This window comes from Aythya marila (genome assembly GCF_965140915.1).
Source record: "Aythya marila genome assembly, chromosome: 8".
Taxonomy (NCBI): Eukaryota; Metazoa; Chordata; class Aves; order Anseriformes; family Anatidae; genus Aythya; species Aythya marila.
In genome coordinates, this window is record NC_139049.1 from 6,880,375 (window position 1) to 6,952,463 (window position 72,089).

General features: G+C 39.2%; 1 long non-coding RNA gene across 1 annotated transcript; it reads right to left on the reverse strand.

Annotated features, from left to right (window-relative positions):
- Window positions 1-48,610: 48,610 nt before the first annotated feature.
- On the reverse strand, window positions 48,611-52,373 carry LOC309880955. Its single transcript, XR_014318053.1, has 3 exons — window positions 52,240-52,373; window positions 51,536-51,644; window positions 48,611-48,679 (listed from the first exon to the last, which is right to left on the reverse strand). It is a non-coding gene; the product is annotated as an uncharacterized lncRNA (long non-coding RNA).
- Between the last annotated feature and the right edge of the window lie 19,716 nt (window positions 52,374-72,089).

Genomic DNA, 72,089 nt, shown 5'->3' on the forward strand with positions numbered 1-72,089 from the left:
TTGTTCAATATTAAATCACTGATGGAGCCTTTGACTGGAAATTTGTTTTCTAAGGCCCACAGTCTACACTGTAACCTTGCAAAATGATTAGGGGCATTTACCAGCCCAGTCATAGGATTGGTCTTTCCAATGAAGGTGCAACAGCAGTTCAGTTTTATTTATTTATTTTTAAAATGTTTTCTTACCAATTAGATTATACTTACTTGTTCCACATAAATAGAATTTTTAAAGAATTGCATGAATGGCAGAAATGTTATATAATGTCATGCTTTGATATGAAATACAAGTTTGGATACAATTCCTAAGACAGCCTAAGTTCAAGCTTCTAAAGGGGATCTCAAAACAAAGCTGGCACCAGCAGCTCTGAACAATTTGTTTAACTTCCATGCACATGGGGACACATCATGTAATTATATGTAGCACAGAAAAAACTAGCATCATACTTACCTACAGTCCAACCTGCCCATCTCTGAGTGCATCAATGCTGGCTCATACATCCATTTTAATCTGGCTCCCCTGAATGCAGCAGGACCTCACAGTAGCTTGGTTACACCCAAATTCATGTTGCACTTAAAAAACAAAAAAAAAAGAAGTAAGGATCAGGCAGCCAGTCAGTGAAATGATGCTAAGAGAGAAATTTTCCTCAGATTTAACAAACCGGCATATACGTGGCCTCAAAGGGCGCTGAGGTATTCAGAAATGCTATAGACAGTTATGTGCACATCAATATGTCTGTTATTCTTCATCTAAATAACAGTGAGAATATCTGCAACATTAAAAAAAAAAAAAAAGAAAAAAAAAAAAAGATGAATTTGCCTAATATGTGAGCAGGGCTGGGATCACGGTCCTGCATTGATGGAATAGCAGGGAGTGCCCGGGGTCAGTGGGTGAGTGGCAGAGCTGTGTGGGGATGGTTGCACGGGGCCAGCTCACGGCGCTGCCCCAGCCCATGGGTCAGCAAGGCAGGGTGAGCTATTCATAGTCAAGTACTTGCACACAGAACATAGCCCTTAGAAAACAGAAAATATTTTTTTTTTTTTGACTAAAAGTTTGAAGCTTATGTGGTTTGAGGTTATTGTCTGATGAACAGTTTGTCCAAGAAGTTATTGTTGAAGTGATTACTGAGTGTTGTGGCAAGTATTCCAGATTCATCAGCTAAATCACGAGTGAACCAGCCACAGCAGCTGGGTGACATGTTCCCGTGTCTGACTGGCTGATGAAAACTCTCTGGATTAGTTAACTGTATAAATACGCATGATCACAGAGTTGCTGTAGGCTTTACATAAATTCACTGTGTTGGTTTCTAGTATTACTTGGAGCTAGTAAAGTTCCTACTAGTCAATTTACTAAGTGCTGTTAAACATTTATGTTACATTAGAGTCTGTGGCTTAAATCAGAAGAGCTGCAAGAACTAGCGAGCCTTCACAAAGTCCAATTTCTGCTTGGCAGAAATTAGCTTGCATCAATTTGAAGAAAATCTACTGTAATGACATCTTCCTGTTGAGAGTGACCAAAACAGATCATGGGAAGGAGCACAGCAAATAAGGGAAAAAACAAACACCAAAACTGTTGGGAAGACAGACAAGCTACTTGAACAATGTTTTCATAGACACTTTGACTTTATTGTCTATATTCCTTTACTTTACATCACAGAGTTTTATGTCACAGTAGCAGTACTCTTAATAGGAACAAAACTCCATCTCTGACCTAATACAATAAGGACAAACATTTACACATTTAACTTCAATTTAGCTGGCTGTACTGGTAGGAGTGAGAGGTAGAAGAACTTAATTACACTTAGAGAACTTGTGATTGTTTTCTTCAAACACAATTTTTCAAATCCACAGATAAAGTTATGTTTTTGTTAGGGTACTGATCATAGATTGTACATGTATCATGGATCAAAGTAAACATTAATTTCAGATCTGAATCCAACTATCGGATGCCTAAACATTTATTGCTGCAGATTTTGAAAAGATTTAGTGGGGTGCACGTGTAGAATTGTGAAATCAGACCTGGATCCTTGGAATTGCTCATTGACCATAAGCGTATGGAAAGAAGAGCACTGCTGTTTTCCTCTGGCTCATTTTTAGTTTTGGGATTCCAGTAGGCAATGCTAAATGTGAATCCCCTCAATGCTGACCCCTCCTGCATTCCCATATGCAGCTGCACATTCTGAATGCTGCAAAAGCACATCACATAGCACAGTGGGATCTGCAAACATTTATACAGTAGATGAGCCACAGTAACAATTCTGGTTTGAACTGGGTATCATAGATATTTCGTGCAAGTTCATGTACGAAAAGCCATATGCTGAAATGAAAATGTAAAGAGGTAGGAAAAGAAAAACCATGCCTTTGTTTCTGTGAAGCATTTCATAGAATCAAAGAATGATAGATTATCCTGATTTGGAAGGGGCTCGCAAGGATCACTGAATCCAACTCCTGGCTCCACACAGGACCACCCAAAAATCAGACCAAGTGTCTGAGAGTGTTGTCCAAGTGCTTCTTGAACTCCAGCAGGCCTGGGGCCGTGACTGCCTTTCCAGTGCCTGGCCACCCTCTCGGCGAAGAACCTTTTCTTAGTATCCAGTCTCAATCTCCCCTGGGTATTTTGCCCCAGATATCCAAATGTTGATGCCCAAACAAAGCCAGAGAATTTATTGTTCCTCTTTCATTAATGGTTTTTGCCTGCATAGCGTCAGGATTATCTATAGCTGAGACAAAAACCACACTTCCCAGATCCGTATTCCACTTCTGTGCTTCTGGGAAGGTCTGGCAAAGCCTCTCCTTGTTTGTGGGCATGCTGCATTGAAACCATCTCATGGTGCGAGTTCAGGCAGCTTCGTTGTGTTGCTGCTGGTGCTGCTGATGGGAGCTGTACGGGCTCTCTTGCTGCTCCAGCCTGCTCCCATGCCATGCTCCTGGCCGTTCATGGGGTGCTTTTGGTGGGTGTCTGCGTGGCAGCGGCCCCATCAAGCAGCTGGGAGTCAGCAGCACTGCAGAAGCCACAGGATGGCTCCTGGGTGTGCTTCAGCTCCTCGCTCTTCCCAGATAACCGGCACTGGAATATAAAATCGCTCTGACTCCTTTTGTTTCCCTGGTGTACAGGGGCATGCATGTATCTAACATATACATTCAAAAACCATCAGCCTTAGCACTGTTTTCTCTTTTCCTAGATTACCTAGAGCTTCAGCTCATTTACAGCACTGTAATTCATTGACTCAGCAGCACAGACAGTCAAGGATACACCCCCTGGGTGCTTCATTTTTTCCATGGAAGTTCCCAGGGTGCCGAGGGTCATTTTCAAGGCTTGTGTCTATCTAAGGCATTTGAAGGTCAAACCCAAGTGGTCTGTGGAGCTGCTTCATGCTCTGAAATCATGTTCTTCCAAAACTGGTATCTTTTGATATGGAAACAATATCCTGGATGTGGAGATAATGGATTTTGCCCTTGGGAGCAAGCAGGGTGACCTTTTCACTCCTGGATGGTGGGTCTTGGGCACAGCCTTCCTTCCAAGGAAGCTGCAATCAACCAAACACCCATGCCTTATATAAGGCGTCCTGGCAACTCAGGCAGAGCCAAGCTAGTATTGAGCAGAACTTAAATTAGTTATTGTAATTCCATTCAAACTGAAACTTCGCATGTACCGACAGTATTCAAAGCACAGGATTTTGTTTCAGTTTTTCTAATTTCTAAACAGAACTTCGGAAGTAAAGCAGAATTTGCCTACTGGGTGTGATGCAGGATTTATGCCAGGTGTTAGCTTTTCCTTAGGCACCTCAGTGAAATAAGGGGCAGTTAACAGCTTCCACCACCTGACGCTCCTCATGACTTCTGTGGGCAGATGTTCGGCTCTTTAAACTTTCAGAACATTTGAAGAAAAGTGGCCGCTGACCTCTGAAGCCCAAGGGGAGCTGGGCAGCTCTGAGCCTGTGAGCAGTGTACAGCCCCCTGCTCTGCCCAAGTGCCCCCTGGCCCAGAGGAACAGCTCTGCTTTCTCAGGGACATTTGGATGTTATATTCATTTCTCACAGTGGCCTTTCCCTCTTCTCCAGTGTTCTTCAAAATGACCAGCAGAACCAAAATCGTGTTCGATTAAAAGAAAGAGAACGAGCTGAACTCTTAGCAAATAAACAAAAACAGTTTGAAATTTTTACTTCAAAAGCACGGTGGTAGTTTACCAGCAAGGACTGACTTCATTAATATTGCCTTATTTGTGCTGTTACCATTACAGTTTTTCAGTGTTGCTGTTCAGAAACATTTTAAAGAGCTAACTGTTGTAGTGCTTTGAAATCTCTCTGCCCAGGAGTGAATCTTTGCATTCATTTCCAAAACAATCAGCTCTGCCATGTGGAAGCTCTGCAAGCTGATGCAAATCCATCAGTTGTCAGAGACAAGTAAAAAATAACAGGCTTCCTTATTCTACACTGCTTTGCTTTTCTATTCATCGTCTTCTTCTACATTTCCATATTTGCTCTCCAGCAGCAGCTACAACAGGCATGTGATGGGGTAGTGCACACACATGCATTCACGCACACATGTCAATAGGCTGAAAAAATGAAGTCTGTGGCCTTATAATTTCCCTATATATTACTCTCATCTTCTCTGCTAGCATTTAATAATGCTGTTAACTCCCCTGGCGTTGTGAATCCAGGGCTAACTGTGACCCCAAAGTGCTGCCATTTCCAGGGCCTCTTGCTGCTGCGCACTGGCGCTGCTTTTTGTGGTGCCAGAGCCAAACGCAGAAACCCGGCAGTGGAGCTGTGCAGGACACAGGGAGCTGACCTCTGTGAGGTTACCCTGGAGTCATTCTGCCCAGTTAGATCCAGAATAAGGCCCTTATATCTTCAGTGTGTAGCAACTGAGACCTAATTCAGAAGAACGTCAAGTAAGAAGGTGTTGAAGGGCGATGAGGTGAGAAGCAGGCTGTTGTGCTGGGCTCTGGGCTCCAGAGCAGCGCTGCAGGAACGCACCCAGCTGAGCCCAGCTGCCTCGGCAGCGCTGGCTTGTGCTGAAGTCAGGTTTCACCGCTTGTGTGCAGAAGCGGCCTGGGTTAATAGTGTGAGCAGACAGCAAGCAAGAAACATTAATGCAATGTTGGCAGCGAAATTAGCATCATTTCCTTGCTGAAATGTTGTGTACACCAACAAACAGAGCAGTCTGAACAGAAGTTTCCAGTCCCGAGCAGTTATGTAGCTTGCAAATATTTTGTTTTACAGTTGTGGTCCTTATGCTGAAGTAAACTGCAAAAACATTGAAAAAAATAAAAGTTCTTCAGGATTAAAAGAAAGAGTGGAGATAAAATAAATACGGAACAAGCTGAATGTGGATGCAGATGTCATCACAGCAGATCTGAGAGGCTCCCACGAAAGCCTTTTTGGTGAGTAGCCACACGCAGGGAAGAATTTGGGCTTTTTCAGGGTTGCAGGCAGCATCCCGGAGGGACGGCAGGAGCCCAGCGGCGAGCGCCGGGCGGGCGCAGCGCGCTCCAGCCCCGGCCCCGGCCGCCACCTAGCGGCTGTGCGGCCCCGCCGGGCACCACAGCGGCTCCGGAACGCTCGGCCCGGCCTCTGCCCGCGGCCTCGGGTGGATGCCAAGCGCTGCTCGCCATCGAGCCCCCGGTTTGGAGCGTCTCGATTAAGTGCAAAGTGGGAGAAACTCCTCCCCCGGAAAAGGAAAAGAAAAAGAAAAAGAAAAAGAAAAAGAAAAAGAAAAAGAAAAAGAAAAAGAAAAAGAAAAAGAAAAAAGAGAAAGAGAAAAGAAAAAGAAAAAGAAAAAAGAGAAAGAGAAAAGAAAAAGAAAAAGAAAAAGAAAAAGAAAAAAGAGAAAGAGAAAAGAAAAAGAAAAAGAAAAAGAAAAAGAAAAAGAAAAAGAAAAAAGAAAAAGAAAAAGAAAAAGAAAAAAAAAGAAAATGAAAAAGGAAAAGGAAAAAAAAGAAAAAAAGAAGAAAAAGAAAAAAGGAAAAGGAAAAGAAAAAAAAGGAAAAGGAAAAGGAAGGAAAAAAGAAAAAGAAAGGAAAAAAGAAAAAGGAAAAGAAAAAGGAAAAAAGAAAAAGAAAAATAAAGGAAAAAAAGAAAAAGAAAGGGAAAAAAAAGAAATGAAAAAAAAATGAAAAAAAGAAAGGAAAAAAGAAAAAGAAAGGAAAAAAAAAAAAGGAAAAAAAAAAGAAACGCATCACCAAACAAACTAAAAACACCTCCACCAAACCAAATAAAACAAACCCCAGGCCCCTGTTGATTTCCTATTCATTTTTTCTGCTCTTCCTCTGGTCATTTATACTATATTATTAAGAGGCCCTTGTACTCTGACACCATATAGCAAGATAAAACTGAAACACAGGTTTTTAATCTGTTTTGTTATTCACTTGTACCAACTTGGTAAAGCTACTGAAAACAGGAGTAAGGGCACATGCATTTCTAAAGACAGGCTTTGTAACTTAAAAATGACAGCAGCTCCTAAAATACAGAGCTGTTCTATAGAAAAGTAAAATAACAAAGTACACTGCAGTTCAGTTGTTACACTGCTGCCGTCAGTCAATGTAATTCGTACCAGCTAACAATAAAAATGTTTTGACATGCAATCTTGTACACACTTCAGCAATAGTTACCTAACAGGAACTTTCGGCCATGGAAATATTTCTTTTTCCGCTGCCTTAGAATCATGAACATTTTGATGCAATACAAGTCCTGCTTTACAGGACACCTGTCAATGGCAGCAGCCACCAGAACCAGCTTTGTGAACTGCATGATACAGAAGAGACGTACAACACAACTTTTATATTTCCTAATAAAAACCAGCTTATCATCAGGGACAGAAGGCTTTAGTTTCTTACAGAAAATACCATCAGATTGGACGGTGCTTGTAATGGGAAATGGAGGCTCTCCCAGTTGCCTTTGGCTAGTTAAGGTCCTTTCAGGCTCCAGCCTGAGCCGAGGTGATGAGGTGATTATGTGCTGGGTGACGATGGAGCTAAAGGGGTGCCCAGCTTGTGCTTAGCATTATGGGCATTATATATAATGCCCGTATATAATATATATATTATATAATGGGCATTAACAGCACCCGGCACAAGCAGAAGCTGATGCAGTGATCGTGGCCACGACTCCTCCATCCCCAGCTCAGGAAGGCCTAGGAGCCCACAGCTGCTGTTATGGTTGCTCCTGCTGCACTTGTGAAGTAGCTTGATGGTGCAGGAGTGCTGCTGTGCTGGGCTCCCCACCACACTCCTTTTGGAGTCACGCAGGGATGTGGTTTTCCTCTCCCCATGGAAGAGATCTGTAAATGATTTGAAGGTTCAGAGTTCAGGGGTGGTTTGGAAAAACACCCGGCGGGCTGCAATGCCCATGGGGGAGCGGTCTTGTTAGATAGGTTGTCTCTGGGTATTTCTGGCATTTCACCTCCTGACTGAAGTCAGGAAAACTCAAAGAAAGAAAAAAAAAATAATGGAAAAATACATCCAGACACTTCCAAAATTGGAAACTAGTTTCCTAACGTTTAGTCAAAAGCACAAGTCAGTTCTTGTTTTAACCACCCAGTCCTCCTTGGAGTAGAAAATATTCAGTGCAATTTCCTTTCAAATATCAGATAAGCAACATAAATAGCCACCCAAGAATCAGCGATGTGACTAATTCCCATTCATTAGAAGTGTGCAACATAAATAAATACTTGTTTCGCTACTCATTAATTATACTGGGATGCCTCCAGCTCTGTCACATGTATCTATGTCTGCTTCCACACTGTCGCCTTCGAATAAATCTATTTCACCATTCTACAGGTCTGTACCAATGAGAGGAAACGTGAGCCACGGGCATCTCCCAACTGCCTCTGCCATGCTGGTTCCTGAGGATTTAGGAGGAGGAGAAGGGCTCCAGAGGGTAAGATACAGCCACTAATTTTGTTACTGGCATAACATCGTGTGTCTGAGGTTCAATTCCCAGATGGCTTTCCTAAGCCATCAGATTGCAAATACTGCTGGGGAGGTTTGTAATTCACCTCAGCAGTATATGCAAACACTACTTAATGGATGGCTTTAATGCTGTCTTCCTGCTCCCAGGATTTTTGACTGCAGTGTTGGAGCTTTCCCTAGGGCTGTGCACAGTTTGCCACGCATCCAGGGGCTGGGAAACTGTGCTATTTAAGTCCAAGTTGATTTCAGTTTTTAACTGAATTATTATTATTGTTTATTATTATTATTGTTATTAAGAACTTTGAGTCACCAAATCTAAAACTTCCCTTGTAAATGTATCAGTTTTGAGGGGAAAGTTTCTCAAACAGGATGAAATGTCACTATAAGGAAAAAAAAATCTTCAGTGATTAGGGCACTTGCATATGGGAGCCCTACAGTCAGCAAAGAGTGGTGATTTATGAAATAGTCAGTAAGCCAGCAAGGGAATCAAGCAGAGCAAGGCTTTGAACCTGCTTTCCAGACTAGTTTCCCAATCATTGGTTCATGGTCTCAGTATACCCTGTTAGTGCCAATCCATTCTGTAGAGCTAGCTAAATATTCATTAAGTTTGGGATAAAAAAAACGTAAGACAGCAGTTACAGTAGCTGCATGAGATATGGGCTGATCACCCTCAAGCCCTTGATTCATGCTGGTCAGAGGAAAGGCTCGTGCACAGGTATCATCTCGCATACAGTGAGCTTATGCAGGACATGGCTCTCCATTCCGCATCACCCAGAAACAAACACAAATTCCTCACATATTTTTCTCTTGATTCTGCCCAATGTAATGGAAATGAATAAAATTAAAAATTGGGCTGTACATTTATATCCCCATTTTCTGTCTTACATCTCATCACTGTGTAAGCCTGCTTTTAATTTGTCAACAGTGCATTTCTGCCTATTCTGAGATTAACCTGAAAAAAGTCATTTTGTTTAACTTTGAAATTAAAGCTGGTGGGAATGGAGGATGCCCCAGTACTAATTATATTAACAGAAAATGATGGTGCGAGGTCAAGGGGAAGTGCAGAGCCAGAGTGCTCAAAATATCGTCATGAAAACAGATGTGCTCTGGTGCTCCTCCTTTCCGCGAATGGGGACTTTTCTCAAGATCAGGATCTTCTTTGATCAGTGCCTCAAAGGTTTTTGTCCCATTCTTCTACTTTCTGCTTTTCAGAAGGGATCCTGTATATTTTTCCCTTTTCCTTTTGTTTAAAAAAAAAAAAAAAAAAAAAAAAAAGAGGCCACAGCATGGGGCAGTGGCCCAGCGCTGCCTGGTGCTGCAGTGCCCATTGACAGCAACCTCACCCAGAGGGCCTGGTGCTGAGAGGAGCAGCTCAGCATCACCTGCTGCACACCTACCTGCCAGTGAGACGTGGTCAAAGGGCCCTTTTCAGGTAAGCTGCTGATCTAGATGGCGCCAGTAGCCTTTTAACTTGAGGAAGACAAGGGGCAGTGAGGCCTCCCAGGCTCCTACTTGTGGTATTTCATCTGCTGGGTGCTGCAGATGCTGTAGGCTCAGTGAGCACCACAGGGGAAGCTAAGATTAGTTTCTAGCACAATTTTATGTTCTTCTGTTCTGGGCTTGTGCCAGATCGTAGTGTTACTCTAATGATAACTGTAGGGGATGTGTACACACGTGAACTCACTTTACTACAAAAATCAACAGAGAACGGACATTTACAGCCAATAATCCAAAATGTAACTGATCTATCTGGTGACAGAGAAGTGTTTATATGACCAGAGGTTCAGAAAACTCTAACAGGTCGGCCAGCCTGCCTGCAGTGATACCGTGTGAAGTACCTTGGCATGCTGCACTGCCTAACTCCTCTGACCTGAGCGGGAAGGTGCACATTGCCCCACGGCCGTGCTTCTGTGCTGCCTTGAAGCAGAGGGAACATGCGCTGTTGTGCTGGGCTTTGTTCCATGGGGCTGGGCTCGCTATTCAAACCATATGGTGAATTATGAGTGTGTAAGTAGAAGGAAAACTAAAACATATTTCACTGGCTTCTAGAAAAGCTCTGAATGGCTGTCATTTTTATCATGGTTTTGTGTGTTCTGTCCAAACACCACACAACTGTGCTGTACCATCAGAATAAGGTGAGCTACTGCATTACACATTGAGAGGTGATGACCTCAACAGCAGTGGGTGCAGCTTGTAGCCATGACTCTTAGAAATCGAGGCTGGTGCTCAGAGATGAGTTTTAGGGTGGTGGAGAAGGATTGCTAAGGTTGGAGCTAGACAGTTCCTTTTCCTACATATGATGGGGTATTTCTAGTGATTTGTAAAGCTGTCCATTGAGCTTTTGAGATTCAGGTAGCAACAACAAAATGGCTCCTACGTTTTTGAGCTGCACCTGTGGTTAACAGGAGTTCTGTAGGTTGGTTTCACTGGTGATTTGAGGGATGACACCTTCTCCTGAAATGACTATTCACAATTACATCTGTACTCTGATAATTAGGTGGCATTCACGGCCAGAAAATTGAAGCAGTGTTAGACGATTTTAAAGCTGTGTTAGTGCTGAGCCAGAGTGCAAGGGGTGTTGGAGCCTGGATCGCAGCTGTAATGCTGTACCTGCCCTTGATTATATTACCAACGCTCTGTGGGATGCAGTTCTCTTGTTGAAAATAGAAAGTAGTGGCATTTGCCTATCACAGAACAGCACAACAGGCGATTAACTCAAGTGGCTTGTATATGTGAAGATACACTGAAACTGCTCAGGAAGCTCCACTAACTAACTGGGCTTTGGACCTGAGTTTATTTAGCTTCGCTGCGTTCCAGTGTAACAATTGCAATGGTTCATCTTTAATTGTGCATGTCTTTCTTCTAGTCTATGCACCAAGCTTGGCAGCAATACCATCAGCAAAGGAACTGAAGTGTCAGGGTTTCTGACAATTTGGGTTTGCAATCATTGTGGGAGAGCTTGCAAGATTTTGCTGTCTTCAAACCAGAAATGCAGTTTAGCTTTAGTTTATCTTTGAACCTAACTTTAATGCAAACCTTAGCTTCACATACTGCAGTTTTGACTTTACCTAATAAAAAATACACATAAAACAAGTAGAAATAGGAAGAAAAGACCTACTTTGCAGAAAAAATGGCCTGACTAGAGAATGAGGGAGCCTGACAAACTTGTGGTGTTTGTTCTTGTTCAGCTACAGTGAAGGCAGATTAGGGATAAATTACTCAGTGAGCAAATGTCTTGTTTTCTCAGTAACTCCACCTCTTTTGGGCATCCTGCCCTGTCCCCACCCCTTGCACTTGTCTGCATGTCTTAATGGCAGTATTCATGCAGCTGGTAATTTATGTGTCTGAGAGAGAAGATTTACACAGAGCCTTCCCTTCAGTTATTCAGAAAATTTGAGATACAGTATGGGATTTGTTAGGTCCCAAACTCTAACTTAAAAATCACAAACGTCTTGAGGGCTGGACTTGAGTGAGAGAAACTTTACATGGAATAACTCAACCAGAAGTTAGTTCTTAGGTCTTCACTTTACACCTAGTTACAAAAGTTTGTCTTCAAAATAAATACAATGCCTATTGTAACATAAGCACACAGTCATTTGGCTCCGGCTGAAGCAGTTCGATGTGCTGCTCTGGAAGACAGACAGAGCTGATCCAGTTACTGAAACCTACTTGATTCAGTTGGTGTCTTGTGTCATAAACACGAATTGTTAATTTCATATTACTCATAACAGGCGCACTGTGAATGTTTGCAGAGTTTATAGGATATCAGTTACAAATGTGATTATACCAGCCATTCCTCAGGACTGACACCAGTTTCAAATTAGAAGCTGACAGGCCTCACCTGCTCCTGAGTTCACCGACAGGTCACCTTCTTGTCATTTTGGCTGTCCCCTCATCAAAATGACATCTGTGTTCATAAAGGGACAGTGAGGGACTCTAAGTTGTTAGAATTGTTGAAGAATAAGAATAAGGTGTCATCTACTCCAATAATGTAGTGCTCAACTTTGGCCTTTCAGATGGCGTGATGCTTGTAGCACCTGACAATGTTTCCAGATACAAGAATAGCTGGTTCGGAGGGGCAGCAGTTGTTCCCTCTTCTACCCATGGATGCTAGGCATTCAGCTCAGCCCTAGCCACAGAGTATAGACAATCCCAGAGACTTGAGCAAAAGGCTTCAAAATGCCTTTACTTTTTACATAAAGAAAGAGTACATTAGCTTACATTGAGACACTCAGAGGAAGTTATTACATATTCAGTTTTTTTAACAACCTATGAAAGGCTAAAGGTAAATACTGTTCAACAAACAGCTGGATAAAAGACATTCTAAACCTTTACAATTTGTTGGACATTTGCATTAATTTCTTTACAAGCCATTTATGTAGATGCAAACCATAATTTTAATGTCCTGGCTAACGAGAATCCATTCCTTCATAATAGAAGATTCTTCATACTTGCTCAGTTAATCTAATGCAGTCGAGATAGGGCAGTTCAATTCCTACGTCCTGACACTTCTCAAAACCAGGAAAAAGTGCATCCACCTTCAAACATAGACTTTGGAATTAGTTTTTTTTTTTTGTTGTTGTTGTCATTAAACAATTGGAGAAGTCAGATTGAAACAACTTCAAACTTCCCAGGTTAAAGATCTGGGCTCCTCTAGATTTCAAGTTTATTAACTAATTACACGCTGTAATATAGGTGTGCCTCCTATGGAACAGCTGTACATATGTGTTCTAAAGGCTTGGGTTTTAAGTAAATGTATACATATTTAAGTAAATTAATTAATTAAGTAAATGTATACATATAATCCCATTGAAATTGCCTGGTCCATCGCTGCTGTGTGCAGAGGAAGGTCTCTGGGTGAGCTCCCAGTCATGGGACATTAAAGGCTTTTCTCCTTGCAGCTCCGCGTGCTGGACAGGCCCATTCTCACCTTCGGCTCACATGTATGCTGGTGGGAAAAGGGCACAGACATATTCGTGAGAGGATAGGAAGGGATAAACAAGATGTTGAGTTGCACTTTGCCAAATGAAGGGCTCAGAGCAGCCAAGGAAAATCTTTTTTCTTTTCCCCTCACTAAATTAGACCTTTATTTTTGTCTTAGACACTGTGGCTAGCAGAGCTGTAAGGACATTCACAGTTATCACAGTTGCCATCATTCTCTGAAATCTGTCCTTGATTTTATTTTCTGCTCCAGGAAATATTATAGTATTGTTATTTTATCTATCTTAAATAAACCTAAGGCCTGACTCTTCATGGTGTAAACAAGCATGACTTCAGGAAAGCAATGCTGATTCATGCCATCCGTGTGTCTGATTCTTAATATAAAAGGGAACATGTTACTAGAGAGTAAACAGAAGCAAACCTTTGTAATAGAAATTCATATCATCAACATAGACAACCCCCTCCAGTGATCAGCAGTAAAAATATACCCAAGGTAGATTTACAGAAGCCACCACTTTTTTTTTTTTTTAATGATTTGGATATTGATCATTTTTAATCTTCTTCTCAGAACAACCGGGAGATCTATTATAGCTTGAGCCAGCCATGAAAAGCGGGTCCGTTCTTTAACCTGCACCAATTCACTTGGACATATTTTATATCTCCAGGGATTCAGCCACAAAGTCCATTAGAGCATCAGATGCAGTGAGGTCAAATCAATTGTCCATACTGCAGACAAGGTAACCATCATTTACTGTAATTCTCCCCCGTCATGGTAGAGGAGAGGAAAGGTTAAAAGCTGTATTACCACGAGGCTGCCTCATCTATCTTTTAGTATATTGGTAATACCTAAACATTGCTTAAAGAACTGAAAGTACAATCTTAAATCTGTGTTAAACTGGATTTAAAGGTTAGATTGCCAAATCAAAAATTTGCTAATGATATTTTCTTCAAGGAAAAACAGGAAAAATATCTTTTTTTTTTTTCTTTTTCTTTTTTTTTTTATAAGAAAAAGCAAAAAGCTTTAAATATATTGTCACATCTGACATGACCCATCCAAAGCAATACTGAACATTCATCTCAGAATGACCTGAATGACTGATATTTATCCTTCCCTATACATAGATATATTTACCTATGAAGTAATTTGCTGTCATCTCTTTAAGCTGGAGATGCTACGACAGTCCAAAAACAAAAGAGGAAGTAAATTCAGGATGTATATTTTGCACTGTAAATCAAGTCCTTATGTGTTTGCACTCTAGGATGGGCAATAATAATTGACTGAAGCAATCACTGCTGTGGGAAAACAAACGTCCTGGCAGTGTCGCATCTGAAGGTCAAGCCTGATGACATAGTAAGCACCTGAACTCTCACTGACTCCTAGGGAGGTGGCGGTCGCTGAGCACCTCCCGGAGCTCGCCTGGCGGGGACAGATTTACACAGTCATTGGGGCTGGGGGTGAGGATGCTTTTTCTCCCCCACCTCCCTCTGTTGGATCTGCAAAGTCATTTATTTCCTTTATACTGCTATACTCTCTGGCTCCTCTGCTCTGTGTTAGCTGCATGAAACCAGAGAGAAAACTCAGTTCTGTGCTGCCAGAGATTGTATGTTCCTCCTCCTTTGAATAATTGTGCTGTCCCTGATTCACTTCACATGAGCTGATGTGTTGCTTGCATGCAGGGGAACCATGCCCACCCCTGCCATGCATGAGAGAGCTGTAGCACTGTGACCCAGTCCTTGTAGGACTGTTGAAGTGGGAAGCAATAAATCCAGCCTTTTCTAGGTTAATCTTTTCTCTTTCCCTGGATTTCTTTAATCCTGGCCTATTTTCATTGAGAAAGTGATTGAATGAAGAGCTACTTAGATTTTACATATTATAGAAATATTTTCACATTTGTAGAAATTAGTCATTTTTTTCCTTCTGTCTCAGAAGCTGGGTTGCAAAGCAAACATACACGTGCATTTAAAGTAGAGCTAAAGAAATAAGGAACAGAAAATAGTTGCTGTTACTAGTTGCATATCAAATATATTTCTATGGCTGACATACCTTCATGGTACTCGTCTTGGGAGACAATGGGATGAATATAGTGGGAGTGTAAGAGCTGATGGTGTCGGTTACAGATTAATAAATATTTTTATAATGAAGCTTATTTTTAAATGTTAGGGTTTAGTACTCAGCACAGTAAATTCTAATTTCAGGTAATGTGGGTATTCCGTAACCATAAAAAGAATCTGCTATAAGTTTTGTATGTGCTGAAGGAGAGATAAATGTGCTTTAGATTAGGTGTTACATACCATTCACTTAGCTGCTTTTTCTCTTCTTTTCCCTCTTTTTATCACTTACCTTAACACTGACTCTCTGTGGTTCCTTTTTCTCAGTCTATTCTACCCATCCTTTCCGAATTTCTCTCAATGTATGTCTACTCACAGGTCCTTCACTAATCCTCAGAGCAGTGCTTTGTGCCATAAAATAATAGTGTTACAACTATAAATCTATAGTGGGTAACTCCTTACAAAGTTAAGTACCAGAACAGCTAATGTTATTCACTTATATTTTAATAAACAAATTATGAAATAAATACATAAGGAGAAAGTAAGGCTAAGAAAGAAAGAAATTAATCCTAGAGTCTGGAAAGAAATAAAAGGTTAAAAATGTCCCTTCCCTCATAATAGCACAAAATTAGGACTGCATGCAGTTTGCATGGTCTGTTGCTTTCCTTGTTCTGGAGTACCTCTCAGATAGCTCGCAGTTTAGCAGTACCCTCACTGCTGGTACGTATTCTGCAATGCTAATTCAGAGAATGGTCCACTGGGTTATTTAGCTGAAACTGGAGTCTCAAAAGAGATCAGACAAACTTTGCTGTTCTTTGGCTTCAACGAATATCACAGCTCTGGCTGAAAGACCACTGAGCTTAATAGAAAGGCTTTGGATCTGGAAAAACGTTTACTGAAATCAATGAGAGAAAGAGCTTTAACTCCAATGGTTAACACTTCATTCTGGACCTTTTCTCAATAGATCCAGACATTGGCTCTGCAATGCCTAGTCATTTTATAAGATCAATACGACAAACCTGACTTGTCCAATGGGTGTGTGTTTACTATGTGCTGTGTTAGCATTACAAGTCAGATCAGACTTTTGAAAAATGAGTATTTGATTTTACAATAATTCCAGCCTGTGCAGCAAACAAATTTTTTAAGGAAATCTGTTTAACCAGGAAAATCACTAAGGAATTCCTTAAGAGTTATATATAGCTCTTAGTTGACAGACTTCCTTAAAGAACTCCTTTTTCTATGTCTACAGTAATTAAAATAAAAGTTGTCCTTCGAGTATTTGCTGTTGGCAAGATGTATTTAGTTTAATTTCCTCCAAATGCTAAAGAGCTTGCTACAGTTACGGAGTAGTTCAGTCTTGTGAACATGAGAGAGATTCAGATTCTCAGAATTTGTCATGAAGTAATATATTCAAGCAGACATTTTTGATTCTACTGGTCACTCAGAGAGAGTGCGGTAATTGCCTGCTCATTGCATCAGTAGTCACTGTCCTGGAAGCCGAGTTAATGGCACGACAGCTGTAGCATTATAGACAACATCAGTGCAGGGTTTGGGGGACAAAATTCCTCTCCAAGTAACCAAAAAAGGCAGGCCTGATTACAGAAGATGGTGACATTAGACAGAACTGTTCTGAAAACATGCACAGAAACAAGCAGAAGTGCATTTGTGAGCAAGCCTTACCCTGGGTGCGGCTTGGGTTATGTTACTGCTTGACTGTTTCATGTTAAAGAGGAAACACAAGAGTTCCAGTAGGAGGTTACCGAGGTCATCTCTTCTTTTGAAAAGTAACTTACTCTGTTAAAAGTTGAAATGTTGATTAATGAAAGACATCTTACATCTATAATACAAATGCTTCCTACAGTGCTATATAGGCCACCAGAGAAGACTTTAATTACAACTTTAATTCCTGCTGAATTCCTGATGTTCAAAACATAAAAAAAAGGTGCCAGTATTTGTGACCAAATGAAAAACAAGTAGCTTAGAAAGACACACACAGCCACAAACCAAACCAAGTAGCTTAGAAAGACACACACAGCCACAAACCAAACCAAGTAGCTTAGAAAGACACACACAGCCACAAACCAAACCTAAGTGCTTAATTAAACATTTTGGTATTTGCTTTGGGATTGGATTTTGGGCAGAATTTCTTGTAACAGTTCTTCAAGGGCTGAAGGAAAAGCATGGCAACCGGACAGTTCTTGCTTTACACTGATCCATCTACTTTGCTTACGAGTTTGTTAACTAACTGTCATAGATGATGATTAAAAGAGCAATGTATATTTCTCCAAACCAGCAAAATGGTGAGAGAATAGATTAAAATTAAACATTATGGTCAACCATAGAGTCAACTGGAAAGGTACCAGGTGACTGAAGACTTGCTAATGTGACACCCATCTATAAGAAGGGCGATGAGGAGGACCCAGGAAACTACTGGCCTGTCAGCCTGACCTCGGTGCCAGGGAAGGTGATGGAACAGGTCATCTTGAGCGCAATCACACAGCATTTGTGGGTCAACCAGGGGATCAGGCCCAGCCAGCATGGGCTCATGAAAGGCAAATCCTGCCTGACCAACCTCATCTCCTTCTTTGACCAGGTGACCTAACTGGTGGATGAAGGAAAGGCTGTTGACATAGTCTACCTAGACTTCAGCAAGGCTTTTGACATGGTCTCCCACAGTATCTTGGAGAAGCTGACAGCCCGTGGCTTGGACAGGTACACTCTTTGCTGGCTTAAAAACTAGATGGATGGCTGGTCCTGAAGAGTGGTTCTGAATGGAGTGAAATCTAGCTGGTGGCCGGTTACCAGTGGCGTTCCCCAGGGGTTGGTGTTGGGGCCCATCCTCTTTAATATCTTTACTGATGATTTGGGTGAGGAAACTGAGTGTACCCTCAGTAAGTTTGCAGATGACACCAAGTTGGGGGGAAGCGTCAATCTGATGGAGGGAAGGAAGGCCCTGCACAGGGACCCGTACAGGTTGGATTGATGGGCAGAGGCCAATGGGATGAGGTTCAACATGGCTAAGGGCTGGGTCCTGCACGTTGGCCACAACAACCCCATGCAGCACTACAGGCTTGGGGCAGAGTGGCCCGAAAGCAGATGAAAGGATCTGGGGGTGCTAATCAATGCTCACCTGAACATGAGCCGGCAGTGTGCCCAGGTGGCCCAGAAGGCTGATGGTATCCTGGCTTGTGTCAGGGACAGTGCAGCCAGCAGGGCCAGGGAGGTGATCGTCCCCCTGTATTCTGCTCTGGTGAGGCCGCACCTCGAGTGCTGTGTTAAGTTTTGGACCCCTCAGTACAAGAAGGACATCGAGGCCCTGGAGCATGTCCAGAGGAGGGCTATGAAGCTGGTGAAGGGCCTGGAGCACAAGTCCTGTGAGGGGTGGCTGAGGGAACTGGGGGTGTTTAGTCTGGAGAAGAGGAGGCTCAGGGGAGACCTCACTGCTCTCTACAACTCCCTGAAAGGAAGCTGTGGGGAGCTGGGAGTTGGCCTTGTCTCACAGATCACTAGGCTTAGAGGGAATGGCCTCAAGTTGTGCCATGGAAGGTTTAGGTTGGAAATTAGGAGACATTTATTCTCAGAAAGAGTGGTCAGGCATTGGAGAGGGTTTCACAGGGAGGTGGTGGCGTCACTGTCCCTTTGGATATTTAAGGAAAGGTTGGATGTGGTATTTAGGGACATGGTTTAGTGGGTGGTATTGGTGGCTGGGAGGTGGTTGAACCAGATGATCTTGGAGGTCTTTTCTAACCTTAATGATTCTATGATTATCTAAAAGATCTTCCACTTTACCACATGCCCAGTTTAAACAAATTTGTCAGATTAATTCAAGGATAATTTTTCCAAGATTTTGAAAGATAGAAAAGCAGTAGAAATATTTCCATGAATTAGACAAAGAAATCTATTTTATATATCTGTTGTCCTCAATGCCCTCACTTACAACTCTGAGTTCAGAGTTAATATACATGTACTTTGCTGCTGAATGGAAATCTGAAAGAGAAATTGGCTTTAAACAAAAGTGAACATAACCGATTTATTTTCATTACTGAAGTTGAGGAAAATGCAATATGTGTGAAAGGAAAAAGTTATATTATTGGAATAGGAAACATTTATTTTTTAAAAAAGTAAAAAAAAATAGGAAAAACAAAGAAATTAGATGGTTTTTAAATACAAGTTTAAGCAGGCACGATATCCCTTTCAGCACAGTGTGGGATGTAACATTAATCTTAATTGTCTGTGATCTAAAAAACTGTGTATGTTTCCTCATAAGAACTTTCCTCATAAGACTTTGCTACATTACCTCATTTTTACCCACAGAAGGCAAACTGCTAGATTTTTGGAGACAGCTAGCAATGATTTTATTCCTATGACAATTAGTTCATTACTAATCTTGACCATCTCTCCAACGAACTCATGAGGAACTTTAGTATTAAGAAGCACCTCATAAATCATTTACAATAAACCTGAAGGAATATTGAGCATTTGTAAATATGACCTCCCTTTGCAGGATTTGTCCATCGTTTTTTCTTTTTTTCTTTTCTTTTTTTTTTTTTTTTCCTGAACCTTTCCTCTAATTATCTTTAAATCTCCATGAAAGTAGCCAAAGAAACTGGAACTGAGATTTGTAGTAATATTAGTCATTTTAGTAATGGATATTCTATAGCTTGTCCATTTTTCCACTTCCTCTTACCTGGTCCCTTCATAACTCAGACAGTTAGACAGACTCTTAATACCCTTTGGTTGGAGCCAAGGGGTCTTACGAATGTAATTTATACAGTAGTTGTTGATTTAAATGGCAAAACCCCCAAATTTTATGCTTTTTAAAAATGTAAATCTATCTGGATCTCATTAACAAAGGTTCTTGACTACAATAGAAACTCTTTAATTTTTTTCAAAAACTATACATTTTATTCATGAGATTCAGCTGTTGTTTTCCAAAAACCACTGTGGAATCTGTTGGTTTTTGTCCAGTGGACTCAGCCTAGAGTAGATTCTAGATTAGTAGAATCTAACAGTAGATTTTTTTAACAGTAGTATTTTTTTTTTTTAACAGTAGTATTTATTTTAATCCTGAGACCGAGAAACTTCTAAACAGCTATTTAAAAAAAATGGTTAAAAAGGGTAGCTGCATATTAGAGACAAAACTTTGCCCATGAATAAAAAGCTTTGCTACTTTACTATTCCATTCTGACCATATGGGAATCAAAACACAGCAACTTTGCCTTATCTATAATATCTAGAAAATCTATGTGAATGAACCTCCATTTGGGAACAGCTGAGGACCTCTGATGGTTTAAAAAGAAAAAAAAGTGTGTTAATTTGTGGATAAAACTATTGTGATAAAGGTTGTCACACTGTTTATTAGTGGAGTCATAACTTGAGGAGCTACAAGGTTGCCCCCACCTACTTCCTGCATAAATTTTGGCACTACTCATTGAAGGTCCTAAATGAGAATTGACTCATACTGGTGGTGAAGTATGTTACAGGTTTATTTTATTTATTATATTTTTGTAAAATCCAACAGTATCTACTACTTTACTTTTGGATTTGGGGTATCTGAGAAGTATGGTAAAGCAATGCAGGTGGTGTTTCTTTTTGTCTCATGCTGCTCTGTTTAGCACATTTCTGCTAATGAGACATAAAATATGGAGGTGGGCTTGAGGAGCTCCTATTGCTATTTCAGATCTCTCAAGACATCACCATCTACCAGATATTGTCTTCACACCTGGCACCTATTTTGGAAGGACAGAGGTTTTCTTTTAAGAGGTTTTGCCATTTTAATGCAGAGAAGTCCAGGGAAACTGCTTCTTAAACTTATCCAACTTAAAGGATCTAACAAGATTCAAGATTCCACTTGGTTCCTCTCCCTGTTATGTTCAACAGTTTATAACTGCATTGGAAGTGTTCATAAAGAAGACAATAGTGTAGTATAATCAGTTTAGACATAGATTACTGGCTCACATAGTGGCTAGTTTTGAAATAAAAAATGAGATATGTCTTATTTTGCAGCTACGTATTTTATGAGCAAAGCATGATTTTATTGCCCCCCCCCAGAAATCCCTTGCTGATATCCATACCGTGTCCTGCACTTGGTCTTGCAGCATTTTGCTTGCCTATTACTAGTTAATGTACATCTTCAGGTTTGGCTGAGAAATTAGGAAATATTTGGATAAGCCCTGAAATGAAGACCCAGAGCACTAGGCCTGCTCTCTTTTGCCTTTTTTTTTTTTTTTTTTTCCTCACTTGATCATATCAACTTCTGGTTTTAAAATGATATATTTTGAGGGCAGTATAACAGAGCTCTGAGGTAAAATATATTTTTATCCAAAAAAAATCATGAAAATTATACTGACTCTGCCTTCCTCCCTTCTTTGGTCTTTTTATCTTAAGCATCTGCATTACTGGAGGACAATACATTAATCAGACATCTCACAAGCCAGAATCGTATGTAGCCTGATCAGTTTTGGGGTAAAATTTAGCTAGACTGCCTAAAAATGCTTATTGGTCTCTATGGATTTGTGCTGAATTTATTTAATATAAAGTGTAATATAAAAAGCCCTCTCTGCAGTTAATTAGCCTCCAGGTTATTGCAGGCCCAAAGGCATTATATTTGAGTTGTCACTGCTACTTGCAAAGATCAGCAGTATTTAATTTTTGTGTAGCACGAAGTAGATTGCATGTGCTTATCTGGCTAATGTTAGTTCATTGTTTTCAGAATCTGATTTCATTTTTAGTTTTCTTGGCCCTTCAAATTGCTGCCAAACATCATGAACTTTGCTGAAATCAGTTATGTTCCACTGAGATAGTAGCAATTGAAATGACAGCAGCAGTAAACCTGAAGGTTCTTCCAGAATGATGCTTTTGTAGCTAGCGGCAAGATTTGTTTCTGTTACATTATAAACCTAAAACAAATAGGGCTCATTCAGACTCCTTTGGGATTGGGCAGACCTAAGCTTATTAATTATTCCTGTTTCCTAAGGAGACAGCATCAGCTTTCCTTCATTTGATAATCCTGTTTTCTCAGAAAATGTTTACACATGTTCCAATACCAAGTTAGCAGTGGCAGGAACTCTTTAGTGGTTAGAGAAGTGGCAGAAGGTTAAATCATCTGACTTTGATGTTATGTTGATTGTTTACCCTTAGTGTACAGTAACATCTTAAAAAAATGAAGCAAAGTGGGTGTATTCATTACTGGACAAACACAGCTGACAAGTTAAAGAATATGCGACTCTCTTAAGCTGAGACCAAAGTGCTTCATTTATAATGGAGATTACGGTAAGAACCAAATGAAGTTGTCTAAGGGAAAATGATGTCTCCTGAGCCTTTATTCTGGTTTGGCCACAAGTTAATAACACGACCAGCACTTAACAACAAAATGCAGGACTGTATTATCTTTTAGCAAATGCCAGTCATGTGCAATCCAACCAGGTCAATTACTAGGAAATCTCCGAAGATCTCCTGAAACCTCAGAAGAGTTAGAGATGCCAAGAAAATGTCTAGATGCACAGAGACACAGGAACAGAAATAGGGCACAAACCAATTTGCAGAAATGGAACTTAACCCTTAGAGGGAAGAACCCTGGCTGCTACATATTCATTTCCATTTCATTAAATATTTATGAAGAGACATGCATGTAATGTGATTCTAAATTATGGAATAAGCAAACGGGATCTGTGCTGTTTCACTCATGTTTAATCTATTTCTTTCAACTTTTCTGTATCTTGCAGGAGTAATAGACATTTTTTTTTCCTCACTAGCATGCTAGATATTTGAAAATTAACATGTTCTCTTAAATGATTCTAAATCAGCACACACAAAATAGAGTGTAGAGGCCAATGATAGCCTATTCTTCAGCTCAATACGCATGTCTAAGACCTATTAATATTAATGAAACCTGCACACAAGCATGTGGGGATAATTGACCCCATTAAATTCCACTTACTCATGAACTACTTTGTAAGGTTTGTTCCTTAGTTATTGTAGGTTTTATCAAGGATGAAAGCTGGAACAGCACGTATCCCAACAGAAGAGTATTTCAAAAATAGCTTTGCGAAACTGAAAAGTAAGTACCACAAAGAAACATGTTTTCATCCAGACTTCCACTGTACAATGAAAATAACTTTATCTTGCTCTAAACAGGATGGTAACATCAGATATTTTTCTCTTTCTTTGACTAGCTTTCATACTAAATGTTAGCATATTGCTAGTAAAGTAAAAAAAAATAAATCGTGAACCCAAGTTTTTATATAATGTATGATTTAGTCATGTGCCAACAGGCTCCCCTGTGAGATACCAGCTAATCAGCACTGGCAGCTCCAGTGGGAACTGGCAGCTCCCACCCCCTAGCACGTTTCTGTTTACCTTATTGTTCTGAAACTAGCCATGATGCACAAACACATATTGTGTTTACAGACAGGATGGTGCACCTCCCTTCACCACAATAGCTTTGGCATGATGGTCAGTGCAGCCCCATTCACGCTTCTGGGTAAGATGAAGTCTCACACTGCCCATGTCCCTGGGCACATGGAAAGGAGACATATTCCTACACTGATGGGTGACAGTGTTGTCTTAAGGATTTTGTTTCCATTCGGACATTTGATTTATGTGAATGTCTCAAATGCAGCATTGTGAAGAAAAAAACATGCTCAGAAAGCACTGATAGAGGAACACCATTAACTGCATCTGCTCTTACCCCTTTGGTGACAAACTCATGGGAAGTGGGGGAAGCACAAGATAGGTATCTTCCCAGTGTTCCTTAGAGAGATGGTAACATTTACTGACCTGATGTGCTCAGCTGAGATCACCAGAAAGCTTTACTCTTCCTCACATAATCCTAGTCACAGAGTTCCCAGGACCCAGAGAAATTCACAATGACCGGAGAGTTCACTTGTCTCAGTCCATTCCTGTGGAGCAAAACACTGGTGGGGCTCAATTCTCCACACACATTTCCCTGCACCATACATATTGTACAGATATAATTTGGGGCTGTGACCTTCAAAGGTAGCTAAGGAAGGGAAGGATGGGAAGGTAGCCAAACATGGGAAGGATGAACAGTATTTCAAACTCATACCTGGAGATCTGGCCTTTGATTTTTTTTTTTTTTTCTTCTGACATTCTGGGAATCTTGTCTTCACTGAGTTTTCTTTAATGTTTTTTCCCATTCTGTCTGAAAAGGGGAGTAAACCAAGGGAGTCATTCTGTTGTCTATTTAATGGCTTATCTCTAAATGTGTGAAGATCACTAAGTTCACTTGAGAGAATGTGTCTAGCATCTGTCCTGATTAGTGCTAAGTGGAATTTGACACTGTAGACAACCATATAAGAATTACTGTTGTCTTCTATCAAATACATGGTATATTCTCTCTGACCAGGAATGGCTGATCTCTTTCAAGCTGATGTTTTCTTTAGAAGAAGCAGTCTGCATCATACAACTGGTTTTGCATTTACATGCAACTGTAATACAATCTCCCCAGACATACAGAGGAAGAAGAAATGCTAGTGATAGAACTAGTATTGTTGTAGCTAGTACTTAGATACTATTCAAAATAATTTTCCTGACAGTACTGCTACTATTTTCTTGGTAACAATCTCAAACAAATCTCACGAACAAGATCAAATCTTTCCCAAAAGGAGCACTCAGACTACATAACTTGTTGTACTCCTTATTCTTTGTGCACAATACAGAAATTAGTATTTTTACAGTCTTTCACCTGGTGCACCTTTAAAACCCCTTGTTCAGAGCTCCAGTGCACCTGAAGAAAGGCCCAAAATCACACTTACCTTCAGCTGAGTCTACACAAGAAGCAGTGTCTCCATAAGCTTCAGACACAATGCTACTTGCACCAGACCCAGAATGAATAATCTCCAGACATGAGTTACTGGCACAATTAGAGCAAGAGCACAGCTGACTGACATACTCAACAAAAGAGCTTTGGCAAAGGTTGCAGTGGAAAAGCATATAGAGGAAATTCACTCTTGGCATTGACCGTACCCTAGTAAAAGCAGGACCTACTACTGATTAACAAGCTCAGACTCTGCAGACCAAATACCAAAGGATGAACAATGGCAATAACACTCTGTTATGTCTCTCTACGGCATGCATGCAATTTATCATTAACTTATATTCCATAGGCAGCTCCAGCAGTACATTTTCACAGTCTAATTGATGCATGTGAGATTTGGCTTGCAGCTTTCAGAAAAAATCACAAGCACAGAGAATTCAGTTCCATCCAGCAAGGAAACCAAAGCCCAGCAATATTAGTTACAACTGCAGTTGTGTCTCCAAGGGTGCACATTTAACTGGGCAGCTGGGCTTTCCTCATAAAGAAGAATATCTTGCTGATTTCTCCACAGAGCTCTACTAGATTTGGGAAACACGACTGTCTTTTACAAGAGGCAGGAGAACCCCTCTCTGAGGAATGTATTTTTTCCCATGTCAATCAATTTGATTCTTTTTTCCAACTTTGGTATGTTTGCTTCAGAAGTCAGGCTTACTAGTTCCTAGTTCCCAGGGTCACCTCTGAAGCCTTTCTCACAGACTTTCATCTTCCTTTTCCCTACTTGTGGTACTAAGGTCAGTGCAAACAATTGTTACCGGCAATTTCACATGAGTACATTCAGAAATTGAGAATGAATGCCTCTGCTTCAAGTGTTGTACTCGTTTGACTCTTTAATCTGCTGAAGTCCTGAAGACACTTTTGGTCTGACAGGAACCCCCCTGTCCTGATTACTGATGCATTTACTTTTCTTGCAATGGTTTTATTTTCCATAACTGCTCTTTTTACAGCTCTGTCATGTGTTGGCACCACCAGCTCACTGGTAGCCTTCTATAGGCTGAGGAAACTAAATACAGTTTTATTATTAGATTTCTATGTTTAGCAAGACACTCTTAAAAACATTGTTTTTATTTATTTATTGTAGTTTTAGTTAACTTTTCTGAGTCTATTTCTTCATTGGACACAACTTACTTTCTTACATGGCTTTTTACTTCTTATAGCCTTATTCTCTGCTGTTTTGACAGGATAATTGCTTTTGATATTTGAAGAGGTTGTTTAATGATACACATTTATGCTGAACCTTTATTATTGCTTTAAGCAAACTCTGTAAGGACTGTGCTAGCTGCTCCTTTATATACTTTGCCATTTTAAGTTAAGCTGGTGCAAAGCTGGGCATTTCTAACGTTGTCTTTCTGTGAGGAGTTAAATTTGAGAATGGCAATATTAGTATATAATTCTTTCCCTTGTAAATAGAAAGTTGGCACTTTAGCTCTGCTGAGTGTCTGACCACTAAGTGGTATTGGCATCCAAGTATCTCAGTTAGTGTCTTACATCATCCTTCACTCTTCACGTAAGCCTCAGCCTTCTTATTTTTTATTATACTGTCATTCCAGAGCTGAATGGTGCAGCTGCTCACAGGAGTAAATGGCATGCAGCCTGGCTCTTCTGCAGCAGCCATGGAAGAACCTTCTTGGGGTTACCCACTGTGAGGTAAGATGCTGGGCACATGTGCTAGAGGAGGCATAGTCCCCAGTGGAAGGAGCTGCAGACACAGACATTAGCTTGAGTTTCCAACTTCTCAAGTCCTATGAGAAACAAAGTAATTTTTTTTTTTTTTTTTTTTTTGGTGAAATGCAATGTGTGAGGAGACTTCTGAACTCAGTGACAGTCATCTTGGTAGGCACTGCCTTGTGTCACATGCCTGGAACCCAGGCAGGGTAGACATGCTAGGTCTCGTGATGAACGGGACTTTGGATCAAGGCTCCATCCCTTACATTATTTGTAGTAAGAATAAATAAAGATGGAATTATAATAAAGAGAAGAGAGAGGGCAGTTCTGGGGAGCAAGTGAAACAAGCATTCAAAAAGCATGTATACAAGAACTACAAGAAAACAATGGCTAACTGTAAGCTGTGGTGGGATGGCAGAGCAGGGTCTGGGAACAAGCACAGACTCCCAGCTCTTACCTGCGGACCTGAGTAGCCCAGGCAGATGAGCTGGGAGTCCTCCCAGCCCTGGCAGTGGTGCGCTGCCTGCCAGGTCTGTGTTCCTGTGAGTGCAGCTGCCTTTGTCTGAAAGTGAAAAGAAAGCACGAGATATATCACAGGTTGGGCGGGTACAGCAGGTGATGTAGCCTGTGAGTACACACCAGCCTGAGCCCCATGAGGGTTCAATTACCTGGCAGAGTAGAGCAGGTAAATTGAACTGAAAACCCACAGACAGCAACAAAAGTAGGGCAACATCCGCACATGAAGCCTGAGCAGCTTAGCTTACACTAATGGAAAAAGGGATTTGAATAGCTAAAACCTACTACATCAAACTGAGATGAAAATACAACTCTAAGCATATATTTCTGGACTGCAAGAGGACTGGTAGAGAGGAGAAATGATATCCATCTTACTTCTGTCCTGGACAATTTGCTTTTATCCCCCATTTTTTAATAACACAGAGAGATGCTGTTATCAAATCACATCTTTTCGCATGTAAACTCAAGAACAACTGGAAACCTGGTTCCAGGCTTAGGAGTGAGATGTATATACGTACCTTCATGGCACGTATACACAGCATACACATACTTATCCCCAGCCCCCATGTTTCTCTGCTTCCAAGTATCTGTATTTCATTATGCACCCTCACAGAAAGTGACGGCAAACAACTACACGGAAAAAATAAGTTATTTAAAAAAAAATCAAACCTGGTACAAGCTGTTTCTAAGAGATAAATATAAAACTGGTATTATATTTTGAACTCTCAATTAATCAAATGCTGTACATGAAAGAAGAAAGGGCAGATTCTGCTCAGATTTGTAGCTCTGTAAAAATCTGAAAAAATTGCTATTACTCTGTTCATAAGTACCACAGAAGAATCTGCCATTTTCCTGTAATGGAACTGTATGGAATAATAGAACTTTGAATTTCAGGAACTTGTTTCTCGGTGAAGATTCTCATTTCACAACTAAGATTAGCTGAACTCTTCACCCACTCCCACAAGGGAGAGGGTGCCCTGCAACTAGACAGATGGCTCCTGCAGAAGGTCAGCAGAAATGTTCATGCATACTTATTTTTGCACAATATTCATTGATTCAAACTGCTTCTGAGCCTCTCTTCCCCCCTTTTTAATAGGAATTTTATCATGTTTTTAAATCTTTGCCAATATCAACGTGGCCAATTTAATTTCACACAAAAAAGTGTGGGAGCAGCAGTCTCAGTTCCCCTGGATAAACACTGGACTACGTGCTGTTTGTGTTTGACTATGTCAGCTATGAGCTCTGTAAGTATGAAGTCCTGCCAGGCAAGACATAAATCTTTTGTCAATGAAAGGGGTACATTATCAGCTTCTCAGCTGTTTCTTTTCTAAACAGCTACCTGAGGTTTAACATAAACATTCAACACAGTTACTTAAAATAAAATAAAATAATAGTAAAAGAACACTTTCTCTCATGCATTGAACATTAATGGCAAATCAGAGAGAGCAGGAATCAGTCCTCACGGCAGGTCCCAGCTCAATCTAGAAATGTGGTAGTGTACATTTGGACTTCTGAAGAGGCAGAAACTTTAATAATACTTTGGCTGTAGCACACTTCATGCCTCTGGAGTCCGTCCCTTGCAGTGAAGGTGCCAGATTAAATCCTGAGAAAACTGGGTAAAACTTTGCTAGGTTAATGAAGCAATCTCCCCAGGAATATGTTCAGTCCAAGCATGGATATTGGAAGAGAGGTATGATGAATGGGGATTCTTATTCTCAGTGAAAGTATTGTTCCCAGCTATCTTCACATCTAAAAGTATAAAGAAATTAAACTGCTGACCCACCAAAGACCAACAGCCTAAAGGTTCATGAATTTAGTAGCTCTCCATGAATCCAGTCAATCTCTATTCCATTTTCAACTGCTGTAAATGTTGAATTTGGAATTCTAGACTCACTCCTGAAGTAAAGTAGCAATTACAAAACCCACAGAACTGTGGGGAGTACAGAGCAAACGGGATCCACATTGAGATATGGCTTCTAGCCATTGGGTTCTCTAAACAGCTTGCTGAGAGCTTTACCAAGCCATGCTGGGTACAGAGAGTCAACTGTGCAGGCTTAAGGCACACAAAGGAAAATAGCATGCAACATGCCAAAATACAGAATTGTGCCTTAATCACAGATTTCAAATTTGGATCTAAATGTATTCAAAGCTTGGGAGCAACATCACTAAAGAAGGCTGGAGAGGGACCATGTTTTCAGGGGGTACCCTTCTTTATGTTTGCTAAGACCTGTGCTTTTTCCCTGATGCCTAAGAAATCTGATACAAGTATGACGAAAACGATGGATTATTGTCCTGCTCTAAGGTGCTAGTATCACCCATGCCTCCTCCCAGGTAAACAACCCATCCCTAATTACTTTTTTCCCAATACTCCCAGTTTTGTTACCTCCATACACAACTTTGGTATTTGACACCACTGCAAGGGGAGCTAACCCTGGTGGTATGTGCTAGGCACTGTTGGCCATATACTAGCCCACTCCCCAAAACATCTCCAATGCTCACTCTCGGATTTCTGTGAAATTTGATTGTTTCTCGCAGAATGTCTCCTTAAACACCTGTGTAATTTCTCTCAAAACCATCTTGAAATGTGCTGGCTTCTTACCCTGGGATCTGTCATCCTGTTTGGTTCAGGGCACCTCAGGCCTCCATCACCTGCCTGCAGCCCTGGGAGTCAGCATTGCAACCTCAGTCTGCTGGCGTGGGAGAGAAAGGTATGTATTCTGCTGGGACTAAGCAATGGTAACTGCAATAAATAAAAAGTAAAACTTATAAAGTTTGTGGATTGAAAGTGACAGGCTTTTCTCATGCTGATTAGTTTTTGATCACTTATGGAATGAGCTATTAAGCGGCAGAAGAGGATGTGCTATGTGGTCACAAATAAAGGTAAAACCTTCAGTAAAATGAGAGCTTGAAAGGGTCATAAAGATGTTTCTGATCTGTCTATGGAACTGGAGTTAAGAAAATTACAGTTCAGGAGAAATGTCTTTGAGTGAGGAAGAACAGAAAACTAAGTAAAACCAGTGTTTGTAGGAGCTGTAGATAAGATTATATGCATTGGATTTAGAGAGGTCCTCAGAGGAAAATAAAAACATCTCAGTGTAAAAACATCAGCTACAATAGCAAAGTGGATAGGCTTGCAAGCATAGGTCTTTTTATATGCAATTTGGAAAAACAAGTTATGCATACATGATTTGTTGTATTTTTGTTGTAGAAGGCTTTAACCCATTTTTATGATTTTAGGATTAATAAATGTTATCCAAGTCAAGCATAAAACAAGCAGCACCTCATTCAGCACACTCACTGGAATTTCCAGTGTATTTATCATTTTCTACTGGGATCGTGGTTATAGCAATGATTAGAAAACAATATGGCAGGAAACTCTTGATGTTAAACATTCGAGTTATGTATCACAGATTGTCTCAAATTCTCTGACTTTTTAGATTTAAATCTTTTCAAAGTTCTCCTGAAGCTTTTGGCACGTTTTCTGCAAGATATGTACAAGAGAGACAGAAGAGTCATGGAGGACTCTTGCTTTCTGTTATTGTTTAAATGCTGATGTTTAAGGTTTAAATTTACAGAGAACAAATCATTCTACATCAAAACTAAGGTGTTGCATGTTTATTTACAGACCAAGCTCCAGTAGTAATGTGCATTTGTCATGGAAACTGATTTGAATTTAATTCTAAACCCTGTTTTGCACCAGGAAAATGTGAGTTTCATTTTACTCGTCTCTGTTTTCAATTATAATTTGACAAAAGAAATAACTGCATTACCTATTTGATTTGCCAGAACTTTATCCCAGCACCACCTGTTGAGCCCTCGGCACTCGAATCCTGACATATAGCAGAGAACAAAATTATGCGGTTGGCATACTAACTAGTAAGGATGCCAACAAAAGCATAATATAGCCTTTGTACTCAAAGTACAACAAAATATATATTAAGCTACCAACTGCAAAGGTTTAAGAAAGCCACATTTAATTATACATGAACATATCTTTCCAACAAATAATTCAGTAGAAAAATGGTATGGAAGTTAGAAAGGACCCCTTTTGTATGATTTGCTTTGGTAAATACTGCAAGCGTAAAATAAATAAAGTTTCACAATACCGTAGTAGATTTACATTAGAGATGGCAAGAAGATAGCCAGCTAGTTTATACAAATAGATGGGTTCAATGCTATCAGCTTCTCAGTTTAAACAAAATGCCCCATGTTCATTTCTAGTGGGGGAGCTGATTAGCACAGCCCTGGTCTCCCAGGAAGGTAGAAGAAGGGGCTCTCAGCACTAGCCCTGACCAACACCTCTCTTCTGCCAGCGACTGGGACCAAAGGAACAAGGATCAACTGTGCCTCTGAGACTGTGTCTCTTTGCCACAAAAGTCATCACGATTGCTTTCCTGGCACCAGAACTCTTCTGACCCGAGGTCTGCACAAAAGAGGGGGTAGAACTTGAAAGGAGATAGGATGGGCCAGTAGGGATGAGGCAATAATCACTGCTCCCCAGTTCTGCAGAGGTCAGAGGAGCTCTGTGCTGAGAGCTGTGTCTGAGGGGTCTCTAAAGTCCCCTCATGTCAGGGGGCTCATGGACTCAGCCCCTGTAGGAATGGGCTTTTAACCAGGATGTGAAGATGATGGGTTCAGTTTTCCAGGGCCCTGACCTTCCTGTGATCTTTCCCAGACAACAGCTGCATCTGCCCCTGGGATGGGCTTTATTTCCCCAGAGTTTGTCCAGAAATAAGAGTGAGATCACTACAGACTTCATAAAGGAGTGTTTTTAAGTACTGATGACAATTACAATTTACAGATTTTTGTCACCCTCAAAAGCCTAAGAACAAATTAAATCTGGAAATTTGACTGTAGCATTGCTACTTCAAAGAGACGGTTGGCCAGAAAAATGACTTTGGATGGAAATGAGAATGTCCCAAGGTAGGAAAAATGAAGAATGGAGTCTTGCTCCTGCTCACCCAGAAATCACCACAACTCCCTTCATACAGAACCAAGGATGAGGACAGGGTGAGGCAGTAAAAGCTAACTGACACACAGGGGAGGGAAAAGAAGTTTGGGAAGCATGAAGACAGGTTAATTGCCAGTTTTCCAGTATTGCAGCAATTCTCCTGATGCATCTGTGCAGGACTGAGCACAAAGTTTTTGATGTCAGGTAAGGCTTGTGTCAATATTAGAGTATAAAGTATAAATGAAAGACCACTAAAACTTTGCATAAGAAATCAAAATGCTGTAAGTTAAATAAAATATCTAGAAAATCTTTGAGAGAATTCATTGTTGAGACAATGAAGGATAGCTTTAAAATAGCTTGGAAAAAAATAACTAGCTTTGCAAACAAGAAATACAAACAAACAAAAACAAACAAACAAACAAAAAACAAACAACAACAACAAAAACAGCCGTAAATCACAAAGTAACCAAAGGATTTAACTTACTAAAGCAACTTTTGGACTCTAAGCTATTTAGCTATTATCACCTAAATGGATGAAATATCTCCTGCTACCTGTTGGCTGTCACCAGGCACCATGTTCTGATATACAATTATTGAACAGTATATCAAGAAAGTTTAGTGAGTGAGAAAAAAAAACTCCAAGAGAAGGTGGAACATTTCAAATTGTATCCAGAAATCTGTAGAATAATTTTGCATGCGAATTAGTTTCTTACTAATGTGTTGCAGTAACCAGCATTTAGCACAGACTGTGGAATCTCTGTCTTTGGAGGGTTCAATCTGACTGGACACAGCCATGAGCAACCTGATGCAATGAGACCCCCTTTGAGCAGATGTTGGACCAGATAACCTCCAGAGGTCCCGTGCAGCCCAAATTATTCTGTGATTCTAAAACTGAACTAAAGATATCAGATTTTTTCCCTTAGAGATATTATTAAGTTAAAAGTAACGGAAATGCAACTTTATTTCTTAGTTACTTCAAGGTTGGAATTATGTATTTACTAATAATAATTGTTTATAAATTATATCTTTGTAATCCATACATGGTTACTACTACTGCACAATGGGTGCTAATGGTGTAATCCCAATTAGACAATAAGAAATAATTTGCTAAAACTCTAAAATGCTGCCTTGAAACTTAGACCAATATCTTAATTATTCCACACTGAAAATGTAAAATGACAATTGTTAATGAGAAAAACTTCTCCACAAAGTTGTAATAGCAACTGTAAAACACTTGCTAAGAGATAGACAACATTTAGGAAAGCCAAATCTAGTTGATCTTACCTTCTCAATTCCAAATATCCTTTGTGGTAACTACATTTCATTTAGGAAAATAAGACTACAGGAAGTACACACATGGCAGGTAGTTTGGCATCTGCCACTTCCAGATTTCTCAGACATCTAGCAGCCAAGAAAATGTTCCAGCATTTAATTAATTTCAGATAGCTGATCCCGTATAAACTTTACTCTTGATGAAGTCTTTAGATGAAATATCTGGATGGTGTTCCAGTAGGGCACTAAATAAACCTCTTATAATAGAATCCCTCATCTTCTCCTAATTTTTCCCTTGTTCAAAATAACTACAAATTCTGAAATCAAGTCAGGGAGCTTTGATAATGTTTCTCATAAACCGTTAAGAAAACTCATTCCAGAAAAGCACGGCATTGTTTATTGCCTTCTTTGGTATCTCCAATAGATAGAACTGTCCCCCCCCCCCATCCCCTTTTTTTTCTCTCTCCTCCTTTTCAAGTAGCCTTGCAAAGACATTGAAAAGACACTGAAAATACTGGGACACCTCCTTGTCTGTCAGAGATGTAGGTGGATAGATCAGAGCCTGAGAGCTCCAGAAGGGACTTTTTCAGGCTCAGCTGTGCTGTAGGGAATGTAATTAACCCATCTGGAATATTTTAGGATATCATTTCATCTTTAAATTGAAAATTTTGCACATAAAACAGTTCTGAAAATTGTGAAAATTTACAGATAGATTACAGTGAGCTCTGCAAAAGGCACCACCTTTTCAGGCAATCTTTGAAGTCTGCTCCAAGTCAGCCAAATGGCCCAGATATGCTCAGCTCCATAGTCTTTCAGCAGGTTATTGCTTCTAGTCCCATGTATCATTATGTAAGGTGGGATTCACTATTGAATTTAATTCCATTTAAATCTGGACCACTTTGGAGAATTAATAATTCTGGAACTAAATATAAATGTTTCTCATATTGAGTACTCTGATAGCACATGCACTTTAGTAGAAACCTGTGATCCCGGGAATCCTTTCACTTTAAGCTTGAGTTTGCCTGTCAATGAAGGTGACTGAGGTCAGCTGGCTTAAAATGACTAATCTATAATCTACACTTCCTGAAGGGATAAGTAAATCCAAAGAGAGAGTCTCATAAATTCTTAGAGAGATCTTGGTATCATAAAAATAGATATAACAACACTCAAAATTTGTCCTCTGTCTTGACACAGAGGAATCACAATCAGTTTTGGTGAAGTTCCTCAATAGGAGATACTTCTCAATGTGCTTTTGAGCAGCCTGCACCCTCCTTTTCTCATGACAACTTGTCATTGATCCTTCTGCCAGCTTCCATTGATAGTGAGGTACTACAGCTGGGCAATAGCACATGCGAAATAATAGATGTGGGAGAGAAAAAGAGCAAGGTGTGTTTCCATGCTTCCCCATCTACTTCACTGCATCTCCTCCTTTACATCATCATTTGTGAAGATGCTTCTGCAGAACTGCCTTGGGGGGATGCCAGGCACAGGCAAGTATTTTTATAGAAAAATCCCAACATTTGAATAGGATTCTCTAAAAGCTTCTCTAGGAGCTAATGTATTTAGGAATTAATCTTGGTATACTTTTTTTTTTTTTTTTTTTTTTTGATCTAGCTATTAAAGAAGAGTAATCAAGAGTAATATTCGCTATTGCATTCTACAGAGTCTTTGCTCGAACTTGTCCTGTTCTGCTTCCTGCCCATCATAATCACATCGTTTCTCCTGCAACCTGAGCCCTTCTCAGTTCTGGAAACTGGTTGAGATTCACCCAATACTGCTTCCCAACAGAAAGCGATTTCCTGTCTCAAATGACTAAACTGTTGCATTTAGAAGAGAAGGAATTTAATTTCACTGTCATCCTCTGAGCTAACAAGATGATTCATTGGTTTGCATACGTACTGAAGGCTGCCAGTGAGGAGCATGCTTTGGTAAGGGGCACTAAAAAGGGTGATGATTTCATTTGGCAGCACCTAGTAGTGACTGTTTACACTGGCACTTACCCATTTAGGCAGCTATGTAGACTAGGCAACTTAAGAAACAGGCATGAAATTATTACCTCAAATTGTCTTCAAAGACTTGTCTTGATTTATGATTGTCTTAGAATACATAAACACATTTTACCACAATGACTTTACCCGTTTCAAGGAATACCCAATACACAAGGGATTTTTTCCCTTCGTATGGCTGTAAAAACAAAACCACCGTGGCTCTTGCCAAACTTGCTCAAAGTTTACATGGATTTGGTTGGACAAATGTGGTGGAAAACTATATCCAATGTTTTGAGTCCTGGCCCATTCACCTCCTTATATCTCAGTAGTGCCTCTTCCAAATTTTAATGCAGATTTCTGACTGAAGTTTGTTTTTGTTTGAATTACAATATTTAAAAATTAGACTATATGAAATAGGATGTCATTTTGGCTCTATAAAATGCAGCTCTTCCTGATTTTTCTTTTTTTTCCTAATTGGAAACAGTAGCCAGTGATTTCTGCTCTGCTTTTCTTGGATGATGCTCTTTTAGGGTTATCCATTACCTGTAGTCGCAGTTGTTCCTCACATACTATTGAAATAGATCATCCCGTGACGGAGGTGGAGGTGATGCAATGTTATACTCACGGCATCTGGTAGAGTGGCAAAAAAACATGGGTCGCATCCTGTCCAACTACCAACTTTGCTAAATTTCTGTGTGTCGAGTACCTGACTGAAATCACTGGGGTGCTGTGCTGGCCTTTGTGGTGGATTGTGATGTGTGTTATTTTCAAGAACTATACAGTAACGGAGAAATTCATGCTTCCCCTTAAGTCTCAGAGTGATACAGGAGAAGGGAAAATAACTTTTTCCCAGCAATTGAAACATACATTTAAAGATCATGTTATTGTGCGTGTTTATAAACAAGCACAATTTCAGATTTTGTTTGTTTGTTTGTTTTTCAGTGTCTTTGGAAACAATCGCAACATAAATAATCGTCTGGAAGGAAAGACTGCAGACAGGAAGATCAGAAGTTTGCTCGGTTGTTTTTGGCACTCCTGATTCTTCAGTGCGGGCTTCCCGGCCTGGTGGTAGGTGCGGGGCGGTGTCAGCAGTGTCACCGGCTGTCCCCGGCCCCAGGACCGGAGCCGAGGCCGGGTCGGGCTGCGGCAGCCGCCGGCGGAGGGGAGCGGAGCGGAGCCCCCCGGAGCAGCAGCGGGCGCGCTCGGCCCGCCCCGAGCCCAGCAGAGGGCGCTGCAACACCGCGCCTGCTGCCGCCAGCTGGGGGGTTAGTATTTGTCATTATTTTTAGTCAAAGGACTATCATATTTAGTCAAATATCGCCATTCTTGCACTTTTCACACAGTTGCGGATGAAGATGGTCTGTCCAAAAAGCCTGTCCAAAAAAAAGGCTTTGCATTTCAGCAGTTTAAATCTTTTTGTGCCTTTCCTCTCAAATTTTTTCCCCCTTCAGCTGAGAACTTTTCTCTTGCTCAACTTCAGGGCCGCACTGGGCAGAAGGCGTAAGCAGCTGTCGCACAGGCTATGAGGGGCACGCATTATCCCCTGGAAAGCTGGAAAGTCACAAGACTTTCTGTGTCTTGCCCAAAGCTTGGAACCTAGCATGGGTATTTCTAAAACCTCTTCCTGCCATATCTCCACCCGCAGAGAGGAAAGTAAATTGCTTTTATTACCTGGTGATTCTTCCTCTGTGGATGTGTTTCATACTGTGTCATTTCCAGTGCTCCTCTGAACTTTGTTTCATAAATACCTACGTAAAAAACAAACAACAAACAAACAGCACATGCAGAAACCCCTGGGCGCATTTATATTATTTCTCTACTCTTGGATTTCTTAATATGAAATAAACTGAATCAACCAATGTGTTTTACCTTCCTATGCTTAAAACAATAATGAAATATGACAGTTTATGGCTTTTCTCCTCTGGATGGCAGTAACTCCTGCTTAAACGTTCATGACCCATGACTGCAATATCCCACAGCAAGGGATTTCCTTTTCTTTGTCAGTGTACGATCCAAAAGAAACATTTAATTTCATCCGTTCCATTTTTTTTTTTTTTTTTTTAAATCTAAATTTGAAAGCTAAGTAAGCTTTCAGATCAGGAATCTGTTTAATGTAAAAAAACAAATTGCATGAGCTCAATATATGAAAACAGAACAGGAATCAGAAGAAAGGAATTGATGCTGGGTATTTCTAGCTATTTGTATCTGAATACACATTTCATAAAAATTAACAAACGTTCCTGAAAAAATCAAATTCCTTGGCATTAGACACTAAAGCAGTACAAAAGATACAAAAACGTACTGGTCTGAGAGAGTGCTATAACACCTGCCACTTTAAAATGTTCTCATTGTAACAGGGCACATCTGGATTTCTGGACTGCTCATTGCAACGTGAAATTTTGAAACAGAAAATACATATAGTAAAGGTAATTTCCAAACGCCCACTGAGCAGACATGTAAGTTAGTTTAAACAAGAGAGACAAGAGGGAATTTAAGCCATCCTCCCTCCACAGCTGACCAAATAACACTTTTTCAGTACCGAAGTGACGTTTACGTGTAGGATTGGAGTCCAGGACTAGCTGCATTGCCTCGTAGGGCTGGTGAAAGTGATGCAGTTCAGAGCAACAATTCCCAAAGATGAGATCCTGCATTTATATGACCGAGCCCACACTCCAGGCAGGACCCAAGTCCCTTCACATCCTCCCACTGACACTGGGTGGCTGAGGTCTGTCCTTCAGATAGCCAGAATGATTTCTGGGGCTCTCCAGCTGCCGGCTCAGCAATAGCCACCAGTGAGGCACTGCAGTGGTGTGAGCTCTGCTTTCCGAAGTCACAGAGGTGCACTGGAATTGTTTTGCTCCCAGCCAAATTCTGCGTTGGCTTTACTTTGAAATTCTGCCTTGGCAGCTAGCTTCATCGATGCTACATCACTTTATCATACTCTGTATCCTAATGGATATCGCTATAGGAGGGAAAAAGTATTTGACCCTATACGAGCATTCAGTTCTTGGCCTGTAGGCTGAGATGGGCCGTGACGGTCTAAGAGTGTTTTTAAGAGGTGGGCATTTATCTAACATGAGCAAAACTTTACCATCTCTTTTTAATACCTTATCTGTTTTCCCATAGAGAAAAAAGCCTGGTTTAAATAACTGAGAAAAACATTACTAACCCCATATTTTCAGTGGAAAAAAAAATGGCACATTTTGCAAGTTTATGTTATTTTTCTAGAATCAATGCACTGTTTACATTCTCCCCCCAAATTGCTAGTGCTCAGAAAAGCTACTTATTTATACTGTTGCGTTTCTAGTACTATTGTCCTGATCTTCAATAACACAGTAAGGTTTTGTCCATTCGGCTACTTTTCCTACATTAGTAGGGAAACAAAACAGTTTTGTGTAAACAAGCCTGTCCCATAAAGGGTCCTACCTAAGAACTGGAAGTCTTCTGGTAACAGAAACATCAGCTTAGCGCTGAAACAATCTCCTTCAGGAAAGCACTGTGTCTCCTGGGATTCTTTAATATGTAAGGGAGCAAATTTTGTTACTGTCCTCCTGGAAAAAGAATGGCACCTACTTGCTGATGTGAATCCAGCTCCAGAGTGTGGAAGGCAACAGAGAATTAGCAGCAGAGCGACTCGGCCCTCTCCTGTCTGATGGTCTAAGGTAATTTACATTGGCAGCATAGCAGAGGTGCTCAATAGGCTTTAAAGACTGAAGATATCACTGGGAGATAAACTGCAAGTAACTCTAAGCTACTGCCCTGGCCTTATTTATTTATTTATTTATTTATTTATTTATTTATTTTTTTGAATGCCAGAAAACCTGAAAAATAATAACGAGGGTGCAACCAAGAAGGTGATATTAAAGCTTGCCACAAAGCTCAACTTTCAGCCTTTCAAGAGATGAAAAAAGGTAAATAAATCATCTGTTACAGCAGTTTTACTGCAGGTCCATACCTTTGAGATTCCCTGATCTGCCGCAAAATTTTCTCTGAAGACTTCATTAAGTTCTGGTCCTGGCACCAGTTTGTCAGCAAATGACAAAGCACTCTGAGACACCTTCCCCAAACGTTCCTCTAAAGCACATCTGTGAGTGCCCGTTACTGTTCATACTGACTTCTGAGCTTAAAAAAGCAAAGAAACAAACAAACAAACCAACAAAAATCCAAGTAAAGAGAAGATATATGAATGTTGGCATATAGAAGTTCTTTCCTGTCCTGTCAAACATAGCTCCCTCTCCCCACTTCAATGCATTAGTTTGCCTCCCTTCATTCTGGTAGCAGGTGAAAAAACGACAGATGTAAGTAAAAATATTAAATGGATGAAATGGTCACCTGCAGATTTATTTTTCCTGTATAATTTTCTAGGCATATCACAGAATCACAGAATTGAAGGGGTTGGAAGGGACCTCAAAAGATCACTGGGTCCAACCCCCCTGCCAAAGCAGGTTCCTTAGAGCAGGCTGCCCAGGAATATGATTATATTTGATATATATATGTTTGTGTGTATATTTATATACATACACACACATATATAATATATATGAATGTGATTATGAATATGATAGGCATATGATTTGTCTGAAACGTGGGAAGGAGGTTTCTACCATATAAAACATAGCTGGGCTACGTAAATCTCTCAGAAAACACAAGTTGCCTTATGAGTGATTGAACAGCATTCTGTACAGTCACTTTTTTGAAAAAGATGTGATTCATTAATCTCTTCTTTCCTTTAACTCCAGGGTCTGTACCCATTTTCTAGACGGTGATATGTACATGTACAGGGAGAACACATGCAACAATACATAGTTTCATTATTTGTATAATATAAATTATATTATTCATCTTCCTGAAAGACTAAAATGGAGGCCAATGGAAAACAAAACGCTTTCCCGCAGGGTGCCACTGTGACAGCTGAGGTCAGGAGAAGAGAAGGCATGGAGAACGTTTCAGGCTGAGGTCCAAAGTCGAGAAATTTCAGGTTTATTGTGAGGACAGAAGAGCACTGTGCACTTGAATTTCTATCTCTTGGCACTATAACTAGAGACATCTAGTCAGAAGGTTGTAACTAGAGCTCAGCTTGAAAGGAGATTTCAAACAGATTGCAAATTCCTTTTCATTACTCCTAAACTAAACTCCTAAATTAAGTGAGATTATCTGAAAGGTTTATTTTTGAATCCTGAGTCACTCTTTAAATTATGAGTTATGGGATATGATCATTTTGAATTATAATTTAGAAAAATATGTATGGGATTTGTGCTAGCAGACCTAATGTCAGAAGTTACAGAATTGCCAGTAGTTTGTCCAGAAAAACACTCGCTCTTGGCTCATTTTAAAATAAAGAAAAATAATTCAAAAATCTGCTTGGGACAGCAGTCCTATCTCCCAGACTGGAGATGTTTTGCACCCCTAGAACAGAACTTAACAGCAAGATGACTTGTTCTCTGTCTAAGAAATGCGATGTTTTTTTGAAATGTTTCTTCCTACTTCCCCAAACTAATTAGCAAGAACAGAAGTCCAGAGCCATCAGCTTTCTTGCTTTCTCATGCAAATGCTGTGGTTGTGGAGTCTTACAGCACAGTCTTCTTGCTTGGAAGGAGGGTAGGCTTTCCCCTTCAGTGCTAGGATAATATTGAACACCCTTTCTATTAAGTGCCACATGTGTTATTGAGTTCTCTGCAATGTTATATGAAAAGACAACACAAATAATATTAATCACTGTTACTACTACTATCAGGTTTATTTTATCTGAGCAAGGTCTCTTGTTGGCTTATCTTTATGTGCAACATCAACATGCTGATTCTACCTTCAGGAATCAAAGAAAAGAAGTTCATCTGCATGGGATATGCCACTTGTTTTTAAGAAAGTTATTTCTTAAAAAAAAAAAAAAAAAAAAAAAAAAAAAAAAGCCTACGGGTTGCTGGAGTTTCCCAAGGCAGACTTGTCATTGTTGATAATGCATTAATCACAATACATCAGCATGCCACAGAAAGAGATTTTCCAGGGTTGGCTATGCCTTTTGTATAGCACTAAGCAAGAATGACTAAGGCATAAAAGGGCATACTGTGGTGAGGCACTTTTGTGAGTGAGGAGTGCAAGGGCAGAGAAGACATGTAAAACTAACACCTTCTGCAAGCCATGAAGAAGTTAGCAAGAAAAGAAGTATAAAAGGGAAAGCAATTAGAGGCATGTACAGAGAACAGGCAGGCATCCAAAAATTACCTGTAAACAAGGCTGGGAAAAGTCTGAAGGATCCAGAAGAAAGAAACCCTTTTTCATGTGATAGCTGCAGAGATCTGGTTATTTCAATGTCCATGGCCTCCCTTGTGCTGAAGCTGCTGAATCTGAAGAATTTATTGCAGAACAATCTGAGCAGTATCTTGAATCTTGAAACTCAGTTTCACACAATTAAACTACAGCACCTCAATGGTCAAGGGCTATAAGCAAAAGGAAAGGACAGACTCAATTTGCAAGAAGTATATGTCCTGTGGTTAAAGTCCAACTTGTATTTAAATTCATTTGCAAACTGGTTTCTTTGCAAATCAGTAATATACAATATTCCCCTCTACTCTTAGCCTCCCCACTTCTACTGTATGTATCTACACTATCTATCCGGTTTGATTTCCTTTGCTCTGCTTCCTACTGTATTCTATATGTTAAGGTCCCAAAGGAGCCTTCAAATTTACAAAACAGTCCCTGATATAGTTGAGTTGTAGTGCTACTTTTCTGTGAAACTCTAATTCATATTTTTTTCTATGACACCTCAGTTTTTTATGCACAAAGACCCCTCCTTCTCAGGTTGGTGTACATGCTGGGGTGTTCTGAATTGCACCCAGGTGATCAAGGTCTCAAGAAGCCATTTCAAAGGTCAAAAATTGCCAAGGTTCTTAACTAAGGGGCCTGCCAACTCTTTGCTTCAGTAACCATTTAATCTAAGGGGGTAGGGGCTGCTTTAGCAATCTAATGTCATCCATCAACTGCCTTTTAAGACGTATCTGAGAGCTAATCTGCATTCTACAAAGCAGCTGCAAAAAAGGACCAGTGATGCTAAATCACAGATCAACAAGCCTTTAGTGTATCCGACACACACTTTTCTTAGATTTTATCCAAGATGAAAGGTGGGGTGTTTTTTTTTTTTTGGTCATCTTTGTTGGCAGTACAGAAGAAAGAATGTCATTTTGCATGAGTTACAGAAATACTCCCTTTTGATGGATGGGAGTTGTTTGCTTTAAGCAAACTACATAAGATTTACATAATAAGAATTAATACAGGAGGGTTTTTTTAATCAAAAGTAAAAGGTTGTTTTTGATTTCACATCCTTAAATAGCATTAAGCCAAACTGTCTAATGGCTAATGAATAATAATAATAGGAATAAATATGCCTTGTGTGTGATCCCCTGCTGAAACCTTGCATCAGTTATACCATTTGGGAAGAGACAATTGCAGTTGAACATTATGCACAAGACTTATCCCCACTTCACTTCTGATCTGGCCTATTTTCCTGTCTTCTCATCCTCAGAATCTAGATAGTGTGGTTCATTGAAGATAACACCTGAAAGGTCTTCCAAAGAGCACATGTCTGTGCATGCAAAACAAAGCAGCTCAAAGCCCTCTTTCTGGCTCACATCCCCAGAACAGACACAGAGGGGAAAAAAACCTGTCTACGACCTGGCGTTTCCTTTGCTGCATCTGTGTGTCGGTGAGTGATGGGCATGAATAGCAGGAGGGGACAGAGTATGGCTTTCAAGCTTTACAACTTAGACAGGCTGCCTCCAACAGGTAAGTGAAATGAAGGAAGAATGGGCCTCTTTTTATATTGATAAATCCAGCCTACTCGTGAGCATTCTTGAAAGTGTGCAAAGTTCTGATAAGAGTTTTAGCAAGCATGTATTACATCAACTGGCTGCTACACCAACCCTCTAATCAGCTGTTTTTCCTAGCAACAGTACCTAGACAATAAGCTCACGTCTATTGAAGAAGCACTTCGCTGTCAGCGAAGATGTTGTTACAGTAATTCATGCTTGAGACCAGGTGTACAACCAGAAGGACAGCCAGGCCCGCAGGTTTAAATATGCTCAGATGCTGAGGGAACTGGGAATCTTTTAAAAATCGTCAGTTCTGCGTATCTGAGAGTCCCTCCTCGTGAGGAAGAAAATGTATTTAATAAGTTAGTGGGGGAGTCAACAGAAATAACTGTTAATAATTAAACACAAGCCTGTGAGAAATGCCCTTTCCAGATGCTCTTTTTTAATACAACATGGGTTTGTAATTAAGTTTTAACAAGGTTTCTTCAGCTCTATAAGGGCTTTGCATAAAAGCTTTTGTGGAAATGCAGAGGAAAGAACTCCTGATCTAGAAAGGAGAAAAAGGCTGATGAATATAGTTTCTTTTGTTACACTGAGACTGTTTGCAATTTCTTGGATTAAACCGGGACAGACTTTGAGAGACTCCAAAGATCTGAGCATACTGAGAGACTTTGAGCATTCAGTTTTTCATCACTAGCAATATTAAAATCCCTGCATGAGATTATTCTTTGTCGTGTACTTATATAAATAAGGACTAATTCTACTTAGGAAATACAGTAGCTTGATTTAAAGGGAATTATTTCTGACCATTGAAAATGGTAACAGAACGTGTCTCACACTGAAAATAAAAGCCAGGCCATAATCTGCTCTGCCCAGAGAACAGTAACGTATGTTGCAATCCATATCTGTGCACCTCATCTGAAAGAAATCTGATGAGTTTTCCTGAGGCTATTCTGGGATAATTGTATCTTTGTCCATTATAAATTCACTTATATTTTTATAAGCAAAGCAAGGGTCCCATTGGCACTATTAGAAATAATCCCTTAAGAGTTTTCCAAAGATATGTCTTGCTTAACTTCAACAGGGAGTTAACTAAACACTCTACAGAAATTTTATTTTTCCTCATAAGCAACAATAGATCCCTGTAAATGTAAAGCAAGTCATACACAATCAAATATGCTGGCATAGAAGTAGTCATGCTCTCACTCCTATAAAAAGTAAATAAATGGTGCCAATAAAGACATGCCAACATGTAAGAATAAACCTTTTGTTTTAAAGCGTATATAACTAAAGAACATTTTATAAGCTTTTAAAAATTCATTAAGACTCAGGCCTTGGCTGTTTGGAAAGCTTTCTCAGTGACTGGATCACCAGAAGACTATTTGGGGTGAATTCTGAGTTTTCATGTATAGAGGCCACAGAGCAAGAAAAAAGCTCAGTTTACTTGAAACTGAGTTCTGTACTCATTAAGTTGTCATAGAGAATAGAAATAAATTGTCCTCGCCTGTCCTTTCCATGCAACCCTATCCGCTGTAGCTACAACCAGGGAAGAGTAGTTTTTCCATCTACACCCTGAGCTTCTTTTTGCTGTCTTGGGCTCACTCCAGGGGTGCAGGGAACTTTCACAAGTTTCCTGAAGTACTGCTTACTGGCTTCTTACAAATTTAAGAGAATGTAATGGCTAATGCGTCTGTGGTTATCTACAAAACTAATGAGTATTTTTTCACCTAGGAAGTATTAAAATGTTTTATTACAATAGAAAGCTGTCATATGAAATTCACATGACAGCTGTTAAAGTGGAAGTGTTGTAGGAATTACCACGTAGGAACAGCTCAGTACCCCATCTAATGTGATATCCTCTCTCCCGGTGCAATCAGCCGCAAACATCTCAAAGAGTGGGCAGGCAGTCCTCAGGACATGGGCTAAAAAAACAGCAACAATATTTGGATCCATATACAAATTTTCCCAGAGAGCACTGGAGTACATATTTCAGCACAGTCTTGGTGTTTTTAACACTAAAGAAGGTGCAGTCACGCACAGAGGAGATCTCCTAGCTTACATACTCATGCACAAACATTTTCTACACTTTAGAGTTAGGCAAACTTTGTAAGGTAATTAAGGGCTTGGGGATCGCTTCTTTACTGTACAGTGAACTTGCATGCAATATATCCCAGTCATTACAAGTAACTGAGATGTCTAAACTGCAATGGTGCTCACAACTGGGCTTGTTCTAGGACATAACTGTGTTACAGAAGCAGCCCTGCCCTTTTTCTGAAGACTTTCAACCTGGCAAAGCTGGGATGTTGCATGAGACAAGACAAGGACTAACATCATCACTTGCAAATGATGACACAGGATAGAAAGGTGCTTCTGCACCTTAAATTTAACTGAAATAAATGCAAGTTTAAGCTGCCACTCCTACAGATAGACTCATATGGTTCTTCCAAGGTGCCTGTTTGTACCAAGTGTAAATGTACAATACTATGATTTAATTTTGAAACTGATTTACAAATAATAAAAAGAATCGCATCAGTCAAATTTGTACCCTTTTATTTAGTATCAGTAAAAGTGCATATACTATGCAATACCTAGATGTGTTTGCCAAGCCATCTGAAGGATGTTTATTAATATAAAAAGGTGAGTGTATTGCCTTTGGTAGACAGTTCACTACTTTATGAGTTAAGCAACAGTTGTTTCAGAAAATCAAACAAAACCCACGACTGCTTCCTTCATTTTCTGACCATCTGCATCCCTTTGGAATATTCACATAAAGATGACATATTTGAAAAGTTTTTTTTTTTTTTTTTTTTTTTTTTTTTAACAGAAACATTTAATTCTCATTCACAGTTTACTGTGAACAAAAACTTCAACACTTCTAAGAAATTATAAAAGAAAGTGGTGAGCACATAAGATTCTTGCTACATCTGTTATGGAGCAGAAAAAAACTCCACAGAATCCTAGAAGCCTGGGGAGAGGAACAGAGAAACTGGAGGAAAGAGCTGTATCCCAGGGACAGGTACATGTGTGACTGTGTGGCACAAGCTCTTATTCCAATAAAGCTCAGAGTACTCTGTAATGAGACAGTAAATGAAGCACAGGCTATACCTTCCTAGGAAGAAAATTTCAGAAAACTCCATTGAATATTTTCCTTCTGAAGGACTTTTTTTTTCAGGTTGTCTAGTCATGGAGAATGATCTAAGCTAGGATGTCTCACTACCACTAAATGAGCATAACATGTTGCTTAACCTTCAGTGCATTAATAGTATCTGGTATCCAACTGATATGAGGCAACTCGTATTTCTAAGATGACAGAATCCTGTGGCTCAGTTGTGAGATTCCAGATTAAAAGATTTACAGACTACATAATAATTATAATAAACTCTTACCTAGATTCCAGGACTTCCTTCATAGTTTCAGTGATAGTATTTCTCTCCCTGGTATTAACTGACAGTAGGTTCATTGGCACTGTGAAATTTCTTGTTGCCCTATTTAGCAAAGACAGATTTTAGATATTTTAGTAAACAGTAATATACAGTTGCTGTATTGGCAAGGGACATGTGGATTTGTTCATCTCAGTTTTGTAGGGTGGTTATATATAACGGTGTCTAACAAACAGACCTGTGGAATCCATAGGTTTAGGGCTCTGGAGCATTCTTTTTTCCTGGGCATTCTTTGCAGTGCTAAAATCTGATAATGTGTAGTTGCATGTTAATCCACCTTGTCAGCATTTCTGAAATAATCTAGCCCAGTTGTTTTTGACCTTTTTCAATTTGCAAGCCTCTAAATGTTTTCCAGTGAAATTATGAACCCTCTCTGCACTCTGAATTTAAGCTAATGGGTAATAAATAGTCTTACTTTCCTTAGTTACTTTTCAGGGATTGCTTGGAAATGGTCCCTTGCAGTGGTTGCAAGCCAGGGGTTGAAAGCCACTTGTAATTTATGGCCAAAGTCACAGCTAGAGTAACTTGGCATAATTCCACTGATTTCAAAGGAAAATCTTTTGATGGTGTCAGCTAGAATAATGCCCAGTTTATTGGACATTAGCTGAGGAACTTCCCCTGGTTTTAGTCGTCATCTGTAGCTTTTACTGCAAATAAGACTGAGCTCCATTTCAATGTAATTATACCTCCTTTGGGAAATATTCCTTCCTTACTACCCAGACCAGAACACATCAAAAAGCCCAAGAGGAATCTTAAAAAAAATTACATAGGAAAGCCCATCAGAATATTCTTAAAATTTTAGTTTATGCTTGTTCTTAGCTATGTCCTAGATGTCTAATTTTTAAGATGACTTCAATCTGCTAACACCCTTTGCCTCAGTGGCGCAGTGTAACATACATACAACACCTATATAGGCTATACAGTTAATAATATGATTTTTGCTTGGATTTCAAGTAGTTCTACTGTTCAAGTCTTGAGGTCTACTTTTAAGGTCATGGTATCAATGTCTGTGAATTGAGTTACATCAATTTACACCAGATGATCCTATGCCCAATTAAATTAAGATGCTCGAGGTTCCTCAGAAGTGCAAAGAAAATAATGTTGCAGCTTCTCCTGTAAGGGAAAAGCTCAAACACGAAGGTGGGTATTAAGAAAAGTAACAATTAGGTCTGAAATGTTAATAACTGGATATCTTTTCTGAAGATAGTTAAAAGTATTTACATTTTAAAAGACAAGAAAATCTCTGAAAAATTAGAGAAAAATGGAAAATTGTCTTTTATGCTGTTACTGCCTAGCTCACTTTGCAGCTCCACCACATGACAACGAATAACTAAAGAAAACTATTATTATGCAAACCACTCTAGCACAAAAGGGTATTACATATCTGGTACAAAAGGGGATTTCTTTAAAAAGCACAGCACATTCAGTGTTTAGGGTTTGCAGTTGAAATTCATGGCCTTGCTTGCCAATATTATCATGCAGCTGGGTATTATGCTATTGCTTTACTCTGAGGGGAAAAAATCACAATAAAGATATTCAAATGGGTTCATATTAAACTGTTGTATTCTCTTATGTTGCAATATCAGTTTTTAATGATTTCTGGCATCTCTTCTCTAGCACAAAGGTCACAATAAACACTAGCCATAGAGACTTCGACTGCAAACAGAAAATGCCAAAAATGCACATCTTTTGAATTAAAAATTATCATCAGAAAACAGTGTTAGGCATTATTATTAGAGAAGGCTTTTGACAATATCTTAAATTGGTGCTGTAAATAAAAAACAGGGTTAAATATATATATATATACATATTAATATTCCCAGAAATTGTTGCCTATTTAAATAAAAGCAACATCAGCTGACCAAAAACATTCCTGGTGAGTAAAAGATTAAATGTAGCCTCTCAGAAATCATAAGATGACACAAATATTTGAACTTGAATTCGGATAAGTAATATGTCTTTTCAGGGTTAAGTGCTTCCTGCTTCTTCTGTATACAGTCTTAGTCTCGTGACTATTTTGAACCACCTTACTAAGCATCAATGATTTTTCTTATATTCTTTTTAAATAATGTTTTGTAAAATTCCATATCAAGTCACTCAGTACAAGTCAAACAATTTAAGAGGATCAGCTTAAACTTTTTTTCATTGGCTTATGCCATTTTCCTCTCTTTGGCTCTTAGATACATACATCTCTGGGCATCTTCAGCCTTGTTTGCAAGTCCGTCATGGTTTTGTGTTCTGTTTGTCCCTCTGTTGCCTGAGCATTGCCATCACAAGGCTGAATGTTATGCACACTGTGGTGATTTAATGTACTGAAAAACAAAGGAATGGCAAAAAAAATGAATGTTTTTGTTCTAAATGGTACGCATATCATCAGTTACTTAAATTCACTACACGTGATTCTGATTTTCTGTCTTCTTACCTTTTTCTTCTAAGAAAATTATTAAAAAATATAGTTCCAAGCTTGTGTGTCAAACATAGATCAAAAATAAATACCCACATTTTGTGGTCACCAGTTTGTCTGGTACTTATGCTCTCTACATCACTGCAGCCTGGTTAATCAAGATTCCTGCTTTCAGAAACCTAAGAAAACAAGTCTGTGTGATCAGCAATACAGCTCTGTAGGTAATGTAATATTTCCTAAATTACTGTGTGCAGCAACAGGACACCATGACATAAGCCCTTTTAAAAGAGGCAGATCTTATTATCTTATTTTCTCCATTTTATTGATGGAAGATTTATTCACAGAAGCTTGGAGTAGTTCAAGGCAAAGCACCTCTTTGCAATGCCAAAGCTACTCTACCCTCATGTGGAGGGTTTGCACTGTTTGGATGATTTTGATGACTGACCATTGCACATAGTGCAAGCTTGTGAACTTGTGACACTGGCAGTGCTGCGTAGAACCTCCTGCTAGGCTAGCTGGAAAGTGTTAATATGCATTCCTATATAAATTATTGTTTACTCATGCTTACATTTAAGTATGAGACTTTTTTTTTCTTCTTTTTCTATTTTTAGAGAAATTGCCAAGCTTTCTGGAATAACCAGGAAAACAATACATAATAAATACAAAATGAAGAAAATGCACTAAACAATATATACTAATTGCTGGTTGTAATTAATTAGTAATTATAAGCCCCCCACCCCTTCCCCGTAGTCTCAGCTGCTACCAAATAATTTACTTTCATGAACTCAGTAAAAGCAGGCAAATTTCAAAATATCTTCATCACTATTATTTTAATTGACAGATAGGGTAAGTGGTTGTGATTACATCCAAAACTTTTATTTTTAAACTAAGAAGGGACACAAGTAGGGTCCTGTTTTTAGACTGAAAAGAGATCAGAAGCCTAACCAAAAACCTGTAGACAATACACAAAATATTTAGTCTTTATTCTCTACATGTTGGTTTCAGGCTCTTTTCAGCTGAGAGCTGATCTGATTTAACTGGCTGCAGCAGAGGGGAGCATTTATTGCTATGTTTTCTAGCATTCTTCAGTTCTAATGACAGGAAGCATGTCAGGTACTATGACAGAGTCCTGACCATTTGCAAACCCCTCGTGTGATGGCTTTCTAAGGAAAGTCATCTTTAAGTTAAGCCTCTTTCTTCACAGAGGCTTAACAGCATTATAGTCCTGGACATCCCTGGTTAGAAACTAAGGGGGCTTCTTGTGCTGCGCTGGTAGAATTGTACTTCTGTCTAGTGCAGCATCATTCTGAGGCCAAATGCTCTTCCTGCTCTTATTTAAACTGTATCTGCCTTACACTTTTTGTCTCAAAATACCCTTCGAAATACATGTATTTCTTCAGATTGTCTAGACTGTGTTATTAAAATGTCTTGCTTAATCTCTGTTAATCATTGTAAATTCTGCTGAAATGTGAGGGTCAGTTCTTACAAAATACTATGTTGTGATAAAAATACTGTGGAACTGTGAAAGTACTGTCCCACCATACTGTTCCACAAGCTGAAATTGACCATAAGCTTAAAACCAGGACACACAAGTGAACAGTGTAGCTTTTCCTTCAGTTAACCCGTCAGCATGGCTTCAGAACAAGGTTTTAAAATAGCACTATCTAAAAAAATAATGATGTTATGAATCACCACTTCTTACAAGACCTTTTGAGGCTCTCCCTTTTCCTGCTTGTAAATCCTTAGTCTTTGCATTAAAATTTTCTCAGACAGGAAAACAATAACAATAGATTTACATGGAGAAAAGCAGCTTTTCTCAGTTTTCAGTCCAGCTTCCTCTGAGATCTCATTGACCTTCAAAGTTCAACTTCTTCCAAGAAAGTTTTCTTTGGGACTAATAGCCTTCAGCATCAAATCACTGTTGAGTGCTACAGCCATTTTCAGTGCTATAACTAAGGCTGTATTAGCATTTCCACATAAACTCTTATTTTCAGAGATTTATAGCTTGCCTACAAAAATATAGTTTTACGCTGAAACTTGGAAAAAAAAAAAAAAAAAAAAAAAAAAAAAAAAAGCTCAGTATGGGAGTGATTTTACTTTTTATTTTGGGAAATTTACACAAATCTGTGGGTGTTTTTAGACTGTTTTTAGACTTCAAAAGAGACCTTGACTTGCTATCTACACCCTATTGGTGCCTTGGAGAAATCCCAGCCTGGCTTTCTAAGATTACAGATCTACTGATAAATTATGTAAGGGCAATAAAAACTCCATGAAAGGAGTTTTCAAATGGTGATTCCCTATACTAAAGATTCCCAGACTGAATCTAGTCACTTATTCTCTAGAAGACATTTTAATCACTAGAAAATTCCAAGACTTATTTGAAGATTTTAGCCAGCCATGCTAACATGTGATACCAACAAAGTGCTCTGCAGTAAACAAAGAAGTCTGATATTTCTGTTACATCCTCATGCAGACTAACTGAGCAGCATTTTGCCCCTTCTGCAGTTAGAAATGCTGATGGACTCAGGGACGAAGATGCTACTGAATACACAGAAGAGGCCCAAGAAAAACAGAGGTGAGGAGCTTGGGGAAACTGTGGTCTCCTGCCTTTTCAGGACCCATGACAGTTCCCTGGTGGCCCCGGGGCTGAGCACCAGGACATCACTGTGGCAGAGAGGAGGCAGGCACCTTTCTCTCCAGCATCATGAAAAAAATCTTCATGAAAATTAGAGCCACTTACAGCAAGACAAGAAGAAATACTTACACAACTCTGCTCTGCACTAGCTCTTTCAGAAGAGATTTGGAGGCACCATCTGGAGGTAAAGATGACAGAGAGATTCCATGGAGTTTCCAGTTTCCTTTATAGGTAATTCCTGCAAAAGGGTGATTTAGTCCTGAGTCATTGCTACTAGGGATGAAAATACAAACATGACACAACACACAAACATGTTCAAGGCTACAAATTTAATTGCTTCAAAGAAAAACATTCTCAGCTAAGATGATGACCCAGTGCAATACAATGGTTCCCATGACTACTCATTTATTCCACAACAGAAATCTGAGCAAACCAGAGACAATACCCCATCCCCAAATCCCCCCAAACTGGTCAACAAAACTGAAAATGCCCAGGCAATCTTTTCTGACAAGTATGAGATAATTTCTAATGTATGTGTCCAGCTATAGGATCACTATTTCACTTCATGAATACAAATCATATATTTTCCTGTTGATCACCTGCCATATGAAGGGAAAGGCTAAGTCACCCCTTGGACCAGCCCCTTGTTTCAGAAACATCAGAGACTATCACAGTTGCTCGTACAATCCAGACAGATCACCCTTAAATTCATTCCATTGTTTTCAAGCAGAAATATTTTGGCCCCCCAAAACATCAAGGCAACATCCTTTGAAAATGAGGGTCTGGTTACCATAAAGAACCAACAGTGCTGCATCCGAGTAGGAGATACTAACCTTCTTATCTTTGGGAGTGATCCATTTGAATTTGATCCAGAAATCTTTCCTGAGAGCTGCTCGTTATAACTAGACAAATACACTCCAAACTCTGAAACTTCTTTTGAAGGCATAATGGCAGGGAAACTTCACAGATGGGATTAGAAGTAAGATAATGAGGTAGCTTTGAAGATGTCTAAAGGAGCTCTTTCCAAATGTAAGGAATGGCATAGGATAAAGCTTGAAACTGAGTGACTGAAAGTCTAAGAAGTAGATGGAGGAGGCTGGCATCATGGGCTAATCAGTGAAAGAAGTGATTTCTTGATCCTGAATGAGAGATGATAGGTAGGATGAGGTGAAGCTATGAATGGCTTTGAAAGGGAAGACAAGCTGCTTATATCAGATAGAAAAGGAGTGTTATATTTGACAGTCAAAGTGATGGGCTAGGAAAATGATCTCTGCAGTGCTATGTAGTATAAAATCATCCCAGCAAAATTGCATTTGTCAAAACCAGATGAATGGATATTGCAGTAATCAACTGAGCTTGGTGATAATTTACATATATATTAATTCATGCATAATAATCATCATATAGTAAGTTCTATAACTCACTTCCATACAATTATTTTTAACAATTTTTGGAAACTTATGTTGAAGCATGTGCGGCACAGTGAAGTGGACATTTTGTTGGATATTTCTTATAAGATTCTCGTGCAACATTCTTGTAAAATTTCTAGTTTGCTAAAAGAAAAAAAATGACAGTCAACATTTTTATTTATTTTTTTTTCATAAAGTCTTTCATTTAAATGCAATACCTGAGGACAATGCTCATATCCACATCATATTACATGATGACTTTGCTGGTGGTCTTGGTTTATTCCTCTCTGGTAGCAGAGAAGAGGTTGCCCATGACAACTTGGAGATGACTCTGGCAAGTCTGTATGCTGGATAACACAGAGATCAAGTCACTAGCATACCATCTCCTAGACATGCAAATTTAACAGCCCTTCTCTGCTTTGTTTGGAACAGTACTAGGTTATAGTGTTTCTGGCTGTAATACACAAAAAAAATCATTTTATTCCCTATTGTATTATATCTTTCACTTCCCCCATACAGAGACTGACTGCTGCATGCACATTCTTCCAGGGCTTTTCCTATTAATAGACAACTTGGCTTCACACGCTGAAATGAAGGAACAAGGTTTCGAGTGCCTGCCTAATTTAAGCAGACCATATGTCATAAGTTATAGTATCCTGTAAGTAGAGAATGAAATAAAGCAAGATTGAGAGGAAAAATAGCTTCCTACCATTAGCTGGCCTCTCTGACTCAAATTTTCAAAGACATTTATTTAAGTGTGCTCAGAACTATTTACTTGTTCTATGCATCATGTGAAGTTATGCATATTTCTAATGTATTCTTAATGGGGGTGCTGTCTCAGGAGTAGAAATTCTGAGCAGTACTAGAACACAACTAATAAGGTAATGATCCTGATGATTATTATTATTTTTTTTTTTTCCTGGAACTGCCTTTAACATTTTTTAGTGTGGCTAGCTTCACATTTTTCTGCTTTGGCTTTCCAGCTTGCAAGAACTGGAGTACAGTTGTTTACTATTTATTCAGTGTTCCATGATTGTAGGATAATGCCACAAAAGCTATTGCAAACTTTCTTTTGCTAATGTAAACTAGTATACACTATTGGATGAAGTTTTTTTTTTTTTTTTGGCAAATTAAATTAATTATTATTGCTTAACCAGCCTGTCTCTGCTACATAGTTGAAAGAAATGTGCTCTTTCAGACTCTGAGTGGTTATATAATCAGCATTCCTCACAAATATTTGTCTCATTAGGACTAGCAATCACATTTTCCTGGCAAGTTGTCTAGTGCTGGGTGCAAAAACAGTCAGAGAACTAGAAAATGTAAAAATCAGGATTTCCATTTACTTCCTCCCACTCATCTCACACATTTCTACTGTATTATTTCTTCCTTGCTTTGTCTTTCTCTAGATATCTCTTGAGAAGCAACATTGCCAGATCATATCTTTCATGTCAGAGAATGAATAAGAGCATGGTCAGTTGACAGGCATGCATGCTTGCATATTCTCAGGTTTTTAGGAAGTGCCATTCTGTACTTTCAGTATAAATCCAATTTTCATTACCTCATGATCCAAATTGGCATTGTCAGAAGTTTATATTGGAATGAAAAAAAGAAAAGGAAGAAATTTCATAGCAGACATAGCTAAAAACTTCATTGTTTTCTTATAAGTTCTACTTGTGACCAAAGAGAAGAATAAAACATTTGTTGTCTCAAATGGAAGAGAAAAATCTTTGGAGAAGAAAATCTTTGGAGAGAAAAACTTGTTGGGAATGAGGAGAAATTTTTTGTGCATATTTTAACCAGTCATCATCTGGCTGCCTTATGAATTTGTAATACTGCATATTGTCTGCAGTTTAGATACTCAAAAATCAAAAATGAATAAAATTTAACAAATAAAAGCCACACATGGGAAAAAAATCTTCCCAATCAATTATTCACACTTGAAAATACTACAGTTTAACCTCACCTTTTTTTTTTCTACTTAATTTAGTTAGTAACTTAGACTTGAAGGTGATGTCTAAAGCTAAAAGAAAACAGTGATTATGGGAATAGGGAAGGCTGATTTTAATCAACAGTTGAACTTATGACAAAGATCTAAGAAGTGGCACACTGTCCTTGAGGAAACAATCCATGGCTCTAGTCCTACAAACCCTTCTGTGCTTTATGCCTGTTTTATGTCCATGAGGACCAAGTTCAAATTTGTGTGATATCCAAGAGAAGGGAAAAAAAATTGAAAAATCACCATTGGACAGACTGGTCATCCTGCCCTATTTCATGGTAATGCATCAACCGACTACAATTATCTGTGAATTTCTAGTCATTTGGAGACCCACTAAAAAGGTAGACTCACCTGATATTCTGTGCAGAGTTACAGGCCAGGAGTCGGCACTTTGCAGCCATGTTAATCTGCTGCCTAACTGTATAAGCTCATCTGCATCCATACAACAAAATCTGTGTGTTTGGGTCACTATGTCCTTCATTTCTGCAAAAGAAAACCAGGTATTTAACCAGGCATTTTGGTATTTCAGTTTTAAAGCACTGACTTTTTTTTTTTTAATGCTTCCCCTTTTGCTTAGACTAGTGGAGATGTAATTTAAGGAACCATGTTGGCACATCTCGTAGACAACATCTTGGAAGTTTCCTTAGAAGCCTAGCAAACAAGGGCCTGGAGTTAAACTACTGAATTTGCTCCAGCTTGCTCAACACAAAAGAGAAACTGAAAAGTCAGGCTTTCTCTGTGTTCTGTTTGAAGAAAGAATTGTGATTGTTGGCAGAGGAAGGAAGGAACTAGGACAAAACAAGGGAAGGAAGAAGTTGTTTTTTATTTTTCACCAGCCAGCTCCTTAATTTTTGCTGCCAAGAGCATAACTCTAGTTTACAAGACAAACATAAATCTATTTAGATATTATTTAAATTTAACTTAAATTACAGAAAATGATGTCATTTGGGATGAATTCTTTGAGTATATAAAGAAGGGAAAACGAAGAAAATACACATACAAGACAAAGGGCATAGTAATGTCAACAGCAAATGTTTCCATTCAAAAATAAAGCTTCTGTTCACATTAAATGTATTTTAACTCATTCCATATTTGTTTGTCTTTTTATATTATCTCTTATTACAGAAATATGGTCAGAGATCTAAATGTACTTAGGTGTTTCAGTCTATAAACATTTAAACAAGGTATCCTTGAAGCTCAACACTGAAGGAAGCCTCCCTGTAGTCCTCCTTGAATAACGTATATATATTTTGGACATAACGAGGACCAAAAAATGTAGAAACAAAATAATTATCTAGATAAATTAGTTAATTGCTGCAATTATTTAATGTAACATCTTTTAAGATTCATGATAATGGTATAAAGGTTGATGTCATGAGATAAGTTGTGAGGATCTTTCCTGCAGAAACATTTACTGGAAAACATTACTCCAGCTATTATAGCCTGATTTTGAATATATTAATATTATTTACAAAAGCCCACCTCAAAGATAGGCAAAACCCATATTTTTGGGTGGGGACACCCTATTAAACCACATTTTGTAATGTGACACCCCATTACAAAAATTGGCCACTCACTTACATGCCTTAAAATGACCTATTTATCCAACATTCACAGAAGAAATTAAAGAAATAAAAGAAATTAAAAAAAATCATACTACCTTATTTTTTTGTTTGTTTGTTTATCGCATTATAGCTACAACTCTGACCACAAAGAGAAACAAGAATTTAGACTTCAGTATAAACAGCCTCCAGAGTAACAAAGCACTTCATGAGATTCCAAGAATCACTTTTAAGCTGAAAGATGGAAAAAATCAATTTCTGCATATTATATACTTCATAGATTAAGACTTTTATAACACATACTTTATGATAAGGACACAATGTGGGAATACAGTTAAAGAAATCTGCAGCAAATTTAGTTAGATCAACAGTATGGAGGCTATTTAATTCGGTTTCCATTGATGTAATGCCTTACATTTATTGGCGGACTAATACTTTCCATACATTATGTTAAAATTTGACCTTCTACTCTTTTTACTACATACTTTATATATATATATATATATATATATATTCATGCTACATACTACATACTGATTCTAAAAAAAATCTTTTCACTGCCATTAAGGAGCATGGGTGGAGTAATGGGACCATGCCTAGAAATATCATGTGAAAAATTTGTGAAAATAAAAAGCATGAACATAAGAGAATAAAGCGGTGTTTCAAAGAAATTAAAAATCAAGCAGCCAGACTTTGTCTTTAAAAATGTTGGAGTTTTGTTAGATTAAATCCAACAGAATTATATATTCAACCAGATTTTGGATCAATGTGCATATTCAATATTTAATCTAAAAAATTATTTATGATTATAAATGTAGTTCAAAACCTTAAAAGAGTGTCATCATGAATGTTAAGATGTCTCATAACCAAAGTCCAAGTACGAGAAAAATCATGTTATGCAAATGATACATATTAATTGATGTCTTCATTTCAATTGCAAAATACCTCAGCTACAACTTCCTTGAATGGAACTGAGAATGTGCAGCTCTTCTCACAAATTCCCCCTTAATCAGGACTAAAGAAACAGCTGCAAACATCCAAATAGGCTTCAGCTTGGTGATGTTTTATGATGTTTCAATTTGGATCTTAAGTTTGACCAAATTTCATAATGACAATCATCTTCATTTTTTAAGATATGGAAATGACTATGATTATCAAGAGGTAAGACACTGATTTTATTTAGTTTGAGTTTCTATGGGGACTGTGCAGGTGCTCTCTTCCTAATGGATGCTGAAAGACAATGGGTGTTCAGTGTTGTATTTTCTTCCTTCCTTCCTTCCCCCCCCCCTTTTTTTTTTTCTCTCTCTCCCTCTATCTTTTTTCTTCCAATATGATAACTGCATTTTAACATAGTTGGAAGAGTGGTGATATTATTTCAGTGAGTGGTATTAAATGAGATTTTGAAGCAAGAATAAACCCTTCTACTTCTGGGGTGTTTCTTTCCAAATCCAAAGAGGACAATAAGCTCACAAAGCAGAAAGAGACTAACGGCAGTATTCATTTGGCTTATGGTCTGTCTGGAAAAAGGTCACCTAGCTGGGCGGTCTGGGATTTAACTATGGAGTGTTTCCTTTTTTTGTGGGAAAGAAACAGCCTTCCACATTAAATAAATACATAAATAAATCATTTTCTCAAAATATTCAAGGATGCAAAATTCATAATAAAAATATTCAATGTTTTCTCTGATTTTTTTTTGCACAAGTATCTCAGGTAAAGATAGGATCTGGCACATGCCTTAAAAACTATACAGCCAAAAAAAAAATAGGAAAGACAGCAATCTCTGAGAAACTTCCTTCCACTTTTCAGCTGGTAGGACACCTAGGATGTCACAAAAGGCAAATAGCCTCTGAGGAAAAGCACTGTGAGGTGGAGAAAACAGGGTTACATTTTTGACATTTTTCTCCAAAAAGTTTCATACTTTAAATCGTTATTTATAGTCCATTGAATTTGAAATAATTAATTTTTAGATAACAGTGTTTCCCAGCATAGCTATAAGCATCAGAAAAATGGTCTACTATTAGAAATGGCATTCTGTCTCTTTCAGAAATTTACTGATACCCACAAAAACTTGCAGTTCTGCTAATTTTCCTCAGCCACCATTGTCAAATGGAAAACCTTTGCCCTAACATAGTTTGAGGTCTTAGTATCTGATATGGAAAGATTTTGAAGCTAACATTCAAGTTTTCAGTGACTTTACCAGAGTCACTGTTTGTACAAATATGTAAACCCCCTAATTATACAAAATATCAGTCTTTAATGGGAACACCAGTGCTTGTAATGCCTGTTGCACATCTTTCTCATTCCATTCAAAATCCAGACTTGCATTTCACCCTAAATCTCTCTAGTGTATGGAAATGTCTGAATGCTCTTCTCTCTTGTACCCGGAAACATACCTGTTGAAGGCTGAATTAAAACTGCTTTTACTTCTAGTTTTTTGAAATTTTGTCAGAAACCTTCCTCTGACATACACAGACCTATTGGGAGAGAGTATAAACAATGAAAAGATAAAAAATGCTCACAACATACAAGTCATTGACAAGTAGTTTTTTAATTCAGTAATAAGGGAAAAACTTTCACAGGACCACATTTCAGTATTTTGAAGTACTTGTCATTTAATGAATATGTGTTCAGGCCCAATCAGGCACAAAGTCATGGTGGAATTACACTGCTTGATACTGGCTGCAAATGAAGGGGTGGGCCACTCATTTCCTGCCTGGAGAACTATCATTAAAAAAAAAAAAAAAAAAAAAAAGGAACGAAAAGCAGCATACAGAATGCAGTAGACTAGCAAGCAGGGCCTGTGCTTTGCTTCCACACTCTGCTCTTCCTTTAGAAGCAGTGAAATAGTAGCATTTTAAGGACATTTCCTGAAAAGATATTTTCATTTAAATACACATAAGTGCCTACAAAAATATGGACTTAAAGTATCTTGAAAAATAACCATTAGTCTAATATTTGCTTATTTTTTGGGAAGCTATAGGTGAATTCACTGTTGTGCCATGTTTCCTCTGAATTCTCCTATATCTTTGACAGTAAACCATAGGAATTAAAAAAGCATTGCTGCACTTTCTGTAGGGGGCAGTCTGATCAAAGTTTTTATTTTGTTTTCTATTAGGAAAAACATTGGGAAAAACTATTTTGCCAAACCAACGTGTAGAACATTAATGGTCAATGTCCCAAATGTTTTCAGTGCTGGTTAACTAGAATTATTTTAAAATTTGTCTAGTGGAGTATTCAGAATGAGTCATGTAGAAATGAATATTGATGTTGCCTCTGACCTCAAACATTCATGGTCTTGCACAAGGTCACATAAGGAGACCATGGAAAGCTTCCACATAACTGACTTGATAATTTCTCTCCTTAGTTCAGCAAGCTGTATATGTGATGTATACCACATGGTTTTCAGAGCATTCAGAATCACATTAAGTTCTCATAAAATTCATTTTGTAACTATTTAATTGTGAATGACGGTAACTGAAAATATACAAGGAATGTTGGGGCAGGGAGGCAAACTGCAAGGGATAGCATTTTGCTGCTGCTGCTGAGGTTATTTTTAAATCTGGCAACGATTCTGTCACCATTACACACACTGTTTTTCCCAAAAAGATATTCTGAACACAGCATAAAATTCCAAAACCAAAGACTAAGAGTTTTAGATAAATAAAACGCAAAAGCAGCTGCTTTGCTTCTTGAAATCTTTCTTGGATCTCCTAAAATTATTTTTTCTAGAGCTACTATGCTTCTGTGTGTTCCAGACATATTTAAAGTTTTCAAAATATTTCTTATGCAGATACAAATGCACATATTAAAGAGTATGATTCAGACCAGAAGGAACGATGAGTCAGTCATATATGCAGCAACATAATGAACCAAATGACAGGAAAAAAAGGAAATGGCAGATTAAGGATTCCTTAAAGCCTGAATAAGAAAAACTCAGCTCACACCGAAAATTATGTTTCATACTGGGAGTTATTTAAAACGTGGCAAAGGAGGCAGAACCCTGAATGATGAAATTCCAGTACCCAAGAACCCTAGGCATCTCTGGAACTGTGTGCAGTGCTTAGCAAGAAAATGACAGCATTCAGGGCCCAGAACTTTTTTGCATTACAATGTCTTTCAAAGAGCAGATTGAAACAAAACTGTCCTGCTGTAGTGTGAATCTTCATAAGTGCATAAATTGCCTAGAGTGGGACTAAGAGAAGCACCAGCAGAAATAACATTTTTGGATCAACATTATTATGGAAAATATAATGAAAATTAGATTGGTCAGGAAAAATTAGATGAGAGTTGAAAAGGATGAAAAACCTGCATTAGCTTGGAGTACAAAGAAGAACGGCTTTACTTACTAGGTCCCATTATGAATTTGCTCTGTTTACTTCAGGCCAAAGCAACAAACAAGTTTGTTTGTTTGTTTGTTTCATTAAAAAAAAAGAAAGAAGGAAAAAGAAGAGAAAAAGGAAAAAAAAAAAAAAAAAAAAAAAAAGAAAGGATTGGAGTGGAATGGTTAGAAAAGGTGAGTTTAGGTGGTCTTCACTTGGCAGCCCCACAAGATAACTACACTATAGATAGTAGGGATTGAGGGCAATTTCTGATGTTCTCCCAAGAGTGGTAGCCCCAGATCAGAGTGTAGCTGTGTCACTGCTCTCATTTTCTCTCTACTGCAGCAGCAGCATCTCAGGGCTCTGCTGGGCTATGGATGGGCACGAAGCCTTCCCTCTCTCTTCCTAGAACATAACCTGGGAACTTTTAGTATTCTCTGAACAACTGCTCCTTGCTTTCTCCAAGGGAAGTTTGTTATATGAGATAGAAACTAATTTTCTTGATAGCAGTCCTTTTACAGATGTGAAATGAATCCCTAGGGGGAAAAATAAAGGATGGACCAACTCCTCTCTCTACAGAAGACCATAGCTAAGCTTTTGCAGTTAGCTGCAAAAGGGTGAATTACAAATGGTGGGTTTCATGCAAAGCATTTTTATGGCTGGAGAAAATAACAAATAAATATTTAAAATAGTGTAAGGTATCTCATTTCTATTTAAAATACTTCTGTTTTCATATAGTTTCATAAGGCCTGTGGCTATCTACTATCCAATTATATTGTGTCTCTCATTTGTATTCGTTATACCCTGTATCCTGGTTGGGGGGTCTAACTATTAACCTCTACCTGCAAAATATTATGCAATTAATTTCCACAAGTGAGATAGTTCTCCCAGCTCATAAAAACTATTATCTATAATGGATGCATTAATTACTTACAAGAGTAAGACCAACTTGAGGCTTAATTTGGCATCAACTTTTCTTTTCTAGGAAGAACGTTGCCAGTTGCTGACCTCCCAGAACACTGTTTTTTCCTTCCTTGATTTCCTCCTGCCTTTATCATCACTAAATCTTGCATGTCTCTACAGATCCAGGACATGAAATGCTAGAGGTCCTGTGGGATGCTCCTCTGGACAGCAGTTCTCTGGGATAACATTTCCAAGTCTTCCTTTTTGACTTCCTTTTAGAGAATCCTACAGATCTGTAGACATGAGCACTTTTATAAAAGCTTACTGAATTTAGGAAAATATACTAATCTTCTAAAATTGGGTCATTTCACTGAAATATGCTTGTTAGGGAGTTATCAGATCCATCTTCCAGGAAAATTGTCAGCTCTCAATAACAGCACTTAGTCACTCTTTCACGGCATGACTCCCATCCTTAATCATCATCAGTAAAGCTAGGACTTGCCTGTTTGATTCTGCTCGGGAAGTTATTAAAGCATGTTACTTTAGCTGAGCGATATCTTAATGGGGAAATACCACAGAATGGAAAACTTAACTATGTCCTGAAAGAAAGCTTATAATCAAAGAGAATGGCCCCCAAACCAGTCAGAAGGTACAGTTATTGCTTATCCATTCCTGCCTGTTTTCAACATAGAAGAAATAATAAACAACATAAAATGCTGAAGACCTATCTGAAAACAGAAAGGGTAACATCATTATTGTCAGACACTAAGGAATATGACTTTGTCAATTAATGCTCTTATCTTCCACAGTCTAATTGAGAGTTTGCATGAATAGTTAATGGCTGAGGCTGGATAGCAGAGAAGGGCAAGTCAAGATCTGTCAGGCTGGGATCGCTCGCTGTCAGACAGGCGAGGCGGCGGCTCGACCGCCACTGCTCCCCACGCGATCTGGCTGCATCTGCCAGGATGGGGGAGCATGCTGGTGCCCTAAGGCAAAATTCAACCCAGCTGATGAAAACATGGATGGTGGCTCGTGCTTTCTCTAAGATATTTTCATATCATTAGTTTTAATGAGGCAGTACCCAGCACCCCGTGCACGCCTTCACTCAGACCTGCCCTTTGTGCCTTGGTGCACATCGTTTCAGGCTCTCAACCCCACACATCCTCTGATGCTTCATTTCCCCCATTCTTAATCCTGAACAGACACAGGACTTCAGCACGGATCTCACACAGGTGGTTCTAGTTTCTGGAACAAATGAGCAAAACCAAAACCAACCAAACCATGCCCCTCCCAACAAACAACCAAACCAAACCAAACCACAAAGGGGAGACCGAATCTGGCTGAGCACCAGCACTGACCAGAGATGTGGCATCTAATCAATGTGTTTCTAGAGCAAGAAAGAAAGGTAAAACTGGCTGAGCTGCAAAGCAGTTTGGGCTGACACTGTCAAACAACTACACAGTCCGCAACCTGAACATTGTCATGTGAATATCACTGGGGGTCTGCCAGCAATGAAAACAACCTGCTGCATCAAACTGAAATAAGGATAAAATAATCCTACTTAATGCTATAGAAAATTACTGCAGGAACTCAGATCTGTTCAGGCCAATACAACGTTTGGTACAAGATAAGCACCAGTGTAGTCAAGTCTTAATACAAAGTAGGGACCACAGAAAACAAGACTGAATTAATTTGCAAACCATATGGTTCTCAGTGAGGGCGTATATTAATGTTTTAAGAAAATATGTTTTTAGACACATTCATTAGCTGTTAAAGGATACCGGATAAAAAACTATGCTTGCTGTTTGTGTTATTAAAGGCATGTTTAATCTCTAATTTATATGAGGATTGGTGTTTGTAGGTCCATAATAAACACAGAAGGAAAAGAATTATTGGAGTGTTGTAAAAGTATTTCAATTAACTTTTAATTGTTATATCTTCAAACATGTATTATAAGTCCCGTCCTTTATCCAGAACTAGACACTCACAATAATTATCTTGTCATTTATGGCAAACTCTTGTTTTTAAGAAATATATGATGCTTGTTTAAATGGACTTTAGGAGTGATTAATAGAAGTTCATTTCTTTAAATGGAACTGTGATTTGCTGTGTGTATTGCTAAAGGATGCAGTTGCTAAGACACTAGTTAAATAACTGGAAGTTGATTGCACATGTAAATCCATGGAGATTGCATTCTGTCATGAATTTGTGCAGTTTTTAAAGATCCCAATGAAATATCTTGAATGTTGAACAGGCAGAAGCTGCATAGATTTAAACAGATAAATCATCATTTACTCAAATAAAAGCAAGATAAAATTAAAATTAGCCAGGGAGACTTTATGTGACCAAGCCATGCACCCCTCCCCACCAGCTCTATTTTTAAGTTTAAAGGTTTAATTGTTTTGAAGTTATTATTATTATTTTCTAGTGATATCTTATGGTAAAAGACACAGATATTCTCTGAGAAACCAGAATATAACAGCTTTCCCCTCCTTCCCTTCCTCTCTTCAGGTGAGTGCCTTGAAGAGCAAACCCTAGTCGTGTTCCTTCTTGCTTGCTCCCATCTGTCTCAGTTTCCTTCCTGCAAGCCCCACTCAGTACTTAAATAAAGAAGTCATAAGCACCCACACCGAGGACAGGACTTTGTAACTCAAAAAGTTGAAAGGTTCTTCCTTCCAGCTTTAACTGAAGCCAGAATTGTAAACTTCTCTTCCAAAGGGTTAAAGGGAAGATCTTTGCTTTTTCTTACACAGGTTTTCCTACATACGAAGACATTTTTTCCTCTCAGCATTCAAAACCAGAAATACAAGGGAAAAAGCCCAACTACTATTTTCTGTCCTAGCATTTGCATTCCACTTACAATGTTTGCATTGGGCATGTTTAGACATGTGCAGATTTGATTTTTTTTTTTTTTTTTTAAAGTTTCCCAAATTCATCTAGAGCAACAACGTTCAGATATTGCATCAGTTGCATTCTCTGGTTGAGAAAACAAATCACCACCTAAAATCTGAACAGGCCTTTTTATCACTTGGTTAGATACAGCTAATTAGGGTAGCTGATCTGATTGATAACAGAAGTATTTAATACTTTTCCACCCAGTTTACTATGTACTGCTAAAGAAGTTTCTCGGGACAATATGTGAAGATGATTCAGTTTGGAATATGTGAGTGCAACTTTGATAATAATGTTCAGCAATAAATCATTACTTTTTAAGAACAGCTGTTGTAAATTTAAAGCTCAATGCTTTATAATGTTTAATAAAAATAGCTTAAATCATTTCAAATAATCTAATGCATTAATAATATTAACAACCAGATATGCTTCTGGAATTAAATATACCAAAGAATTAACATTAAATCGGATTTTATGTATTAATCAAGGCAAGTCTTTGTCTCTATCCATGATGACTAGATAGCAAGAAAACCACGGCTGGATGCTGTTTCCTTTAGAGGGCTACAGTATAAAAAGGGATCTGGTCGCTGTGATGAAAGGGATTCTAAAAGTCACAACAAATTCTGCAATCAGAATGAGATAAATTGGTAGCTGAATTGCACACTGGCTCCACAAGTGAGCAGAAGTCATCCTCCAAGAGTGAAATAAATGTACAGTGCCTCTGGCAGCTACAGAATAATAACTCCAGTGTCATTTGTTTCTGGAGCACAACCAAGCGCTGCCAAAAGGTGCCAAAGACAGGGAGCCACGAGCTCGGCCTGGCATTATTACCAACATGCTCAGACAGAAGATTGTGTACACTAAGCAGGGTGAGGGAAAGGAAATATTACTCCTATTTCACAGACAGAGGATAGAGAAGCTGTAAGAGAAGTTATCTGCTGCTACTCACAGCAAGCACAGCTGCTTTCAGTAGCCAAACTAAATGCAGAATGGCACTGTGCCACAGACATCTCCTAAATGACTTTCTTAGGAAGGGACAGAAAATGAATCCAGTCAGATGGTCGCCAAAGCCACTGCTTTAACCACATTTCCCTTTCCATTGCTCGCTTCTCCCTCCTCCTGCTCTCTCCCCCTCCATGGAGGCAGTTTGCACAAGAGCGTGGGGAAAATGGGCTTGGCCAAAAGATCGTCCTGCGCAGTTCCTTCTGCTTTCCTCACTTGTGGGTCATTGAAGCGGTGTGCTCAAAATTCATCCTTTAGCAAATTTATCACCTTCAATCATTCTCTATTAGACCCAGTAGCATTTCTCCAAACTGCTGAATGTCATTTTCTACTGGTTCCTTTATATTGCACAGTGTGAAATAACAGATATTATATGTAACACCCCCAGAAGCCAATTAAAAAATAACACACTTGGTGATTTCTTTTGGATCTGAAGAGGACTGGTTGCACCATCTCAGTTTAGTGAGTTTATATATATACATACATCTCTATATGGATGGGAGTTATGGAAATAACAGTAGCGAACCTGAGTGGTAAGCACTGTAATTCAGCAATACAGCATCATTGTCACTTCCTGAACTCTGGACAAAAAATATCAAAGAGCCTATTTGTGCCCTATTATGAAGTAATGAGTATATACAATTTCATGTCTCACAGCTAGAATAGTGCCTGTCAGAAGATACACTTTGATTTTTGTTAAGTATAAACCCCATATTTTCTTTCTGTGCCTTTCAGGCATACAAAACCATAGGGTCCATTGGGATCTATGTTGTTCTGAGAGAATCATGCAAAAAGAGAGTATTTGTGTCTTGGGTGGTGGGTGGGGAGAAGTTTCCTCCTCAATGTTCCAGGCCTGATCTCTTACTTCACGTAAAATAGACCAGAGCTACATCCTTGTCTCTACCCTGCCCTTTCTTGATAGTATTTGCATGGGACAGGAAAGGAAATGCAAGTGTTTCTATTTTTTTCTGCTGCTTAGATAGACCCTGAAGTGGCTGGCAGCAGGCGATTGAGGTTCTTTTTTATCTGAGTAAATGACAGTAAAGGGAAGTCAATAGTCGTGGGGCCAGAGTACGCACTTGCCCTGACTCTTTGCCTTGCCTGTTAGATCCCTGCGGGTTGGTGAAGTTCATAGTTTTTGCAATGTAATGGCTACCAGTGTGTGTTTTGAGACTTACCACCTCTTGGCACCATTGCCACAGCATTTTCTTGGAGACTTTGGCAACCAGGACAGGTGAGAGTAGCTGTTATGGACAGGGATACTGAAGCAGCTCTCTTTGCTCCCTCTCTCCTTTCTTTCTCTCCCCTCAGCACTCTAACCACAGAACGTCACTTGAATTAAGCAAAGACTTTACATTAATTAAATTTCAAACAATTAGACAAATGTAATATTTCATTTCCACAATTAAAAAGAAAAACATGCTTGTCATGAACTGACAATCATCAACTTAGTGCTTTGGTTCCTAAGGGAAAAATCACTTTAAATACATTGCACTTGACCAGCATTTCTCTTTCTCTACACTTTTACGTGTTGGTCATAAAACATCCACCAGAGAGGATACAGGTGCTATAGATGATTGCATGTATAGACAGGAATAGGCAGGAGCTTGAGCATTATATTTATTGGCTTGGCTGTTTATCCTTTAGGCTAAGGTCGTATGCATTAACCTAGCCACTTCCTAGATTTATTTTAAAAGGAAGAATAAAATACATGCCTAGTAATGCTAGAATCTAAATGATTCCAGGTGTGGTGTTCAGTGACCATACGGCTAGGCCCCTGTAAGAGATTTAATTTCATTTAGGTCCCTGTGGGGCATGATGACACCCTCGAGCTATCTACATGTATGTGGGTAGTGCCGCTCCGAGGGCACCATCCCCAATGCCCTGAGGCCTGCACAGCTGGCAGCAGAGTAGGTGCCTTCATGTGACACTGGCACACCACGTGCTCAGCCTGAATCTCTTTGCTTTCCCTGACTATCCTCCGTAAGTTGCTCAGCTGTCTAACTGATGGCTTAGCATCACTGACTGCTGACGGCCAGGGTGCAAACTATGGGCCATGTAACACAACTGGAGGAGGCTGCCTTTACTAGGAAAGTGGAGGCAATAGAAACCTGGTGCTGATTTGGTGTGTTGAGCTATTTGCAGTACAAAGATAAGCATTTTGCAAATCAATACCTGGGAAGAACACAAAGGAAGTAAGGGAAAGAAAAGGGATCACAAAAATGGATCTGTATCTGAAGGCAGTGAGAATTATAGCACATATTGATAGACCTTTTAATGGACAATTCATTAATCTGTTTTACTCACACTTGCACTAGACATTTAGAGGTCACTTAACACCTCACTAAATTATGCTATGTACATCAAAAATCATACCATCTATGTAGGGAGTATGCCAGCAGCTGATCACACTTCTAGCTTCCTGCTAGTCTTACGTGCTTGGAGACAGCTTCTGCTAGGTTGGGTTAAGCATCAGCTGTATAGCCATCACCACATAAGAGAGCTGTACCTGGATGTTGGGGAAAGAAAGAGAATGAAACATGGAAAACATCAAATGGAAACAAGCAAGTATTTTAGAGAAGGTAAAATTATGGGGCCCTGAAAAACATGAACAATTTTCTTTGACTAAAATCCTTCTATCATGTTCCCCAGAGCTGTACCAGTTTTCCACTTCTGCCACCAGCTTTCAGTGTACTTTCACAGGCCACTTAATCTTTAAGAATACATAAAATACATATATTATTAGTTTCTAGAAATAAAAATATGGTCTCCAGGGTCCTCTCCTCCCCAGCCCAAACCCCATGACCTTCCAGAAAATAAATCTCTTTTTGAGATTTCAGTATTCTGAGGAGCTCTGAATACAGCTGCAAATCACCTCAGCCTCAGTTCAGATGTCTGGGGCCAGCTCTTGCATCCAACTCACAGTAACGCAAGAACCGTACTTAAACCACACTGCTTTGCTGCTTTCGGTGCAGCGGACAGAGCCTCCTCACAGCCATCCTCTGAAACAAAAAGGGTGAAAGTAATTGCATTTCCTTAGGTGTGGCTAAGCCACATGTAACATAAACAGTTCAATTTTCTCTCTGCTTTTCATTTATCCCCAAGAAAAATACTTCCTGGTTATATTTAGCATTCTAAACCAGTCTCAAGAAGGGGCACTGGGCAGGGTTTGTGGTTTCTGCAAGCAATCTGCTGATCACGCCATCTTGGGTAAGTCATCCCTCATGCACAGCCATGGACACGTTGTGCAGTGAGTTCTTTGGGTTTGCTTCTTCTGTCAGGTCAGTAAAACTCCTTTCTTTTGTTTACAAGCAGAAAAGCCTTACCCAGGAGGGCAGCAGAGCGTGCCTGGCAGCTGTGTCACTCCCACCTCAGGGTCCTCCAGGGAGCTGCCCACCTCCCAGGCCAGAGCAACGCTGGGGGCACAGCCAGCTCTTCTGCCAGAGGGCACCAAACTTTGGCACAATCCCTCTCTCTTTCAGTTCCTCTCCAGCACAACTGGGTCAGCTGTATGGGAGACATCTATTTTCTTCCCCCAGCCAGTGATTCGTCCGAACTGTTTCCCATGGGCTGGGGAGCTGCAGGAGGAGCACGATGCCACCCGGTGATCCTTCTAGGGTGAGGTGGCTCGCACCCCCACAGTAAGTAGCAGTTACACACCAAAATGTACTCGTGAACATTTAGTGCCATTATTTTAAATACAGAAGTAATGCCAAAAAAAAAGACAAAAGTTTTGTCCCTCCTCAAAAGCCTGAGGTTACTTCTTATACACTGAGGTTCCTCAGGCTTGCGACTCCCTAGCAGGGGGATTCCTGGCCGTTTCTTTCAGCATCTCTCTCCCAGGGACCGGCCATCACTGCTACAGTTTAAGGGATTCACCTGTAAAACCACAACAAAGCCTGCAGAGAGATAGGAGAACTTCAAGAAAAAAAAAGTACAGCTGTTTTCCTTTGCAGTTCAAGATAAGAATCATATTTTTACTTTAAGGAAATGAGTGTAATTTTAAATAGCAAAGAACAGTATGAACATTTTTCTGACCAAAGGCAAACAAAATATTTTTCTGACGTAGTAGACATGCTGATTATTACAGGTAGTCTCAGTAATCAGTACAGGGCCGTCTTAATTTTCTCCCCTGAAGCAAAAAGAACTTTATTATCTGTAGTTGAGATGGAATTTGTTGAAATGGAGCTCAATAACTATTAAATAAACAGGCCAAAAAATGAATGAATCTAGGGGAATGAGTTGAAATAGTGAGATACATCATGAAATGTGATTAATGACACCAAGGGAAATATAAAATAACATGTTTCCCTGGAAATGGGCTGTAAGTGCACAATGTCTGCACAATATTGTGCATCTGCAGTTCTCTGTCCTGCCACCTAATATCCAAATTGTCTGCCAGTATAAACACAGCTGCTAAACGTCTTCTACAACTGCAAAAATAATGAATCTTCACTTTCTTCCCAGCTATTGAAGTATATTTTTACAGAGACAAATGCAATGTTTACCCTTGTTCAACAGAAGACAAAGTTGATGCCCAACATGTATGTCTTATTAACACATTCAGATTCAAATACCATAGATCAAAGAAACAGGATGGTTGTTTTATAGTATCCATGGATGAGATGAGATTTAATGTTTTTGGCTTGAATAATTTCTCATCTGGTTTCTGCATAGATATATGCCTACCCTTCAGCACAGGATCACTGTCTTAATTATGTTTGACCATCACTACAGCTTTACTGTATCTAGTGGGATTGAGGAGGAAGGGTAAGAGATCTCCTTTATGTAAACTCCACTTTCCACATTGTGGATTGGCTTGCAGACTGCTGGATAAGTACAGTGATCGGTTTCTCCTCAGCCTGGAGACATAGGTCTGCAGCAGCCGGGGGCGTGGGAGACTCCAAGTAACAATTTTCCTGTTATAATACTAGCCTGGACTGTAAGAAGTAATTTAAGATAATTTACTATGTTGCATTTACTTAAACAATTCCTTTTCAGAAAATATAAAACTAAGGCAAACCCAAGTAAAATGGAAAATGATAGTCAAGATTTTCAACCACTGTACTTTGCTTGGTCTTTGCCTAAAGAGAGCATTAATGGGGGGTGGGAGGACAGGAAAGAAGGAAAGAAACAAAGAAAAAAAAGAGAGAAATAAAGCTCCATAACCTTAGGAAGGGTACCGATCTATTTATATGCTTCCTGGAATGCTCAGAACATTTAGTCTTACTGGCCACAAGAAACCACTTTTGTTGTGCAAAAGGTTTCACACATGAACTGAAGCCAAAAACTTTTTTCATAGTACTGTGGGAAGAAAAAATATTACTGTAGAGTTTTGCGAACTACAGAGAGAAAACAGTCTGTTGACCTGATGAAACTTGTTGAATTTAAGAAAACGCAGCCACTCTTGAAATTCACCTCTTCTGTTATACGGAGAGAAAACTGGCACCTAATCAAAATCAGGCACATAAGCAAAGAACAATTACATCTCTAGATTAGCTAAAAACTAAGCACATATTATCATTTTTTTTGGTCAGCCCATCTCTCACAGTCTATACCTTATTCTTATCAATCCACCAATTCTTCCACTGGGGTCCTGTAGGGAAAGGAATATGCCTTTCTCTAGACTTGCACATGAACCGGATACAGCCCCCTTTTCTACTGGCTGTAATAGAAATACCAAAGAATTGTAAATCTTTTTTTTTTTTTCCCTATTAGAAAGCAAGACAGATGATGAATTTTAATAAAAGTGCAAAATAAAAATAAAAATAAAAATAAAAATCAACCTTTACATGATACTCAAATCATTAAAGACGTTAGGAAGATTTGGTCAGACCATTCCACTAAGATACAACTGTAGTCCTTTTGGGGATCTTCCAGCTATCTTTCTCATTTTTAAAAAAACTTTTCCAGCTATTTAATTACTGGTGTTCCTCATCTGATGTATTATGAAACAAGATATGGCTTTTGGATATGACTTTGCCAATGATCACTCAAGGTCTCTAGTTATGCTTGATACAGTTCCAAGTTGGAAGTGGGGAGGGTCCAAGTCCTCTAAAAACAGCCACTCCACCTTTCCATCAGGTAAATATATCTGAACTCCTGTATCTGAATCTTGAAGCACCCACTTTGAGCATTACAGCTGGGAGAACACAAACTGAAGTTGAATCTAGACTTTCGTGTTGCTAGTCTGAAATTCACAATTGGATCTAGGAGCCCAGCTCTCTGACTTCACTATGAGCTTGTACTCCAAGCCTTTGCATTTTTGTTCAAGAGCTTCACATTTTTAAGTAATGGTTAAAGCTGAAACGAACAGCTGCTCCTGCTGAGAAGCAGTGTTTGCATGCTGTTCTCATCCTCTGGGCTGGCCCTGAGGAACAAACCTCAGCAAGCACGTGGCAGCGCTCTTCCAAAGGGGCTTTGGACACGGCCACACTGGGGTGGAATAAGGTCCTGGTGCCAGGTACAGCTGTCGATTGTGCTAGAGAAAAGGCAGGGTACAGGGTAATGCCTTCAAAGCCTGAGGATTTATGCTACCCTACATTTATTCTGACATAAATCACAACAGGAATTTAACTATAGTAGCATTATGGGCAGATG